General features: G+C 45.4%; 4 protein-coding genes and 1 long non-coding RNA gene across 6 annotated transcripts in view; 2 read left to right on the top strand and 3 right to left on the bottom strand.

Moving 5' to 3' along the window:
• LOC118374652 (ankyrin repeat and KH domain-containing protein 1-like) overlaps positions 1-23,991 on the bottom strand; it is a 78,200-nt gene extending 54,209 nt beyond the window's left edge. The window contains 2 exon segments of the mRNA XM_052487935.1: positions 9,113-9,266; positions 23,538-23,991. Coding sequence (XP_052343895.1) covers positions 9,113-9,266; positions 23,538-23,813 — 430 coding nt within the window. The 5' untranslated portion in view covers positions 23,814-23,991.
• On the bottom strand, positions 6,618-9,098 carry LOC127913942 (uncharacterized). The gene is made up of 3 exons (XR_008087343.1): positions 7,797-9,098; positions 7,645-7,700; positions 6,618-6,739 (listed from the first exon to the last, which is right to left on the bottom strand). It is a non-coding gene; the product is annotated as an uncharacterized LOC127913942 (long non-coding RNA).
• Positions 23,992-41,450: 17,459 nt separating the features above from the next.
• Positions 41,451-46,774, top strand: LOC118376815 (heterogeneous nuclear ribonucleoprotein H-like). The gene is made up of 10 exons (XM_035763604.2): positions 41,451-41,618; positions 42,380-42,483; positions 42,588-42,743; positions 42,921-43,064; positions 43,762-43,900; positions 44,857-45,041; positions 45,272-45,384; positions 45,461-45,596; positions 45,735-45,911; positions 46,049-46,774. The coding sequence occupies exons 2-10, from the start codon at positions 42,399-42,401 to the stop codon at positions 46,138-46,140; spliced, it is 1,227 nt and encodes a 408-aa protein (XP_035619497.1). The 5' UTR covers positions 41,451-41,618; positions 42,380-42,398; the 3' UTR covers positions 46,141-46,774.
• A 44-nt stretch (positions 46,775-46,818) lies between these two features.
• LOC118376812 (RUN and FYVE domain-containing protein 1-like) lies at positions 46,819-58,390 on the bottom strand. Of its 2 annotated transcripts, none has more exons than XM_052487932.1 (15): positions 58,035-58,390; positions 57,523-57,696; positions 57,090-57,309; positions 56,755-56,940; positions 55,919-56,054; positions 49,934-50,035; positions 49,727-49,843; positions 49,034-49,201; positions 48,836-48,933; positions 48,644-48,757; positions 48,446-48,575; positions 48,278-48,372; positions 48,124-48,172; positions 47,852-47,929; positions 46,819-47,690 (listed from the first exon to the last, which is right to left on the bottom strand). In XM_052487932.1, exons 1-15 carry the CDS (start codon positions 58,366-58,368, stop codon positions 47,550-47,552), a joined length of 2,142 nt encoding a protein of 713 aa, XP_052343892.1. In that variant the 5' UTR covers positions 58,369-58,390; the 3' UTR covers positions 46,819-47,549. The 2 variants fall into 2 exon arrangements, with proteins under 2 accessions (XP_052343892.1, XP_052343893.1); XM_052487933.1 differs by having other exon boundaries at positions 57,523-57,693.
• Positions 58,391-59,449: 1,059 nt separating this feature from the next.
• On the top strand, positions 59,450-66,166 carry LOC118376817 (proheparin-binding EGF-like growth factor). The gene is made up of 6 exons (XM_035763607.2): positions 59,450-59,705; positions 60,631-60,885; positions 61,775-61,970; positions 62,135-62,293; positions 64,221-64,309; positions 64,563-66,166. The coding sequence occupies exons 1-5, from the start codon at positions 59,663-59,665 to the stop codon at positions 64,291-64,293; spliced, it is 726 nt and encodes a 241-aa protein (XP_035619500.1). The 5' UTR covers positions 59,450-59,662; the 3' UTR covers positions 64,294-64,309; positions 64,563-66,166.
• Positions 66,167-72,089: the final 5,923 nt, after the last annotated feature.

Below are 72,089 nucleotides of genomic sequence, written 5' to 3'. Positions count from 1 at the left end.
TTCTAACCCACTGGCTGTATCTACGGGAGTTCCACAAGGATAGATTCTTGGGCCGACCCTATTCTCTGTGTATATTAAGAATGTTGCGCATGCTTCTGGTGACCCTCATCCACCTTTATTACACGATCCTGTACACAACTGGCCCCTCCCTGATCACGTAACCACCCTACAACATAGCTTTAACATCCAACATACCTTCTCTGACCTTACCAATACCAAAAAAAGGAAATGCATGCTCTTCAATCGGAACTTACCTCAACCTGCCTACTCTCCTAACATTCTCAACCTCATTCCATACACACATCACCCACCTATAGTTTAAATTTACATCTAGAATTGGTTTTCTAAACCGCAACAGAACATCCTTCACCCACTCTGACAAGCACACCCTTGTAAAAATGACCATACTGCCAATCCTGGACTATGACGATGTAGTTTACAGGCTTGCCCCCAAAACAACTTGTAATTTACCACACTGCCATACTCTTTGTTACCAGTGCCCCCTTAAACACTTATCACTGTGGCCTTTACACCCTGGTCAACTGGCCCTCGTTACATACACGACATCAGAACCACTGGTACCAATTTATTTACAAGTCCCCCCTCTACTTCAACATCTCCACTACCAATAGCAACCTGATCTCTGGTAGAGGCATTGTACTGGTCATTCCAAGCTCAGCACTTCCTGTGGCCATCAATCATTCCAGTTTTCGCCGCCAACGACTGGAACGAGCTGCATAAGACCTTCAAACTTGACACATTCAAGCCACCACACTCCTTTAAAAACATACCTGATCTGCTGACTGATCAATATGCCTGCTGATCATTGTCTGCATTGTTGACATTTTTGCCTCCTGTTATTGTGGTATTTCTTCACTAACCTAGTGTGAATGTTTCTCATTAGGGCGGCAGCTAGCCTAGTGGGTAAATCGTTGGACCAGTAACCAAAAGGTCGCTGGTTCGAATACCCGAGCATTCAAGGTGAAAAATCTGTCGATATGTCCTTTAGCACTTACCTCCAATTTGCTCCAAGGGCGCCGTACTACTACGGCTGACCCTGTAAACCACAGCGTACTACTACGGCTGACCCTGTAAACCACCGCGTCACTGCACCTGTAAACCACAGCGTACTACTACGGCTGACCCTGTAAACCACAGCGTACTACTACGGCTGACCCTGTAAACCACCAGGTACTACTACGGCTGACCCTGTAAACCACCAGGTACTACTACGGCTGACCCTGTAAACCACCAGGTACTACTACGGCTGACCCTGTAAACCACCAGGTACTACTACGGCTACACCAGTAAACCACCGCGTACTACTACGGCTACACCAGTAAACCACCAGGTACTACTACGGCTGACCCAGTAAACCACCAGGTACTACTACGGCTGACCCTGTAAACCACCAGGTACTACTACGGCTGACCCTGTAAACCACCAGGTACTACTACGGCTGACCCTGTAAACCACCAGGTACTACTACGGCTGACCCTGTAAACCACCAGGTACTACTACGGCTGACCCTGTAAACCACCAGGTACTACTACGGCTGACCCTGTAAACCACCAGGTACTACTACGGCTGACCCTGTAAACCACCAGGTACTACTACGGCTGACCCTGTAAACCACCAGGTACTACTACGGCTGACCCTGTAAACCACCGCGTACGACTACGGCTGACCCAGTAAACCACCGCGTACGACTACGGCTGACCCAGTAAACCACCGCGTACTACTACGGCTGACCCAGTAAACCACCGCGTACTACTACGGCTGACCCAGTAAACCACCGCGTACTACTACGGCTGACCCAGTAAACCACCGCGTACTACTACGGCTGACCCAGTAAACCACCGCGTACTACTACGGCTGACCCAGTAAACCACCGCGTACTACTACGGCTGACCCAGTAAACCACCGCGTACTACTACGGCTGACCCAGTAAACCACCGCGTACTACTACGGCTGACCCAGTAAACCACCGCGTACTACTACGGCTGACCCAGTAAACCACCGCGTACTACTACGGCTGACCCAGTAAACCACCGCGTACTACTACGGCTGACCCAGTAAACCACCGCGTACTACTACGGCTGACCCAGTAAACCACCGCGTACTACTACGGCTGACCCTGTAAACCACCGCGTACTACTACGGCTGACCCAGTAAACCACCGCGTACTACTACGGCTGACCCAGTAAACCACCGCGTACTACTACGGCTGACCCAGTAAACCACCGCGTACTACTACGGCTGACCCAGTAAACCACCGCGTACTACTACGGCTGACCCAGTAAACCACCGCGTACTACTACGGCTGACCCAGTAAACCACCGCGTACTACTACGGCTGACCCAGTAAACCACCGCGTACTACTACGGCTGACCCAGTAAACCACCGCGTACTACTACGGCTACACCAGTAAACCACCGCGTACTACTACGGCTACACCTGTAAACCACCGCGTACTACTACGGCTGACCCAGTAAACCACCGCGTACTACTACGGCTGACCCAGTAAACCACCGCGTACTACTACGGCTACACCAGTAAACCACCGCGTACTACTACGGCTGCCCCAGTAAACCACCGCGTACTACTACGGCTGACCCAGTAAACCACCGCGTACTACTACGGCTGACCCAGTAAACCACCGCGTGCTACTACGGCTACACCTGTAAACCACCGCGTACTACTACGGCTGACCCAGTAAACCACCGCGTACTACTACGGCTGACCCTGTAAACCACCGCGTACTACTACGGCTGACCCAGTAAACCACCGCGTACTACTACGGCTGACCCAGTAAACCACCGCGTACTACTACGGCTACACCTGTAAACCACCGCGTACTACTACGGCTGACCCAGTAAACCACCGCGTACTACTACGGCTGACCCAGTAAACCACCGCGTACTACTACGGCTACACCTGTAAACCACCAGGTACTACTACGGCTGACCCAGTAAACCACCGCGTACTACTACGGCTGACCCAGTAAACCACCGCGTACTACTACGGCTACACCAGTAAACCACCGCGTACTACTACGGCTGACCCAGTAAACCACCGCGTACTACTACGGCTACACCTGTAAACCACCAGGTACTACTACAGCTGACCCAGTAAACCACCGCGTACGACTACGGCTGACCCAGTAAACCACCGCGTACTACTACGGCTGACCCAGTAAACCACCGCGTACTACTACTACGGCTGACCCAGTAAACCACCGCGTACTACTACTACGGCTGACCCAGTAAACCACCGCGTACTACTACTACGGCTGACCCTGTAAACCACCAGGTACTACTACGGCTGACCCAGTAAACCACCGCGTACTACTACGGCTACACCTGTAAACCACCAGGTACTACTACGGCTGACCCAGTAAACCACCGCGTACTACTACGGCTGACCCAGTAAACCACCGCGTACTACTACGGCTGACCCAGTAAACCACCGCGTACTACTACGGCTGACCCTGTAAACCACCGCGTACTACTACGGCTGACCCAGTAAACCACCGCGTACTACTACGGCTGACCCAGTAAACCACCGCGTACTACTACGGCTGACCCAGTAAACCACCGCGTACTACTACGGCTGACCCAGTAAACCACCGCGTACTACTACGGCTACACCTGTAAACCACCGCGTACTACTACGGCTGCACCTGTAAACCACCGCGTCACTGCACCTGTAAACCACCGCGTCACTGCACCTGTAAACCACCGCGTCACTGCACCTGTAAACCACCGCGTCACTGCACCTGTAAACCACCGCGTCACTGCACCTGTAAACCACCGCGTCACTGCACCTGTAAACCACCGCGTCACTGCACCTGTAAACCACCGCGTAACTGCACCAGTAACCCACCGCGTCACTGCACCTGTAAACCACCGCGTCACTGCACCTGTAAACCACCGCGTCACTGCACCTGTAAACCACAGCGTACTACTACGGCTGACCCTGTAAACCACAGCGTACTACTACGGCTGACCCTGTAAACCACCAGGTACTACTACGGCTGACCCTGTAAACCACCAGGTACTACTACGGCTGACCCTGTAAACCACCAGGTACTACTACGGCTGACCCTGTAAACCACCAGGTACTACTACGGCTGACCCAGTAAACCACCGCGTACTACTACGGCTGACCCAGTAAACCACCAGGTACTACTACGGCTGACCCAGTAAACCACCAGGTACTACTACGGCTGACCCTGTAAACCACCAGGTACTACTACGGCTGACCCTGTAAACCACCAGGTACTACTACGGCTGACCCTGTAAACCACCAGGTACTACTACGGCTGACCCTGTAAACCACCAGGTACTACTACGGCTGACCCTGTAAACCACCAGGTACTACTACGGCTGACCCAGTAAACCACCAGGTACTACTACGGCTGACCCAGTAAACCACCAGGTACTACTACGGCTGACCCTGTAAACCACCAGGTACTACTACGGCTGACCCTGTAAACCACCAGGTACTACTACGGCTGACCCTGTAAACCACCAGGTACTACTACGGCTGACCCTGTAAACCACCAGGTACTACTACGGCTGACCCTGTAAACCACCGCGTACGACTACGGCTGACCCAGTAAACCACCGCGTACGACTACGGCTGACCCAGTAAACCACCGCGTACGACTACGGCTGACCCAGTAAACCACCGCGTACTACTACGGCTGACCCAGTAAACCACCGCGTACTACTACGGCTGACCCAGTAAACCACCGCGTACTACTACGGCTGACCCAGTAAACCACCGCGTACTACTACGGCTGACCCAGTAAACCACCGCGTACTACTACGGCTGACCCAGTAAACCACCGCGTACTACTACGGCTGACCCAGTAAACCACCGCGTACTACTACGGCTGACCCAGTAAACCACCGCGTACTACTACGGCTGACCCAGTAAACCACCGCGTACTACTACGGCTGACCCAGTAAACCACCGCGTACTACTACGGCTGACCCAGTAAACCACCGCGTACTACTACGGCTGACCCAGTAAACCACCGCGTACTACTACGGCTGACCCAGTAAACCACCGCGTACTACTACGGCTGACCCAGTAAACCACCGCGTACTACTACGGCTGACCCAGTAAACCACCGCGTACTACTACGGCTGACCCAGTAAACCACCGCGTACTACTACGGCTGACCCAGTAAACCACCGCGTACTACTACGGCTGACCCAGTAAACCACCGCGTACTACTACGGCTGACCCAGTAAACCACCGCGTACTACTACGGCTGACCCAGTAAACCACCGCGTACTACTACGGCTGACCCAGTAAACCACCGCGTACTACTACGGCTGACCCAGTAAACCACCGCGTACTACTACGGCTACACCTGTAAACCACCGCGTACTACTACGGCTGACCCAGTAAACCACCGCGTACTACTACGGCTGACCCAGTAAACCACCGCGTACTACTACGGCTACACCAGTAAACCACCGCGTACTACTACGGCTGACCCAGTAAACCACCGCGTACTACTACGGCTGACCCAGTAAACCACCGCGTACTACTACGGCTGACCCAGTAAACCACCGCGTACTACTACGGCTACACCTGTAAACCACCGCGTACTACTACGGCTGACCCAGTAAACCACCGCGTACTACTACGGCTGACCCTGTAAACCACCGCGTACTACTACGGCTGACCCAGTAAACCACCGCGTACTACTACGGCTGACCCAGTAAACCACCGCGTACTACTACGGCTACACCTGTAAACCACCGCGTACTACTACGGCTGACCCAGTAAACCACCGCGTACTACTACGGCTGACCCAGTAAACCACCGCGTACTACTACGGCTACACCTGTAAACCACCAGGTACTACTACGGCTGACCCAGTAAACCACCGCGTACTACTACGGCTGACCCAGTAAACCACCGCGTACTACTACGGCTACACCAGTAAACCACCGCGTACTACTACGGCTACACCTGTAAACCACCAGGTACTACTACAGCTGACCCAGTAAACCACCAGGTACTACTACGGCTGACCCAGTAAACCACCGCGTACTACTACTACGGCTGACCCAGTAAACCACCGCGTACTACTACTACGGCTGACCCAGTAAACCACCGCGTACTACTACTACGGCTGACCCAGTAAACCACCAGGTACTACTACGGCTGACCCAGTAAACCACCGCGTACTACTACGGCTACACCTGTAAACCACCAGGTACTACTACGGCTGACCCAGTAAACCACCGCGTACTACTACGGCTGACCCAGTAAACCACCGCGTACTACTACGGCTGACCCAGTAAACCACCGCGTACTACTACGGCTGACCCTGTAAACCACCGCGTACTACTACGGCTGACCCAGTAAACCACCGCGTACTACTACGGCTGACCCTGTAAACCACCGCGTACTACTACGGCTGACCCAGTAAACCACCGCGTACTACTACGGCTGCCCCAATAAACCACCGCGTACTACTACGGCTACACCTGTAAACCACCGCGTACTACTACGGCTGACCCAGTAAACCACCGCGTACTACTACGGCTGACCCCGTAAACCACCGCGTACTACTACGGCTACACCAGTAAACCACCGCGTACTACTACGGCTGACCCAGTAAACCACCGCGTACTACTACGGCTGACCCAGTAAACCACCGCGTACTACTACGGCTGACCCAGTAAACCACCGCGTACTACTACGGCTACACCTGTAAACCACCGCGTACTACTACGGCTGACCCAGTAAACCACCGCGTACTACTACGGCTGACCCTGTAAACCACCGCGTACTACTACGGCTGACCCAGTAAACCACCGCGTACTACTACGGCTGACCCAGTAAACCACCGCGTACTACTACGGCTACACCTGTAAACCACCGCGTACTACTACGGCTGACCCAGTAAACCACCGCGTACTACTACGGCTGACCCAGTAAACCACCGCGTACTACTACGGCTACACCTGTAAACCACCAGGTACTACTACGGCTGACCCAGTAAACCACCGCGTACTACTACGGCTGACCCAGTAAACCACCGCGTACTACTACGGCTACACCAGTAAACCACCGCGTACTACTACGGCTACACCTGTAAACCACCAGGTACTACTACAGCTGACCCAGTAAACCACCGCGTACGACTACGGCTGACCCAGTAAACCACCGCGTACTACTACTACGGCTGACCCAGTAAACCACCGCGTACTACTACTACGGCTGACCCAGTAAACCACCGCGTACTACTACTACGGCTGACCCTGTAAACCACCAGGTACTACTACGGCTGACCCAGTAAACCACCGCGTACTACTACGGCTACACCTGTAAACCACCAGGTACTACTACGGCTGACCCAGTAAACCACCGCGTACTACTACGGCTGACCCAGTAAACCACCGCGTACTACTACGGCTGACCCAGTAAACCACCGCGTACTACTACGGCTGACCCTGTAAACCACCGCGTACTACTACGGCTGACCCAGTAAACCACCGCGTACTACTACGGCTGACCCAGTAAACCACCGCGTACTACTACGGCTGACCCAGTAAACCACCGCGTACTACTACGGCTGACCCAGTAAACCACCGCGTGCTACTACGGCTACACCTGTAAACCACCGCGTACTACTACGGCTGCACCTGTAAACCACCGCGTCACTGCACCTGGAAACCACCGCGTCACTGCACCTGGAAACCACCGCGTCACTGCACCTGGAAACCACCGCGTCACTGCACCTGGAAACCACCGCGTCACTGCACCTGTAAACCACCGCGTCACTGCACCTGTAAACCACCGCGTCACTGCACCTGTAAACCACCGCGTCACTGCACCTGTAAACCACCGCGTCACTGCACCTGTAAACCACCGCGTCACTGCACCTGTAAACCACCGCGTCACTGCACCTGTAAACCACCGCGTCACTGCACCTGTAAACCACCGCGTCACTGCACCTGTAAACCACCGCGTCACTGCACCTGTAAACCACCGCGTCACTGCACCTGTGTTCCATGTTTGTGGTATTGTGTGTTGTTCTGTTCTCTGTATACAGTGTGCTCCATGTTTGTGGTATTGTGTGTTGTTCTGTTCTCTGTTGTACTGTTATGCCTCTCGGCCAGGTCGTCAATCTAAATGAGAATTGGTTCTCAATTGACTTGGTGAAATACATAATTAATGCAGCTCAGAAACTGCGTCCGAAACGGCAGCACATTCCCTATATAGTGCACTACTTTTTAAATCAGGACCCATAGACCTGTGGAATAGGGTGCCATTTTGGACACGGCCTGTGTCTCAGAGAAGAGAAAACTACATTGACATTGCTGTCATTTGCATTTTGTGTTGTGTTGATACTTAACAAAAAGCTTTAATATAATTGAATCCTGTGTTACCTACCATAAAACCTAGACACACCCTGGTCCATATAACACACACACACACGCACACACACGCACACACACCTGCTCTACCACTACACTACAACAGTCAAGAGCCAGGCACATGTAGGCTACACACAAGCGCGCACACACCAACATCCACATGTTGACATTAGAAACATGGACATCCCTCTTCCTGGCTTTCCTCCTGTTTGAAACACCTCCTGCCTTCCTCCTTCCCCTGAAGTAATCAGTGATCTAACGTGGTCGGATGGTGGGTGACAGCTATGCTGTGTTAGATGCAGATAACCACACGTTTACTTCAATGGATCAAACAGAACTGTGACAGTTCGCAAAGCAAGGTGTCAGGTTTGTGAGAAGTACTAGACGGGGCGAGCTGGGATCTGGTAGGGTGGAATGGGGTTGCTGGTGGGGTCCTTTTATGTCAAGTAGGGTTAGATGGAATTGGTTTGGATGGGGTACAAGGCCTTAATATTAAAGGTGAAGTAAGTTTGAATTGACTTTGGGACAGGGCTGAAGGCAGGTTTGGGACAGGGCTGAACAGTGAGATTGGGCACAGTTGGGTTCTGAAAAACATGGCTCAGGTTTAGGGCCCAGAGTCGTACTTCCAGCCTCTAGCAGGGCCTTGAGGCGGGCCTAGGTCTCTGCGTCTAGGTCAGGGGGTCATGGTTTAGAGGTCGTACCTGCAGCCTCTAGCAGGGCCTCGAGGCGGGCCTGTGTCTCTGGGTCGACGGTGCGGAGGTCCACCCCGTCTGTGGCGCTGGACAAAAGCAACTCAGAGGCCGTCTTCATGATTGGGTTCTCCAAGTCCTCCTGGTCCAAGATAAATGACTCCACCTGGAGTAAGGAGAAGTGGAAGCAAAGCACAACATATAAAGCACATAACAGCAGACAGGGACAACTCACTTTTGATGTTGCATCTTGATCTGCAGCCGACCCCAAAAATGTCTAATATTATATTGCTTAAAAATCTGTATCTATAGCTGTTGATGAACAAAGTTAAAGAAGAGCTAAGACTGGAGTCTAATGTAAACAAGCACAGCTCTTCAGGTTGTCTGGTGTCCTCCGCAAACCCAGACTTATTTGCATACCTGGATATATTTATGACCACATAGTGACGTTTTAGTCTTCAGCAAGGTTTTTTTCTACTTGTTATTTTTGTACACAAAACATCTCAAGGCAAGCTGACTTCGGTAGCCAAAGTATACGCCCCTTCTTCGGAAATTGGTCAACAGTACGGATTCTTCAATTAAGCGTTTGTTGTCATTCAACGAGAGACTAATCATTTTCATGCACATCTGTTCACTTGTTAGATGTAAAATTGAGCAAGTAAGACTGCCTTGCCATAAACGATTTCCTGAGTTATCTTACATTAATTCTGACTATTTTGAGGAAGTGTATACTGGCTACGGCATCTCGAGATGGACAAACAGGACTATTGCAGTTTTTTCAGGTTTTTCAAGTGAAGGTCTTTTAACGGTTGTATACGAGCACACTCATTCGGTTAGGTGCCAACCGAAACCAAGCATGCAGAAGACTTTTAGCCAAGATTCAAGTTTTTCCTGAAAGCGTGACGTGACCAGGAAAAGGTCATGTCTATTACGCGACCAACCACAGATAATTTTGTCCCACCAAGCTAGAGGTCGGCCGATTAATCGGCATGGCCGATTACATTGCAATCCACGAGGAGACTGCGTAGCAGGCTGACCACCTGTTACGCGAGTGCAGCATCAAAAGGACCTTGTGGCTGCAGAGCCAAGGTAAGTTGCTAGCTAGCATTAAACTTATCTTATAAAAAACAATTCATCTTAACAAAATCCCTAGTTAACTACACATGGTTGATGATATTAATAGGTTAACTAGCTTGTCCTGCGTTGCATATAATCCATGCAGTGCCTGTTAATTTATCATTGAATCACAGCCTACTTCAACTTCACCAAAACGGGTGATGTTTTAACAAAGGCGCATTCGCGAAAAAAAGCACAATCGTTGCACAAATGTACCTAACCATAAACATCAATTTCTTAAAATCAAAACAAGTACAGTGGGGCAAAAAAATATTTAGTCAGCCACCAATTGTGGAAGTTCTCCCACTTAAAAAGAGGCCTGTAATTTTAATCATAGGTACACTTCAACTATGACAGACAAAATGAGAAGGAAAAAAATCCAGAAAAATAACATTGTAGGATTTTTTATGAATTTATGTGCAAATTATGGTAGAAAGTAAGTATTTGGTCAATAACAAAAGTTCCTCAATACTTTGTTATATACCCTTTGTTGGCAATGACAGAGGTCAAACGTTTTCTGTAAGTCTTCACAAGGTTTTCACACACTGTTGCTGGTATTTTGGCCCATTCCTCCATGCAGATCTCCTCTAGAGCAGTGATGTTTTGGGGCTGTTGCTGGGCAACATGGACTTTCAACTCCCTCCAAAGATTTTCTATGGGGTTGAGATCTGGAGACTGGCTAGGCCACTCCAGGACCTTGAAATGCTTCTTACGAAGCCACTCCTTCGTTGCCCGGCGGTGTGTTTGGAATCATTGTCATGCTGAAAGACCCAGCCACGTTTCATCTTCAATGCCCTTGCTGATGGAAGGAGGTTTTCACTCAAAATTTCACGATACATGGCTCCATTCATTCTTTCCTTTACACGGATCAGTCGTACTGGTCCCTTTGCAGCCCCAAAGCATGATGTTTCCACCCCCATGCTTCACAGTAGGTATGGTGTTCTTTGGATGCAACTCAGCATTCTTTGTCCTCCAAACACGAGTTGTGTTTTTACCAAAAGTTATATTTTGGTTTCATCTGACCATATGACATTCTCCCAATCTTCTTCTGGATCATCCAAATGCTCTCTAGCAAACTTCAGACGGGCCTGGACATGTACTGGCTTAAGCAGGGGGACACGTCTGGCACTGCAGGATTTGAGTCCCTGGCGGCGTAGTGTGCAACTGATGGTAGACTTTGTTACCTTGGTCCCAGCTCTCTGCAGGTCATTCACTAGGTCCTCCTGTGTGGTTCTGGGATTTTTTGATCATTTTGACCCCACGGTGTGAGATCTTGCGTGGAGTCCCAGATCGAGGGAGATTATCAGGGGTCTCGTATGTCTTCCATTTCCTAATAATTGCTCCCACAGTTGATTTCTTCAAACCAAGCTGATTACCTATTGCAGATTCAGTCTTCAATTTTGTTTCTGGTGTCCTTTGACAGCTCTTTGGTCTTGGCCACAGTGGAGTTTGGAGTGTGACTGTTTGAAGTTGTGGACAGGTGTCTTTTATAGTGATAAGTTCAAACAGGTGCCATTAATACAGGTAACGAGTGGAAGACAGGTCTGTGAGAGCCAGAAATCTTGCTTGTTTGTAGGTGACCAAAAACTTATTTTCCACCATAATTTGCAAATAAATTCATTTTTCTGGATTTTTTTTTCTCATTTTGTCTGTCATAGTTGAAGTGTACCTATGATGAAAATTACAGGCCTCTCATCTTTTTAAGTGGGAGAACTTGCACAATTGGTGGCTGACAATACTTTTTTCCCCCCACTGTATGTATGTATGTATGTATGTATGTATGTATGTATGTATGTATGTATGTATGTATATATATATTTTTTAAACGTGCACATTTAGTTTAAAGAAATTCCTGTTAGCAGGCAATATTAACTAGGGAAATTGTGTCACTTCTCTTGCGTTCTGTGCAAGCAGAGTCAGGGTATATGCAGCAGTTTGGGCCGCCTGGCTCATTGCGAACTGTGTGAAGACCATTTCTTCCCAACAAAGACCGTAATTAACTTGCCAGATCTTTACATAATTATTGCATAACATTGAATGTTGTGCAATGTAACAGCAATATTTAGACTTAAATATGGTAAGTATTTCACCAAAATAATAAAAGTTTTGTTGTCGAAATGATAGTTTCCAGATTTAACCATATTAATGACCTGTTTATTATATTATAATTAAGCTAATGATTTCATATTTGATAGAGCGGTTGTAGACAGCAGCAGGCTCGTAAGCATTCATTCGAACAGCACTTTACTGTGTTTGCCAGCAGCTCTTAGCAACGCTTGAAGCACAGCGCTGTTTATGACTTCAAGCCTATCAACTCCTGAGATTAGGCTGGCAATACTAAAGTGCCTATAAGAACATCCAATAGTCAAAGGTAAATGAAATACAAATGGTATAGAGAGAAATAGTCAACGCACCATAATTCCTATAATAACTACAACCTAAAACTTCTTAACTGGGAATATTGAAGACTCATGTTAAAACGAACCACCAGCTTTCATGTGTTCTCATGTTCTGAGCAAGGAACTTAAACGTTAGCCTTTTTACATGGCACTTTTACAAGTTTCCTTATTTATTTGAGATTAAATTGATTTGATGTATGTATTATATTAAGAAAATAAAAGTGTTCGATGTTCATTCAGTATTGTTGTAATTGTCATTATTACACACACACACACACACACACACACACACACACACAAAATCATCCGATTAATCGGGATCAGCTTTTTTGGTCGTCCATTAAATCGGTATCCTGCTCTAGACCTATTAAATGGACTGACTTTTTATAGGTCAAACAACTACGGGACCTCGCTAGCATGGGCTGGCATGAACTACGGGACCGCTGTAAGGTCTGGCATGAACTACGGGACCGCTGTAACGGCTGGCATGAACTACGGGACCGCTGTAACGGCTGGCATGAACTACGGGACCGCTGTAACGGCTGGCATGAACTACGGGACCACTGTAGCGGCTAGCATGAACTACGGGACCGCTGTAAGGGCTAGCATGAACTACGGGACCGCTGTAAGGGCTAGCATCAACTACGGGACCGCTGTAAGGGCAGGCATGAACTACGGGACCGCTGTAAGGGCTGGCATGAACTACGGGACCGCTGTAATGGCTGGCATGAACTACGGGACCGCTGTAACGGCTGGCATGAACTACGGGACCGCTGTAGCGGCTAGCATGAACTACGGGACCGCTGTAAGGGCTAGCATGAACTACGGGACCGCTGTAAGGGCAAGCATGAACTACGGGACCGCTGTAAGGGCTAGCATGAACTACGGGACCGCTGTAAGGGCTAGCATGAACTACGGGACCGCTGTAAGGGCTAGCATGAACTACGGGACCGCTGTAAGGGCTAGCATGAACTACGGGACCGCTGTAAGGGCTGGCATGAACTACTGGACCGGTGTAAGGGCTGGCATGAACTACGGGACCGCTGTAAGGGCTGGCATGAACTACGGGACCGCTGTAAGGGCTGGCATGAACTACGGGACATCTGTAAGGGCTGGCATGAACTACGGGACATCTGTAAGGGCTAGCATGACCTACGGGACATCTGTAGGGCAGGCAGGGACAGGGAAAACAAAACCTCACTGTAATTTCTGAAGGAGTCCCTGTCTTATATGTAGGCCTCAGGCCTGTGTTAGTTTTTCTACTTGTTGACCTAGACATTCTGTACACACTGAGGTGTCTCTTCAGGTCTGATGCCAAGTCCTTCCCTCCAACTGCTTGACACGTTCACACTGGCACAGAGGCCTTATTAAGGACACGGTCTGGGCATTGAGGAAGACTCCGTCAAGCCAAGGCTTCAGATACACTGCATTCGCAAAGTATTCAGACCTTTGACCTTCACACATTTTGTTACGTTACAGCCTTATTCTAAAGTGGATTAAATTAAATGTTCAATCTACTACCCCATAACGACAATGCGAAAACATTTCTTTGCCAATTTATATATATTTTTTAATTAAAAACAGTTAACTTATTTAATATTCAGACCCTTTGCTATGAGCCTCGAAATTGAGCTCAGGTGCCTCCTGTTTCCATGGATCATCCTTGAGATGTCTCTACAACTTGATTGGAGTCCACCTGTGGCACATTGAGCAAGGGCCTTGGTCAGGGTGGTGACAAAGAACCTCAAGGTCACTCTGTAGAGTTCCTCTGTGGAGATGGGAGAACTTTCTAAAGGGACAACCATCTTTGTAACCCTCCACCAATCAGGCTTTTGTGGCCAAATGGAAGCCACATCTCGGTAAAAAGGCACATGACAGCCTGCTTGGAGTTTGCCAAAAGGCACTTAAATGACTCTGACCATGAGAAACAAGATTGAACACTTTGGTCTGAATGCCATAGAGGAAACATCAAGCTGTGGGGATGATTTTCAGCAGCAGGGACTAGGAGACAAGTCAAGATCGAAGGAAAGATGAGCAGAGCACAGTACTAAGATCCTTGATGAAAACCTGCTCCAGCGTGCTCAGGACCACATACTGGGGTGAAGATTCACCTTCCAACAGGACAGCGATCTAAGCACACAGCCAAGACAACGCAGGAGTGGCTTCGGGACAAGTCTCTGAATGTCCTTGAGTGGCCCAGCCAGAGGCCAGACTAAAACCTGATCGAACATGTCTGGAGAGACCTGAAAATAGTTGACATTGCAAATGAATACAAATAGTAGAATTATGCTATAGTTTTATTTTGACGGCTAACCGCAAAGTCCATTATTGTGGCTAATCCTTATTGTGCTAGCTTCACATCGATGGGTCCGACCATCAATCAAATAACTGTCTTATAAATTAGGGTAATTTCAAATCACACCTAGCTATATAGTTAGCTAGCTAACTATAGCTACTGAAACAGATGTCGGTTTGCTATGTTTTTGGGGAAGAACAGTCATTATCAGGTCGTGATTGGTCAACAAGCTTATTTGACATGTCAAATAGTGTTATTTGACACGCAACGACCCAAACGGCATTACATAATATGAGAAATCCTGGTTGAGAATGAAACCATTTAAAAGATTTACGAAACAGCAAGTGAAAGAAATAGGTTATGATTATGTTTTACTGGTACTGGGGCGGCAGGTAGCCTAGTGGTTAGAGCTGGTTTCGAACCAGGGACTGTAGTGACGCCACGCCTCTTGGAGTCCATGCGTGTGTGTAAACTATTTAACTGTACTAGAATGCTTAAAAGGCCACTAAAAATGTTTATATCGGTTATCGGTATTGTTTTTTTTTGGCAAGGAAAATATCAGATATCGGTCAAAAAAGTCATATCGGTGCATCACTACTTAAAATGTATGCATTCACTGTGCTGGGAGTTGCTTTAGATCAAGGATGGACAGCTCCAGTCCTCAGGGGTCTGATTGGTGTCACACTTTCCCCCCAGCTAAATGTTTCATGTTTTGTGTGGACCCCAAGAAAAGTAGCTTCTGTTTTTGCAACAGCTAATGGGGATCCTAATAAAATACGAAACATACCTAACTCCAATAATCACGACCTTCAGTTTAGAATGCAATTAGTTTAAGCAGCAGTGTTTGCTAGAGTTGGGGGAGAAGCGACACCACTCTAGAGAATGTGAGCAGAATGTAAAAGAGTGCCCAATTTGACTGGAGCTCGGGGCAAGTTTCCCCAAGGCTGGAGGGTTAGCCTTCTAGACGCTCAAATTTTTCTCGGGTAGCGCTCACTTCACTAGCGGAGGGAGGGCATTCCCAGCCCAGCATGCATTTGCAGGCTACTTGTGTGCTGCTTTAGCCCCTTGCTTTAGCTACTGTCATGGAGTTTCCTAAACACTTCATCAAGAAGTTGATAAAACACAGCAGTGTAAAATCAAGGTGACTTACAAAGAGGAGGACCAAGAGAGGGAGTGTCCACAAATAAAGAATCATTGTGGAATCTGAAAAGACACGTATCCCAAAAGCATGGTGGTGTACTACATGCACATGCTAACAGAAAGGAATGAGGTGGGTAGCTAGTTAACTGTCATTGTAGCAAAGGATTTATAGACCAAAAATCTGATCATTTTCGTTCTACTATCTATACAATAGGCTGTCATTGATTTTGGACCAATAGGCCTGACATTTTAGTTCTTCCAAGGAGCTTTCCGTTTTGATAGTTACACTTTACCTAAAAATCTTTAGGCCTACCTAAATAAACATTATACATTTTGTTCCAGGAACAGTAAGAGACTGGAATAATAATAAATATGAATGCATTAACAAAAATGACCATAGACATTGTAGATGAGAAATAAGAATTCATGGTAAATGTACTGCCGGTGATATATGTAATGGGGAGTTGATAGACACTAACAATCAAATGCAAACAATTCACACAATTAAGTTATTTAACAATTCATGTGAACACATTGACGAGAGAGCACACATTCTGAGAGAGATGTGCATTGTGCATATTAGTCACACTCCGCTTCTTGGACTGTGCCATCCCTCGTCCTCCGCAGTGGACTAGTCTCGTCCTCCGCAGTGGACTAGTCTCGTCCTCCGCAGTGGACTAGTCTCGTCCTCCGCAGTGGACTAGTCTCGTCCTCCGCAGTGGACTAGTCTCGTCCTCCGCAGTGGACTAGTCTCGTCCTCCGCAGTGGACTAGTCTCGTCCTCCGCAGTGGACTAGTCTCGTCCTCCGCAGTGGACTAGTCTCGTCCTCCGCAGTGGACTAGTCTCGTCCTCCGCAGTGGACTAGTCTCGTCCTCCGCAGTGGACTAGTCTCGTCCTCCGCAGTGGACTAGTCTCGTCCTCCGCAGTGGACTAGTCTCGTCCTCCGCAGTGGACTAGTCTCGTCCTCCGCAATGGACTAGTCTCGTCCTCCGCAATGGACTAGTTAAATGAGATGGGCGTGAATGAGACAGGTGTCATGAGTCATAAAAAATATATATATATATTTGATGCTGCTCAAAAAAAAATAACTTGATCGACCAAACAAATGACCAGTCGACTAATTGGGGTCAGTCATAATTTGTATTTACAGAGAAGGAGACGCAGCAGCAATTTACTTTGCAGGAGAAAGACACATTCCAATATTACTTTTCAAGACGTAAAGATAGCGCAAATTGGAGGCTTCAAAATGGTTTACTTGGACTTTGAGCCCCTAACTAAAGGATAATGGGAAGGGATCTGATACATTGTATGTGCAACTCAACCAGGCTACAAACCGCCTTGCTATAGTATGGTCAGAGACACCCTCATTCCCCACTCCCTCCAAATCAAAGCCAAGCCGAGAGACCAATTGCAACTAGGTGATGGTTTCGTTGTGTCAACTGACATTTGGACTAAAAGAAGGAGGGGCACAGTTTCCTGGGGTGGGGGGCTTGTCACTTGTTTAATTGACGGAAAATATAAAGGCCACATGGTGTTGCTGAGCTACAAGCACATACAAGGACACCACACAGCAGAGGCCATTTAGCAGAAATGTCAAAGTGGCCTGAGGAACTAGAACGTGCAGCGACAGCTGATACAAGTGGTGACTGACAGCGCAAGCAACATGGTCAAGGCCTTCAAAATAACTGGTCTTGAGGACACAAATGATGGACTAAGAGGCAGCGGCGTCCGACACGGAGGAGGCGGAGTCCGACGCGGAGGAGGCGGAGTCCGACACGGGGGCCATGAGAAGTAAAGCAGACGAAGACGTTATCACCTTATGGAAAGACAACCTCGCATCCCTGCCCGGTCTGGCAAGAGTGGCCCAAAGGGTGTTTAGCATCCCCAGTGGCTTTGCAAGCAGGGAGAGGGTATTCTCCACTGCTGACCTGCTCTCCAGGAACCACCGCATGAGGCTGAAGCCACAAGAGAGTCTGGCCAAACTTGTTCCTAAAAGTGAAGTCAAAAGCACAGTTTCATTTTGATTTAATTCTAAATAAGTCACAGCCTACATGCGCAATTTATAGACTATCATGATTTAATACAACAAAATAGTTTAAAAGCTGAGCGCTGAATGTTCCTGCCAGCCAAATAATTGAATTAAACTACTAATATAGCCTAAATAATTAATTTGTTCCTTTTATAGGCTACTCGTCCAGCTATTTAGTGTTATATCCTGCTCAATACGTAGACTATTTGAAACGATGAGTGCTTCTTACCTTTTCATGTTGATTATAAAAATACTTATCATTCAAATCAAATGGTTTGGTTTCAATAATTCAAAACCAAATGGTAGACACGTTGTCATCAAATAGATCAGGTGTTGGTTAAATTATGATTTTATTTTTATTTTTAAATGGAGATAATGTGCAGAGGCCATTTTTATTTTTGATGTGGATGGGAGAGAACAGATGCTGTTTCTCCAGTCTGGAACCGTTGTTTGATGAATGGCTTGGCTCTGTACAGTACAGCGAGTTATCCTGAGTTGAGCACAAAAGGCCAGCCTAGATATGGAACATCTGAGATCCAGGGCCTTTATGTAGTAGCCTTGTGACCGACACAGATTCCCATCTCAGTTTTCTACCTCACAACAAGCATTTTCAGTGTACAAACTACTTAAATGTTTTCTAAAATGGTGGTTCATATTATGCTGATCCCTTTAAGGGGATTTGCAACCGAAAACTGTCTTTTGACTAGAAACATTAGTTTGTTGCTTTGTGTGTGTAATAACTGAAAAGACTAGAGACTTCGATGTGGGTCAAAGAGAAAAACAAGTGTTCCATAATAAACATCTCAAAAACATGCATGGAGTGACATCCGTTCCATATCAACACCACCAGCCTGCATAAGGTTCTCTCGAGTGGGGCCAATCAAGCCAAGCAGGCTCTGAGAAGTTAGTGTAAACAGAGCGAGCCACGGTCTTGATTTGAAAACCATATCCATCAGTTCCTAGCTCTGCTAGAAAGGCTGCCTTGACCATATGCCATGGGGCTGTATGTAGCTGTGAAGAGGTACTCCAGAAGGGTGCGGTATTGGTGCCTGGATCAGTTAACCCATAGCTGAACCTATAACACAGAACAGCAGCATGGAGGAAACAGCATGCAGCAAATTCAGTACATACAGCACAGGCCCCTGGCACAGCTCCGTGCTGGGACTGCAGCTGCCCAAGGTCAGGGCCGGAGAGAGGGGCTTGTGTCCGTCTGTGTACACAACAACATGCCGGCTAACCTGTTCCAGTTACGAACTAGTGTACCGTTTACTAGCATTGCTTAGCAAAGATTTATGAGGAGCGTGACAGGAGTGCAGATAAAATGAGGGAATAGATCATGTGAATTCAACATTAATGATGTGTTTGAACTTCAGACAACAGGTAATAAACAGTTTCAAATTCACAAAAAAAATATTAAATAAAGACAAACTGATCACATTCCTAGCACTACAGTATGCAAAGATATGTAATGAAAACAATGTGTCATCTGCAACTGTCAAACAACATTCAAAATAAAAACAGAGGACTGAGCTAACTTGGTCAATAGTCTGCCTTTAGCTGTATTCCTATACTGAGATGAGGACCAGTAAGGAAAAGCTACTGGGAGTCCACAGATAGACTCACAGCAGTCTGTGTGGAGGAATGTAGCTATACACCTGGAATGCAGAAAACAATTACTTTTGGGGGATGTAGTTCCAAGAGGGGCTCTCACAAACAACAACGGACATCACTCCTACCCAACAATAAACTACAGTTCCCAGCACTGTGTTGCATCCGGAGAGCTGGAAAGGCCTGGAAAGGGATCTGCTTAATCCTGGAGCTCAGAGTTCAGCTGCAGCCCACAGGAGTGAGCTCTCCACTAGGCTAACATTTCACAACAACACCTCCCTTTCAGCCACATCCTCAAGGCCTTTTAGAAAGGCCACAAAACTTAACACAGGTATCATACATATACTGTACATTCAGCCTCAACCTATTCCCAACAGACAGACGGTAGAGCAAGAAAGATAGCTGCCTGCTCTCGTCTACCATCTCATTTCCCAAATGAAACACGAGAACTTCAAATCCATTCCAGAGATAATGCTCACTATTTACTTGTGGCTTATGGTTTGGTTAGGAGGTGGTAGCTCAACAGGTAGTGTCTACACCATGTTAACATGCCAGGCTCCACAGTTTCCATCTATCCAATGACATGGAAAAGTGCTCTCTGCAGGTGTGCATGTTACAGACAGACTGACTTATAACATGACAGAAAAAAAATGGCACTGCCTCATGAATAAATAAAACCCTTTGTTGAAATGTATGGGAAACTTATTAGTGGATTGATTTTCCATATTATCATGATTTGGCTCCCTAGCCCTGAGCCACGGTCAGGTTATAGTCTGGTCTGGCCGTTCCAAAATGGGTCACACAGATGTGACCCTTGCCTGGAAACCTGATTGAATTATATGTTGGGCAGAAATTAATGTTTGAATCAGGAACATTTCCACAAACTCAATCTGCCAGAAAGTTGAATAAAATTATATTTTAGCTTACTTTACCAGTCATCTGTGTGGTTGGTCCTTTTGCAGGTAGGAATGAGACATTGTATCCACAGGAAAGTAAAAGGAGTACTGCCCAAAGCGCTGTTAGTGTGTTCAGATTTCTGTCACCGGAATCATGCATACTTGCCGAGCTCGTGTTTACATGGTTCTGCACATGCTTCAGGTGACAGAAATCAACGCACTTCCGGCACTTTGATAAAGTTATTTAACTATTTTTTTCCTGTGGATATATTGTCTGACATTCCTACCATAATAAGGACCAACAGCGGTAACAACCAGTCTAGAATGTTTAAATATACATTTGCTGGCTTGTACTGGTCGTGGAGAGGAACATTTCCTGATCCAAACACTCCTTTCGCCTGATGTAGAATTGAATGCAATTCAACTTTGGATTTCCAGGCAAACATGATCCTAGAATGTGTTCCATGTCCATAGACTGCCACATGACGCCATGCTATGCAAGCCTAATTACATTTCAACAGTTATAATGACAAGGCAGGCATGGTGTCTATGTAGGAAATTGACAGAATAGCCAGACAGTTAACAATGTGTCAGTCAGACAACAACTTGATTGTGTCATGGCCACCACAGGTCCACAGACAGGTTAGGTTCGGGTTGGGTATGGTGGGGCATGGTATGGCATGGCAACCACAGGTCCACAGACAGGTTAGGGTTGGGTATGGTGGGGCATGGTATGGCATGGCCACCACAGGTCCACAGACAGGTTAGGGTTGGGTATGGTGGGGCATGGTACGGCATGGCCACCACAGGTCCACAGACAGGTTAGGTTAGGGCTGGGTATGGTGGGGCATGGTATGGCAACCACAGGTCCACAGACAGGTTAGGTTAGGGTTGGGTATGGTGGGGAATGGTATGGCAGGGCAACCACAGGTGCACAGACAGGTTAGGTTAGGGTTGGGTATGGTGGGGCATGGTACGGCATGGCCACCACAGGTCCACAGACAGGTTAGGTTAGGGCTGGGTATGGTGGGGCATGGTATGGCAACCACAGGTCCACAGACAGGTTCGGTTAGGGTTGGGTATGGTGGGGAATGGTATGGCAGGGCAACCACAGGTCCACAGACAGGTTAGGGTTGGGTATGGTGGGGCATGGTATGGCAGGGCAACCACAGGTCCACAGACAGGTTAGGTTAGGTTAGGGTTGGGTATGGTATGGCAACCACAGGTCCACAGACAGGTTAGGTTAGGGCTGGGTATGGTGGGGCATGGTATGGCAGGGCAACCACAGGTCCACAGACAGGTTAGGTTAGGGCTGGGTATGGTGGGGCATGGTATGGCAACCACAGGTCCACAGACAGGTTAGGTTAGGGCTGGGTATGGTGGGGCATGCATGGTATGGCAGGGCAACCACAGGTCCACAGACAGGTTAGGTTAGGGTTGGGTATGGTGGGGCATGGTACGGCATGGCCACCACAGGTCCACAGACAGGTTAGGTTAGGGCTGGGTATGGTGGGGCATGGTATGGCAACCACAGGTCCACAGACAGGTTCGGTTAGGGTTGGGTATGGTGGGGAATGGTATGGCAGGGCAACCACAGGTCCACAGACAGGTTAGGGTTGGGTATGGTGGGGCATGGTATGGCAGGGCAACCACAGGTCCACAGACAGGTTAGGTTAGGGTTGGGTATGGTGGGGTATGGTATGGCAACCACAGGTCCACAGACAGGTTAGGTTAGGGCTGGGTATGGTGGGGCATGGTATGGCAGGGCAACCACAGGTCCACAGACAGGTTAGGTTAGGGCTGGGTATGGTGGGGCATGGTATGGCAACCACAGGTCCACAGACAGGTTAGGTTAGGGCTGGGTATGGTGGGGCATGCATGGTATGGCAGGGCAACCACAGGTCCACAGACAGGTTAGGTTAGGGCTGGGTATGGTGGGGCATGGTATGGCAGGGCAACCACAGGTGTGGCTTTAAAAGTCACACCTTCACTGGACATGGAAGCGGATGTTGATTGGTTGGTGGTGAACAAGCAGAGGGCAAACGTGTCAGGGAACTAATCCACATGAGAAAGGTTTTAGAGTTGAACCTGTTGTGTTATCATCATTACAGATGACAGAACAGGAACTCGTGGTTTGTGTGTGACCGACCATGTTGTAGCTCGCGATGTCTGTTCAACTGTCAGGTATCAACCTCAACGGTGGTGCCCTGTAAGCCTACCAACACATGTAAAGTTGGGCACAACTCTGAATGGGGACTGTTACAAATTTCTACAACGCAGAACAGTTATTTAGAGTTGGCACTGCCTCGTGAGGCTGAGACCAGTGTCATCTGATCCCTCTATTCTTTATTTATGACAGCCCAATGATCGACCACTCAACTAGCTAGGACAGTTAGCCAAATAACGTTAGCTGTCTAAAACGTGTGTTGAGGAATTGAAAGATCGTCGGATTTAAATGTGATATAATTTATAAGGTGACGTAATTGCACCATTACTTTAAAATTGTAGCTAGTTTTAATATTGGCAAGATTGACAGCCCGTGCTTGTTCTGACAGTGTGAATACGTGCTCTCCCACCAGTGTGTACAGTGTCCGAAGTTGAGAATGTGTATCTGTGCTGCGAGACTATTGCTAACTTAATAGCTAGCACTGACGATGGCATGATCGCTTCCACCCGAACTAGGCCGTGGTCACAGCCTACGCCGCATAAATAAAACATTACATCGGTTATCGTGTAATTATGTTGGTGTCTTGCATTATTCTCCTTATGTCTGACAACCCATGAGCAATTGAGTTATCTGGAGACATGTTTGAAGCAAATTCGTAGTTGTTTATAATGTTATTTCGTCAGCCTAGGAGGGGGTGGCTGCCCACAGCTAACTAGCTGGCTAGGCAGTGAGATGAATGTTCGCGCTAGCTAGCTGGCTAACTAGCATATATCTAGCTAACGTTACCTCTGAGACCTCGTCTTCGTCGCTGTTGGATCCGGGACCAGAGGAAAGGACTGCAGCCGCAGCCAGTTTGAAATCCAGTCTATCTGTAGTAGGCCCACCAGGCTCGCCAAACAATCGTACTTTCTTTCCGCCCACACCAATCCCTATGCCCCGGAGTCCGACTCCTGGTGTTGCTCCTACCCCCATCCCTACCGCTGGGGTGCGAGGAGTCACCGAGTCGATCTCGTCCTCGAAGGCGTCCGTCAGCATTCTCGTCCCGGTTACTGCATCCTGCATACTTATCTTGACAATACGTATATTAGCGTTGTTATTGTTGACCTTAACTTCCTTCAGGGGTATCTCTTGTGGAATATTCGGGTGTTTTTACTTCAGGGAATCCTGAAACTCTCCCGAAGCTAGGGTTGAGGAGGATCTCTTTCCCCCAGCCATTAGCTAACTTTCTAGCTAACAACCTAACCCATTGCTCAATGTTTCTCAGAAATCCCGCCTCTAAACAAAATACTGAATTCGCCATTGGTTGATGTCAAAACATTGCTGACAATGATTCGTTTACCTTGGTGCTTCTCAAGCAGAAGCACGCGACGTCAGTTAGGTTTACCAATATCACGAGTCTCTCAAAACGAACGTCACAACGTGCAGTGGCTTCACTGGTATTGGTATTAAAAAGTAAATTAGTTTAAACTGGAATATTTCAGGCATTTACTGTCATGTCAACATGATATTTGGAACGTCATAAACAGGGTCATCAGAAGGAAAGTAACTGAACTGAATGACTACCGAACAGTAGCACTCACCTCCATCATCATTAAGTGCTTTGAGATGCTAGTCAGAGACCACATCCCTTCCTCCCCAATTCGACTACCACCCTGACAGTGCCATGGACGACGCAATCGCCATGGCACTGCCCTCACCCACCTGGACAAGAATGGATGCTGTTCATTGACTACAGTTCGGCCTTCAATAACACAGTGCCCTCTAAACTCACCACAAAACTCACGACCCTGAATGTGGACTTCAGGAGGAACCAGGTTGGGCACGCCCCATTCTCATCAACAGGGCCGACTTCGATATGGTCAAAATCTTCAAGTTCCTCTGCGTACAAATCTCCAAGAAGCTGAAATGGTCAAACTACACAGACACCGTGGTGAAGAAGGCATGACAGCGACTCTCTTCAACCTCAGGAGGCTGAAGAAATGTGCCCTGTCCCCCGAGGGCCCTCGCAGTTTTCTACAGGAACACCATTGAGAACATACTGTTGAGCTGCATCACAGCCTGGTACGGCAACTCCACCGCCACTGACCGCAAGGCTCTACAGAGGGTGGGACGCACCATTTGGTGCGCACTGCCTGCCCTCCAGGACACCTACAGCACCAGGTGTCGCAGGAAGGCCAAGAAGTTCATAAATCACCTTTACCCACCCGTTCTCCCTGCTTCCCACCTGTTCTCCCTGCTTCCATCACAGACTCAGGCAGTATAGGAGCATCGTGGGAAAAAACTGTCAGTGGCCAATAGCTTCTACCCTCAGACCATCAGGCTGCTCAACAGCCACCACAACCCCCCCCACCCTCCCTCCATGGACATTTATCATTGTTACAGTTGTAAATATGTATATATTATTATTATGTTTATTTATGATTGTTTCATTGACTTCTCTTTTTGACCTACACTGATGGAGCTTAATCATTTCACTGTACCCTGCAAGTACATGTGCGTCCCTGTGCATGTGACTAATAAACTCATCTAATCATCGAAAGTTTAATAATCTAATAACACCAACAAAATAGAAAGATTGACCCTAACTAAAGTGTACGGTAGAGTACAGTATTCTATGTGATTAGCATAAACCCATTCTGCAATTAGGTTACTTGTCAGGCTGTGGTACTGACTATAATCCTATGTGACTATTAATGAGAGGTGATGGATGGAGTACTTCAAAGCAGAGGTCTTCACAGGTCCACCCAAACCGAATACCTGATACCGGACCTGGGACCCTTTCGGATTCAGGTCCAAAATGTAAACTTGTAACCCGGGTCCAGGTCTGGTCCTGTTTGATTGTCACAGGTCTTGGACCTATGTAACTACTACAGTTTATATATCTGGATGGACCCAAGACCACGGCTCTGCATAGCTTATTTATTTGATGCTAAGAAGGCGAAGTTGTTAGTGTATAGTAGACCTACTAGTGATTTGGACTGAAATAGGTGCCGGTCCTCATTTTGGATGCTGGTACTGTTTATATTTAGGAGCAGGAACTCTGCCATACTTTTGAGGTAATCTTTTTTGAGGTAATATTATATATTACATATATTATATAATATATATATATAATATATTATAATATTATATATATAAGAGGTTATATATATATAAGAGGTGCAGGAACTCAAGCATTATGCCTACTTGCCAATATACCCTGAGTGAACAATTCATTAAGAACCCCTGCTCTTTCCATGACATAGACTGACCAGGTGAAAGCTATGATCCTGATCCCTTATTGATGTCACCTGTTAAATCCACTTCAATCATGGTAGATGAAGGGGAGGAGACAGGTTCAAGCACCATTTTTAAGCCTTGAGACAACTGGGACATGGATTGTGTGTGTGTGTGTGTGTGTGTGCCATTCAGAGGGTGAATGGGCGAGACAAAAGATTTAAGTGCCTTTGTGGAAAGAACTGCAATGCTGCTAGGATTTTTATTCTCAAAAGTTTCCTGTGTGTGTTAAAAAATGGTCCAGCCAACATGACACAACTGTGGGAAGCATTGGAGTCAACATGGGCCAGCATCCCTGTGGAACTCTTTCAACAACTTGTAGAGTTCATGCCCCGACAAATTGAGGCTGTTCTGAGGGCCAAAGATACAACTCGATATTAGGAAGGTGTTCTTAATGTTTTGTACACTCAGTGGATATAGGCCTATACAGTATGTTAACCAGAAGAGCAACTTAGCTGCTTAACATGATTATTTTGAATAGAATCCTTCTGTTCCTTTCCTTTGCACAATCCTCCAACACACTGCACCTGTTTGGAGAGGAGTACGACAGGGCCCCCCACAAAACAGTGCCCTCGTTTAGGGATTAAGTGCCCTGATCAAGTGCACAACGTCAAGAGACGTTGAAGTATTTTTATGTTATACCCAAGGTCTGATATACCACAGCTTTCAGCCAATCAGCATTCAGGGCTCGAACCCGGTTTAAAATTGTAAATAAATCCCTTTCGTGCATGTGCATAACTATAAATAAATCCGACAGGAGAGTTTGAGTGATGAAAGTTCGACAGAAGATCTTGAAATCTTTGAGCAAGAAACACTTGGACAAACAAAAAAAATATTATTAAAATAACATTATTATGTTAAGACTAAAAACAGTTATAAATGGCTAATTTACTAGATTGACTTGTCATTTCAATAGGCTACAGACTCAAATCTGGGTTTATGATTGTAATTCAGCTTTGCCATGGTTTGCTTAGATAGATGCAGGTAGCCTATAGCCCCTGATATGCATACATCTTATTTCAGATGTAGTCCTACCATCTATTGCATCTTGCCTATGCCGCTCTGTCATTGCTTTTCCATATATTTATATGTATATATTCTTATTTACTTAGATTTGTGTGTATTAGGCAGTTGTGGAATTGTTAGATTACACGTTAGATATTACTGCACTGTCGGAACTAGAAGCACAAGCATTTCGCTACACTCGCAATAACTGCTAACCATGTGTATGTGACCAATAACATTTGATTTGATTTGTGATAGTCTACAGTAGCCTAGGAAAGATGTCAACTGAAAGATTTAGCAACTTGCTTCAAATTAATTAAAATTAAAATGAATTTATTCAAGATGAATATCTTGGCGATTTTGAGGCAAGAAGTGCTTGTGTTTCCCAATAGCCTGCTGAATAAGCTACTGAGGATGGGGTCGAAATTTGAATCACCAAATTAAATATTCATAAAATGTATATGAACTGAATATGCTTGTCAACAACAGCCAGTGTTAATTTTCTGTAATTGTTTTTATCTGTAGCCTAATCTGACTTTTACCGTCAACCTAATGCGTTTTAACAATTGATCGGCATCTGCGATAGAGCTTTGATAATTTCCAATATAATTAATTAAGCATGGCCATTAATAATTGCATAATGACACAAGGCTACAAATCAAATTTAATTTGTCACATGCGCCGAAACCAACAGGTGTAGACCTGACCTTGAAATGCTTACTTACAAGCCCTTAACCAACAATGCAGTTCAAGAAATAGAGTAAAGAAAGTATTTAATAAATACTAAAGTAAAAAAAAAATGTAATAAAAAAATTAACAAGAAATTACATAACAATAACGATGTAAAGGGGGTACTGGTACCGATTCAATGTGCGGTGGTACAGGTTAGTCGAGGTCATTTGTAAAGTGACTATGCATATATAATAAACAACGAGTAGCAGCAGTGTAAAAACAAAGGGTGGGGGGGACTGATTAATTGTTCCGCAGTCTTATGGCTTGGAAGTAGAAGTAAGAACAGATATAGCCCTTGGTTCACTCCAGACCTGACTGCCCTCGACCAGCACAAAAACATCCTGTGGCGGACTGCAATAGCATCGAATAGTCCCCGCAATATGCAACTGTTCAGGGAAGTCAGGAACCAATACACGCAGTCAGTCAGAAAAGCAAAGGCCAGCTTCTTCAAGCAGAAATTTGCATCCTGTAGCTCTAACTCCAAAAAGTTCTGGGACACTGTAAAGTCCATGGAGAACAAGAGCACTTCCTCCCAGCTGCCCACTGCACTGAGGCTAGGTAACACGGTCACCACCGATAAATCCATGATAATCGAAAACTTCAACAAGCATTTCTCAACGGCTGGCCATGCCTTCCTCCTGGCTACTCCAACCTCGGCCAACAGCCCCCCAGATGTTCTGAAAGAGCTGCAAGACCTGGACCCGTACAAATCAGCTGGGCTTGACAATCTGGACCCTCTATTTTTGAAACTATCCGCCGCCATTGTCGCAACCCCTATTACCAGCCTGTTCAAACTCTCTTTCATATTGTCTGAGATCCCCAAAGATTGGAAAGCTGACACAGTCTTCCCCCTCTTCAAAGGGGGAGACACCCTGGACCCAAACGGTTACAGACCTATATCCATCCTGCCCTGCCTATCTACGGTCTTCGAAAGCCAAGTCAACAAACAGATCACTGACCATCTCGAATCCCACCGTACCTTCTTCCCTGTGCAATCTGGTTTCCGAGCCGGTCAGGGGTGCACCTCAGCCACGCTCAAGGTACTAAACGATATCATGACCGCTATTGATAAAAGACAGTACTGTGCAGCCGTCTTCATCGACCTGGCCAAGGCTAGTAAAACTGACTGTCCTACCGATCCTCGACTTCGGCGATGTCATCTACAAAATAGCTTCCAATACTCTACTCAGCAAACTGGATGCAGTCTATCACAGTGCCGTCCGTTTTGTCACTAAAGCACCTTATACCACCCACCACTGCGACCTGTATGCTCTAGTCGGCTGGCCCTCGCTACATATTCGTCGCCAGACCCACTGGCTCCAGGTCATCTACAAATCCATGCTAGGTAAAGCTCCACCTTATCTCAGTTCACTGGTCACGATGGCAACACCCACCCATAGCACCCGCTCCAGCAGGTGTATCTCACTGATCATCCCTAAAGCCAACACCTCATTTGGCCGCCTTTCCTTCCAGTTCTCTCCTGCCTGTGACTGGAACGAATTGCAAAAATCGCTGAAGTTGGAGACTTTTATCTCCATCACCAACTTCAAACATACGCTATCTGAGCAGCTAACCGATCGCTGCAGCTGTACATAGTCCATTGGTAAATAGCCCACACAATTTACCTACCTCATCCCCATACTGTTTTTATTTATTTACTTTTCTGCTCTTTTGTACACCAGTATCTCTACCTGCACATGACTATCTGATCATTTATCACTCCAGTGTTAATCTGCAAAATTGTAATTATTCGCCTACCTCCTCATGCCTTTTGCACACAATGTATATAGACTCTTTTTTTTCTTTTTTTCTATGTTATGTTCTGTGTTATTGACTTGTTTATTGTTTACTCCATGTGTAACTCTGTGTTGTAGTCTGTTCACACTCCTATGCTTTATCTTGGCCAGGACACAGTTGTAAATGAGAACTTGTTCTCAACTAGCCTACCTGGTTAAATCAAGGAGCCTTTTGGTCCTAGACTTGGCGCTCCGGTACCGCTTGCCGTGCGGTAACAGTCTAGGACATGGGTTACTGGAGTCTTTGACCATTTTTTGGGCCTTCCTCTGACACCGTCTAGTATATACAGTTGAAGTCGGAAGTTTACATACACCTTAGCCAAATACGTACAGTGAGGGAAAAAATTATTTGATCCCCTGGTGATTTTGTACATTTGCCCACTGACAAAGAAATGATCAGTCTATAATTTTAATGGTAGGTTTATTTTAACAGTGAGAGACAGAATAACAACAAAACAATCCAGAAAAACGCATGTCAAAAATGTTATAAATTGATTTGCATTTTAATGAGGGAAATTAGTATTTGACCCTGTAACGGCGTTCGTTTGTTGAGGGAGAGTCGGACCAAAATGCAGCGTGGTGGTTACTCATAATCTTTAATGTAGAATAGCGATACATGAAATAACTTAAATATACAAATAAATATAAATATACAAAACAACAAACAGAACGTGAAAACCTATACAGCCTGTCTGGTGAACACTAACACGGAGACAGGAACATTCACCCACAAAATACACAGTGAAACCCTGGCTACCTAAATATGGTTCCCAATCAGAGACAACGAGAATCACCTGACTCTGATTGAGAACCACCTCAGGCAGCCAAACCTATGCTACACCCCTACTCAGCCGCAATCCCAATGCCTACAAAACCCCAATACGAAATACAACAAAATAAACCCATGTCACACCCTGGCCTGATCAATCAGAAAGATTTCTGGCTCCCAGGTGTCTTTTATACAGGTAACGAGCTGAGATTAGGAGCACACTCTTAAAGGGAGTGCTCCTAATCTCAGTATGTTACCTGTATAAAAAAGATACCTGTCCACAGAAGCAATCAATCAATCAATCAAATTCCAAACTCTCCACCATGACCAAGACCAAAGAGCTCTCCAAGGATGTCAGGGACAAGATTGTAGACCTACACAAAGGCTGAAATGGGCTACAAGACAATCGCCAAGCAGCTTGGTGAGAAGGTGACAACAGTTGGTGCGATTATTCGCAAATGGAAGAAACACAAAAGAACTGTCAATCTCCCCCGGCCTGGGGCTCCATGCAAGATCTCACCTCGTGGATTTGCAATGATCATGAGAACGGTGAGGAATCAGCCCAGAACTACACTGGAGGATCTTGTCAATGATCTCAAGGCAGCTGGGACCATAGTCACCAAGAAAACAATTGGTAACACACTACGCCATGAAGGACTGAAATCCTCAAGAAAGCACATATACATTCCCGTCTGAAGTTTGCCAATGAACATCTGAATGATTCAGAGGACAACTTGGTGAAAGTGTTGTGGTTAGATGAAACCAAAATGGAGCTCTTTGGCACCAACTCAACTCGCCGTATTTGGAGGAGGAAAGCTGCCTATGACCCCAAGAACACCATCCCCACCAAACATGGAGGTGGAAACATTATGCTTTGGGGGCGTTTTTCTGCTAAGGGGACAGAACAACTTCACAGCATCAAAGGGACGATGGACGGAGTCATGTACCGTCAAATCTTGGGTGAGAGCCTCCTTCCCTCAGAAAATGGGTCGTGGATGGGTATTCCAGCATGACAATGACCCAAAACACACAGCCAAGGCAAAAAAGGAGTGGCTCAAGAAGAAACACATTAAAGTCCTGGAATGGCCTAGCCAGTCTCCAGACCTTAATCTCATAGAAAATCTGTGGAGGGAGCTGAACGTTCGAGTTGCCAAATGTCAGCCTCGAAACCTTAATGACTTGGAGAAGATCTGCAAAGAGGAGTGGGACAAAATCCCTCCTGAGATGTGTGCAAACCTGGTGGCCAACTACAAGAAATGTCTGACCTCTGTGATTGCCAACAAGGGTTTTGCCACCAAGTACTAAATCATGTTTTGCAGAGGGGTCAAATAATTATTTCCCTCAATAAAATGCAAATCAATTCATAACATTTTTTACATGTGTTTTTCTGGATTTGTGTTATTGGTATTCTGTCTCTCACTGTTCAAATAAACCTACCATTAAAATTATAGATGGCTCATTTCTTTGTCAGTGGGCAAATGTACAAAATCACCAGGGGATCAAATACTTTTGTCCCTCACTGTACATCTAAACTGAGTAAAAATTCCATGTCTTAGGTCAGTTAGGATCACCACTTTATTTTAGAATGTGACATGTCAGAATAATAGCAGAGAGAATTATTTATTTAAGCTTTTATTTCTTTCATCACATTACCAGTGGGTCAGAAGTTTACATACACTCAATTACTATTTGTTAGCATTGCCTTTAAATTGTTTAACTTGGGTCAAACGTTTCGGGTAGCGTTCCACAAGCTTCCCACAATAAGTTGGGTGAATTTTGGCCCATTCCTCCTGACAAAACTGGTGTAACTGAGTCAGGTTTGTAGGCCTCCTTGCTCACACACACTTTTTCAGTTCTGCCCACAAATTTTCTATCGGATTGAGGTCAGGCCTTTGTGATGGCCACTCCAATACCATGATATTGTTGTCCTTAAGCCATTTTGCCACAACCTTGGAAGTCTGCTTGGAGTCATTGTCCATTTGGAAGACCCATTTGCGACCAAGCTTTAACTTCCTGACTGATTTCTTGAGATGTTGCTTTAATATATCCACATAATTTTCCTTTCCTCATGATGCCATCTATTTTGTGAAGTGGACCAGTCTCTCCTGCAGCAAAGCACCCCCAAAACATGATGCTGCCACCCTGCTTCACGGTTGGGATGGTGTTCTTCGGCTTGCAAGCCTCCCCCTCCAAACATAACAATAGTCATTATGGCCAAACAGTTGAATTTTTGATCTTTGTCCCCATGTGCAGTTGCAAACTGTAGTCTGGCTTTTTTTATGGTGGTTTTGGAACAGTGGCTTCTTCCTTGCTGAGCGGCCATTCAAGTTATATCAATAGAGGACTAATTTTACTGTGGATATAAATACTTTTGTACCTGTTTCCTCCAGCATCTTCACAAGGTCCTTTGCTGTTGTTCTGGGATTAGTCTGCACTTTTTCCACCAAAGTACGTTCATCTCTAGGAGACAGAATGGGTGTTAATTATGTCTCTAGGAAGAGGGAACGCAACACCCTGCTACAACGCAACTCCCTGTGGAGTGAAAGAGGTATGGGATTGTAGGTGCGAGTTGACAAAAGGCAGAGATGAGTACCATTTACAGGGAATTTATTCCGTCACACGGTAATTTTGGGGAACAGGGGCCGGACGGAACCAAAGCAAAGAAAGTAAATGTCAACGCCTCCTTTCCTACCTTGAAGCTAGGGGGCACTATTTTTATGTTTGGAAAAATAACGTTCCCAAAGTAAACAGCCTATTCCTCAGGACTCTCTCTCTCTCTCTCTCTCTCTCTCTCTCTCTCTCTCTCTCTCTCTCTCTCTCTCTCTCTCTCTCTCTCTCTCTCTCTCTCTCTCTCTCACTCTTTCTCTCTCTCTCTCTCTCTCACTCTTTCTCTCTCTCTCTCTCTCTCTCTCTCTCTCTCTCTCTCTCTCTCTCTCTCTCTGCAACAAACAACATAGTTTATACCAATCAACTCTCAACAACAACCAACCACGGACACACTCATCTCCCTCTCTGAGCAACAGAACACTGGCTTATATAGCTTCAGAAGGAGTCGGTAATTGAAGACAGCTGCGTCCTCTGACAAGAGGGCGGGGTCAGCTCCAATTTTCCATGGAGTCGACCAATCAGATGCTTGGGGGATTCCAAGAAGCCATCCTGAAACACACACACGTACAAAACCACAACACCGAAACTGGGGAATGTAACAACGGGGGCCTGTTCGGCCCTCCTTTTCCTATAGTCCATGATCAGCTCCTTTGTCTTGCTCACATTGATGGAGACTAAAATACAGAGTGGCATTGACTAAAATACAGTAGAATAGAATACAGTATATACAGTGGGGAGAACAAGTATTTGATACACTGCCGATTTGGCAGGTTTTCCTACTTACAAAGCATGTAGAGGTCTGTCATTTTTATCATAGGTTACACTTCAACTATGAAAGACGGAATCTAAAACAACAATCCAGAAAATCACATTGTATGATTTTTAAATAATTAATTTGCATTTTATTGCATGACATAACTATTTGATACATCAGAAAAGCAGAACTTAATATTTGGTATAGAAACCTTTGTTTGCAATTACAGAGATCATACATTTCCTGTAGTTCTTGACCAGGTTTGCAAACACATACATACAGACCTTCTCCAGATCCTGGATATATCTACCCATTCACATTCACTTGTAAATAAATACTCACCTTCTTCCAACTCTCCTTGTCCTGGTCTGCTTCTGGGTTCGATTTTGAAAGAACGTGAAAGAACGTGACAGAACGATCCGGCCAAGGATGAACCCAGCGGACCTGGACTCCGTTTGCCATGCCATTACCCAGCAGGGGAAGGAAGACATTGGGACAACACAAGACGGCGCTACAGGAGATAGTGGGTTCAATCCAGAACTTATCTGCCAGCTTGACACAAATCCAGGATCAGCTCAGTTTGCAGGCGATTCATTCACCACCTGTTTCACCCATCTCACCTGCCGTGTCTGGTGCGGTTTCCTTCCGTGAACCCAAGGTACCGACGCCTGATAAATATGAAGGGGATTTGGGAAGATGCCGTTCTTTTCTTGTGCAGTGTGGGTTAGTGTTTGATCTGCAGCCCCATTCTTACGCCACTGACAAGGCTAGGATAGCCTTTGTTATTGAACTGCTGCGTGGAAGAGCTCTGGAATGGGCTTCAGCCGTTTGGGAACGACAGGAGACCTGCATGGCTTCATACCAGGAGTTCACGGGAGAGATGAGAAAGCTTTTTGACCATCCAGTCCGAGGTAAGGACGCAGCTAAACGTTTGTTCACTCTTCGCCAAGGAGCTCGCAGTGTGGCAGACTTTATGATCGAGTTCAGGATGTTGTCTGTGGAGAGTGGTTAGAATGAGGAGTCACTACAAGCGGCATTTTACCAGGGGTTGTCGGAGCAACTCAAGGACGAGCTGATCTCCTATCCAGAGCCTAGTGACCTAGATAGTTTGGTCACCTTAGCTATTCGGGTAGATAATAGAGTCCGAGAGAGAAGGAGGGAGAAGCAGTGGGGTCCATCTAATCAATCTGAGACTCTGTTACCATTCGGGTCAGGAAGTGGACCAGAACGGGTTGATCATTTTCCCTTCACACGGGATTGGTGGAGGAGTCCTGCCGCCAGATCCTGAACCTATGCAAGTGGGGCGGCGCATGTTAACTAAGGACGAGCGCCAACGTAGACGTGAGACCAACAGCTGCCTCAACTATGGTAGCTCGGGACATTACATCTCCGTTTGTCCTCAGCGCCCGTTAAACTGCTCGGCTCATTAAGTTTGGGAGGTTTGTTAGTGAGCCAGTTTCAACCTCTCAAGAGCCCTGTCAGACCTCGTTTTCCTGCTACCCTCATAAATAAGAATCAGAGTTTAGCGATTAACGCTTTCATCGATTCAGGTTCCGATGACAGCTTCATTGATGCCGACTTAGTGGAACAGCTGGGGCTTTCCGAGGAGCAATTACCGGAAGCCATTGAAGCAACCACTCTGAACGGCAGTAGTCTGGCACGGATCACGATGAGGACTGAACCGGTTAAGATGTTGTTGTCGGGGAATCATTCAGAGGTTATTTCTTTTTTCATTTTGCCTTCCCCCCATGTTCCTCTGGTTCTTGGATACCCCTGGCTAAGAAAACACAATCCTTCGTTCGATTGGGTGACTGGTAAGGTAACGAGTTGGAGCATTGAGTGCCATGCTAACTGCCTCAGGACTGCCTGTTCTCATGCTGTCCCCAGTCGGGTCAGTGAGTCTGCTCCTCCTGATTTGTCCCTGATTTGTCCCTGGTTCCTGGGTGAGGTGTTCAGTAAGCAGAAAACTCAGTCACTTCCTCCCCACCGACCTTATGATTGTACAATTAAGCTGCTCCCTGGAGCTGCCTTTCCCAAGGGACGGTTATACAGTATTTCTCGACCTGAGCGGGAAGCCCTGGAGACCTACATTAAGGAGTCTCTTGCTGCAGGTCTCATTCGTCCCTCGTCATCACCCCTGGGAGCTGGATTTTTTTTTGTGAGTACGAAGGATGGCTCTCTTCGACCGTGTATTGATTATCGGGGGTTGAATGATATTACGGTCAAGAACAAGTACCCCTTGCCCTTGATGAGCTCCGCTTTCGATTCTTTACAGGGTGCTACTGTGTTTACGAAGCTTGATCTATGCAATGCGTATCATCTGGTTCGGATCAAAGAGGGGGACGAGTGGTTGACTGGATTCAATACACCTATGGGACATTTCGAGTACCAGGTGATGCCGTTCGGACTTTCCAACGCTCCAGCAGTGTTCCAAAGTTTGGTGAATGACGTGCTGAGGGATATGATCGGTCTGTTTGTGTTCGTTTACCTGGATGACATCCTGATTTTCTCCAAGGAGCTTTCCAGCCACATCCAGCATGTTAAGCAGGTCCTGCAGCGGTTATTGGAGAACCGTCTGTTTGTGAAGGCAGAGAAGTGTGATTTTCACGCCCACACTACATCCTTCCTCGGGTACATCATCTCCAGGGGTGAGATCAAGATGGACCAAGAGAAGGTTCGGGCGGTTCGGGATTGGGCCCGGCCCGGTACGAGATTGCAGCTCCAGAGATTCCTGGGATTTGCGAACTTCTATCAGAGGTTTATCCGTGATTACAGCCGGGTGGCCGCCCCTTTAACTGCTCTGACGTCTTGCACCAGAATTTCCTGTTGGACTCCTGAGGCAGACCGAGCATTTCTGAACTTGAAGAGCCGATTCACCAACGCACCGATTCTCTCTAGACCTGACACTTCCCGTCAGTTTGTTATTGAGGTGGACGCGTCTGATGTGGGGGTGGGCGCCATCCTGTCCCAGCGTAGCTCCACTGACGGTAAACTCCATCCCTGCGCCTTCTACTCTTGTCGTCTTTCACCAGCTGAGAGAAACTACGATGTGGGTAACCGGGAGCTTCTCGCTGTGAAGCTTGCCTTGGAGGAGTGGCGTCACTGGTTGGAGGGAGCGGAGCAACCGTTTGTGGTCTGGACTGACCACAAGAATCTGGCTTACGTGCAATCGGCTAAACGTCTCAACTCCCGTCAGGCCAGGTGGGCTTTGTTTTTTTCAATTTTTCCCTGACGTTCCAACCTGGGTCGAAGAACGGCAAAGCGGACGCCTTGTCCCGGATGTTCTCCAAGACTGATGAGAGTGGGGCCAAGACTGAGACGATTCTTCCCCAGAACCTTGTCGTGGGAGCCGTTACATGGAAGATGGAGGAGGATGTGATGGCGGCCCTTCGGACGCAGCCCGGCCCCGGTAACGGTCCACCCGGTCGGTTGTTCGTGCCTGAGTCGGTCCGTTCTGCTGTTCTTCAGTGGTCCCACGCCAGCAAGATAGCTTGTCACCCTGGCGTTGCTCGGACTATGGCGCTAGTGCGCAGACGATTTTGGTGGCCTGCCATGGGAGAAGATACCCGGAGGTTTGTTGCCGCACGTCCTGTTTGTGCTCAGAACAAAAGTACCAATCGGCCCAGCTCTGGGCTTCTTCACCCCCTACCTATTCCTCGGCGACCTTGGTCGCATCTGGCCCTGGATTTTGTCACGGGATTACCCCCTTCTGTTGGGAACACGGTCATTCTGACCATTGTGGACAGATTCAGCAAGTTTGCTCATTTTGTCCCTCTCTCCAAGCTTCCATCTGCCACGGAGACGTCCGAGATCCTGGTTAGGGAGGTTTTCAGGGTCCACGGATTGCCCAGTGACATTGTTTCTGACCGTGGTCCTCAGTTTACCTCTGCTGTCTGGAGATCCTTCTGTTTGGCCATTGGAGCTACAGTCAGTCTCACTTCTGGATTTCACCCACAATCTAATGGTCAGGCGGAGAGAGCCAACCAGAAGATGGAGTCCACACTGCGTTGTCTTGTCTCCTCTGATCCCACCTCTTGGTCATCTCAATTACCCTGGGTCGAGTATGCCCATAATACCCTTCCTTCATCTGCCACTGGGATGTCCCCCTTCCAATGCCTGTACGGATACCAACCTCCCTTGTTTCCTTCTCAGGAGAGGGATCTTCGGTTCCTTCTGTCCAGGCCCACATTCGTCGTTGCCACCAGACCTGGCATCGGGCCAGGAAGGTCCTCCTTAGAGTTTCTGACCGGTATCAGATCCAGGCGAATCGTCGCCGTATTCCTGCTCCCGCTTATACCATCGGAGATAAGGTTTGGTTGGCTACACGGGATCTTCCTCTACGGACTGAGTCGAGGAAACTGTCACCAAAGTTCATTGGTCCGTTTGTGGTGGAGAGAGTCATCAACCCTGTTGTGGTCCGACTCAAATTGCCGGCAACGCTTCGAGTACACCCCACCTTTCATGTCTCCTGCCTCAAGCCGGTTCTCCTCAGTCCTCTGTTGCCCCCTCCTCCTCTTCCTCCTCCTCCTTGGATGATCGGAGGTGGTCCTGCCTACACGGTGCGCCGCATAATGGATTCCAGACGGCGGGGTCGAGGTTTCCAATATCCCGTGGATTGGGAAGGATATGGGCTAGAGGAGAGGAGTTGGATTCCTCGGCGTCAGATCCTTGATGACGACCTGCTTTGTGACTTCTACCGCCTCCACCCTGGCGCTCCAGGTAGTCCGCCCGGTGGCGTTCGTCGGAGGGGGGGGGTACTGTCACGAATCCCGCTTCCTGAGTCTGTGTTTGTCTGTGTTTCTGTCCTGGAGTGTGTTTCCGATGTCCTGGAACGCACCCTGTCTGGTTGCCGGGCGAATTAGCTTGTTGGGAGATCGATGTTCACCCGCACCTGTATCCCATCAGTAATCTGCACACCTGTCCTGATCATCACCTCTCCCCTTCAAAAGCTCTGACCTGACATCCATTCCCTGCCGGATCGTTAGCCATGAACATTACTCACCCGGATCATTTACCCCATTCCCGCCTGGTCGTCGGAGGATTCCGCTACCCCATTGGATCCACCTATTTACTCCCATCAACTCACCACCGCTGCCCGCTACGCCACCTGGATATATCTACCCATTCACATTCACTTGTAAATAAACACTCACCTTCTTCCTACTCTCCTTGTCCTGGTCTGCTTCTGGGTTCGATTTTGAAAGAACGTGACAACTTGAGTAAAAGTCTAAAAGTATTTGGTTTTAAATATACTTAAGTATCAAAAGTAAAAGTATGAATCATTTCAAATTCCTTACATTTAGCAAACCAGACAGCACCATTTTCTTGTTTTTATAATTTACACTCCAACACTCTGACATCAATTACAAACGAAGCACTTGTGTTTCGTGAGTCCGCCAGATCAGAGGTCGTAGGGATGACCAGGGATGTTCTCTTGACAAGTGTGTGAATTGGACAATTTTCTGTCCTGCTAAGCTGTCCTGCTAAATGTAACAAGTACTTTTGTGTGTCAGGGAAAATGTATGGAGTAAAAAGTACATTATTTTCTATAGGAATGTAGTGAAAGTAAAAGTTGTCAAAAATATAAATAGTAAAGTAAAGTACAGATACCCCCAAAAACGACTTAAGTAGTACTTTAAAGTATTTTTACTTAAGTACTTTACACCAATGGTTAGCAGCAGCAGGTCTTTTTAAAAATATTTATTTATAGAAATTCAATGTTGGCTACAGTGGAAAGTAGCCAAAAACCTGCAACCCATGACCAATATATTTTCACCCTTGACATAGTTTTCAAAGTAGCCCAATTTCAGGAGAACCGTGGACATGGCAACCATGTGGGGTAGGTTCCCTCCTTAACACTGGGCATGGTAAGGATTGAGATAAAGTAAACTGATCCTAGATCAGGATAGATTTGCCTTAACCCAGCCTAACCCTTCCCCATTTGATAATCTGTCTAAGACAGATGTAATATTTACGCAATATTTTTTTCTGGGTTGCAGAGATTACCCATCTGGTAATGGAGGAGGTAAGAGATAATGTGTATTAGTGTATAATTTAACAATAATTTGGTAAGTGCTTATATTTGTCCTATATCCCTCGTGTGAATTGGAAATGTGTTTTTCACTCCCCCTGAGACACCCATGGAGAGTGGGGCCTTGGCCAGGGTCAGCCATTATCAACAGCAACCCTGGAGCAACGGGGTTAAGTGCCTTGTTCAAGGTCACATTCGATCTGATCATCTGTGAAGTGTGCCTGGCCATGAAAACAAGCTATCCTAGAACATGCCTTAAATCTCCGTCTTCCAAGTTCACAGATTCACAGAGGAAAACAAATTCAACTCAAGTAATTTAGTTGAAGGCCCAATGCAGCCGTAAAAAAACAAAAACAATATCAATAATTTCTGCGTAACAATTAAGTACCTTAGTGTAATAGATTTCTATTTAAATGGACAATGATATTTTTTTTAGCTAAAACTACATCTCAAGCAAGAATTTTCCAAGGACTGTCTGGGAGAAGTCTGAGTGGGGAAAGGGAAAGTGAAAACTGAGGTTCATGAGGCGGTTCGATTAATCTGGCCCAGGTAGGCGTGTTTTGCACCGGGTGAAAGTTGATTGCATTCATTTTTAAACTGGTCTGCCTCCCAGGCATGAACCGAGTGCATGTTCAAAGCCCACAAAACAAAAGTGACCTAATTAAGCACAAAGTGTAATGAGTAGGATTCTGTGACTACACATGCAAAAGTGATTTCTTTAAATAAAAACCCTTTATCTGCCTTCCCAATTAAAACTATACTTAACACAAAAATAGGCCCAACCACTTGGCGGCCAGGCCCTCCCAAAAAAGGTCTTTATTACAGACAGAAATACTCCTCAGCACCAATTTTTGTTTAGTGTCGTTAGAAAATTAAAACATGTGTTTTGTAGAAAATAGATGTATGTTTCTGGACGATGCACCATGCTGCCTTGTTGACAACATGAATGAGCAGATACAGATTAATGTTCAATTTGAGAAGGGCGCTCCTCCCTCACAGCTTTTTCCCATTTACGTCATGGACCATAGACCGGTTCCCTGCAGCTCAGCATAATCGAATCCGCCTATTAGCAGAGAGGTTTGGAACTCTCTTTGTTATTGGTCTATTAACTAATTTACTGCATGGTGATGTCACCATGGAAAGCCAAAACTCCCGCCCATGCAAACCTGCTAATTAGGTACTTTGTAGATTGTATTTAACCAGCCAACTATCAGGAAATAAAAACACTGATAAACTTTTCCAGTGTTAGTTTCATCAGCTGTTGTACAATATAACAGAAAACATAGGAAAGCATGTTTTTGACTGTACTGGGCCTTTAATGTTAAAATGTACATTTCTAAGTTCTAGATTAGGAATGTACCTTTGTTAGTGTTTAAACTGAGGAGATAGTGTTAGGGGGGGTAGTTTTATTGCTGGCTGTGTGAGCTAGTTCCTGTTTTAGCAGGGGTACATAAAATGACTTGAGTCAGGCGGATTAGTTTAGCGCTGTATAATATATGAGCTATGTGTATGAATATTTATATAACACCTTCGAGTAATGTGAGTGCATTTTTTCTCAAGAGCAAAAGGAAAGCAATGTAAATGTCGAATCTGAAAGCAAGAACTAGCTTTCCAAGTTTTCCAAGAAGCTAACAATTTGTCATGTAGTCTACAGCACTAATACAGTTCAGTTTTCACTTCCGTGTCCTCATTAAAAAAAAAAATATATATATATTTAAAAAAAAAATGGGTCCACAGATATAGGGCCCAGACAGGCTACGTCATGATTTTAGGGCGTGGATCTAGTAAGCGAGATTGGCGCTAACTAGCAGAAAAAGACCGACCCGATACCGATGCACAGCTAGCTATACTAACAATCCTGGTTGTGATAATATTGCCACTGTATCCAAATTAACAGGTAGCTATGTCTATTTCTCAACGAATATGATTTGTGATATTACATTTACCTTGTGAGTCCTTGCTTGCGGTTTATGCCATCCAATTTGATCAAGCTACTGGTAGCAAGCCAGGTAGCTAACGCCAGGCCTGCCATTTGTGTGACTGTCTGAGGATCAAATTATGATCTAATAACGTTAGCCAAATTAATTCACCTAGCTATTTTGTTAGGTGCAATCATGTGTTTCATGGTAATGAATTTAGCTACTGTAGCCAGCAAAATGTATTTAACGTAAGCTACTAGCAACAATGCGCTAGCTAAATTCACAATGTGCTAACATTGTTAGATAACTACCAGCTAGCATTTACAGCAATTTAAAAAGTCTAACGTTACAAGACACGATTAGCTAGTTAACTGCATGCACTTACCTAAAAGTAAAATACAATGTAGATGGCCAGCTAGCTAACCAGTTACGTAGTTAAATATTATTAGCCAAGAAACTTAGGCTAGCTGAGTAAAGGTAGCTAGTTAATTTACGTATAAAAAAAACTAGGCAAGTCAGTTAAGAACAAGTTCTTATTTACAATGACGGTCAAACCCGGACGATGCTGAAACAATTGTATGCCGTCCTTTGGGACTCTCAATCACGGCCGGATGTGATACAGCCCGGATTCGAACCAGGGACTGTAGTGACACCTCTCTCACTGCGAGGCAGTGCCTTAGACTGTGCCACTATGGAGCCCCATTACAAACATACCGATATGTTTCTTTACTCTCCTCAGGTTTAAGAGAATACCAACCATGTCTGATGGAGAGGGTTACGTGGTGCGTGTGAGAGGTCTACCATGGTCCTGCTCTGTGGATGAAATACAGAGGTTCTTCTCAGGTAACACCTTTACGATAACACCTGTATAGCTTTATACTACACGTTGTATAGCCTCTCACAGCTGAGATAACTGTGAGTCCCTCTAAACTCTTCTTGGTATATAGATTGTAAAATCGCCAACAATGGCACCAGCATCCATTTTACCTCCACACGCGAGGGCAGACCCAGTGGAGAGGCCTTCGTTGAGCTGGAGAACGAGGATGACCTGAAGATCGCTGTGAAGAAGGACAGAGAAACCATTGGCCACAGATATGTGGAAGGTGTGTGCGTCTCTCTGTGTGTGTGTTTTTGTGTCACTGCAAATCTTGAAGTTTCAATGTTTGCAGCAGAAGCATAATATGTGCCTTGGGACTTCATTTTGGGCTACATTTCTCAGCTGTTTACATTGTGTAGCACTATCAGTAGTGACTATGTGTTGACTTGACTTGTTTTGTCAGTGTTCAAATCCAACAATGTGGAGATGGACTGGGTGATGAAACATTCTGGTTCAAGCAGCCCAGAGACGACTGGAGACGGCCTGGTCAGGCTCCGAGGCCTCCCCTTCGGCTGCAGCAAGGAGGAGATAGTCCAGTTCCTCTCAGGTACTAGTAGCTTGGTTCACAAGAACAGCCCCATAACAGCCTGTAGGAGTAGGTGACCGTCCTCAGCCCTCATCAATGATCCAGGATCATCTACATTTTTCAGGCATTTAGCAGACAGTCTCAACCAGAGCGACTTACATTTATATAAGCTATAGTTTGTCCAGGATTTCCCCCATCACCTAATTTTCTCTCTCACTGCTTTGGTCCCAACCAATACTTTAAAAAAATGAATTATTCTGTCCAAAAATTTGACCAATCAGGCCTGACATGCTAGTCTGTCACTCTCATTGACAGTGGTCCTTTAATTCATCCCATTGGGACAATTATAGAATGGGTGGGTACTAAAGGTAACACAAATACCGCCAGAGCCACTCCTTTTCATTCCTTCACACCTACAGTCTCTTCTGTATCCTCTTCTCTCTCCTTTTCTCTTTCGCTCACTCTTTCCTCTCATCCTCCTTTATGTTGCAGTAAAATTAAGTACCATGAATCGTCATTAACTCATTGGTTAAAAACACTCACCAGGTGTGTACATTACATAATGTAAAGTTTTCATTATCTCTTTTTTAAAAAAATTTATTTAAAAAAAATCTATCATACAAAAGAAATAAAGCAACAACAGAGAAAGCTACCTTTCTGTAACTGGGCATGTGATTTACTGTGTCCCCCACTGGGGTTATCTGTCCTTGGGTTGAAGGGTTGGAAATCGTGCCAAATGGGATAACATTGCCGCTGGACTTCCAGGGGAGGAGTACGGGGGAGGCCTTCGTGCAGTTTGCTTCACAGGATATAGCTGAAAAGGCTCTAAAGAAACACAAGGAAAGAATAGGGCACAGGTGGGGATGGTTGGTTGGTTGGCTGGATAAAGTTGCTGTTCTTATGGTGTACAACTTACAAGCATTAACCACAGGTATAACTGACTGACACTCAACAAAACAGTAAAAAGTTATCTGTTCATTTAAGACAACACGTACTCAGATATTGACTGTAAAGACACATAGTTACAATATTAGATGAAAACACACTAACACTGATTCACTCACAGCAGTCGTTGGGGAAAATGAAGCACATTCTCTTGTTCTTAAAACCATTGGGAGATAGATCATATTCTGAGTTTAGTGCCGAGGTGACTTGTAAGCTCTCAGGTTCGTCACAGAGTGCAGAGTAAAAATTGCAGTTTAATTTGGCATATCCATTTTACCCTGATTCTTAATAGTGAAACTGATTGGTTCCTGGGCACTAAACATCAGTACAGGTAGCCAATGAATAGACAGATAGTATTCTCCCAGGTGTTCTAACTCACTGAGGGCCATTCAACATGAGGACAAGGACCCCGCCCACTGTCACTCACAGGTAATGAAACAGTGTCTCCATGGATAACAACAGAACAATGACCACGACAGGGACACAGATTGTACTGTAACCTCAGTGTTAACTGTATCGAGTACCTGCAGGTGACCATAAGAAAAGTGCCTGTTGTACTGTCAAGGCTTTATACTGCACAGTATACTGTTACCCACTAGATCAAGTCTCACCTACCTACAAAACAGTAGTGCACATGGCAGCACCTGGCCTGAATAACCCAACTTTATCAGTACCCTCAATGACCAGCAACTACAGAAAAATGTCAGCTCAGCAACTGAATAATGAACATCCAACTTTATTGGTGCCCTTTCCATTTGAACATACATTGATTCAGCCTTAGGAGCTGTACAGTAGCTAGCTCTAGTCTACACCCCCTCCTGTGTGTGGTGGGGTCTTCATGGTGGTGTGTGTACTGTATGCATCTCAGGTACATTGAGATCTTCAAGAGCAGCCGTGCCGAGGTGAGGACCCACTACGAACCCCAGAGGAAACCTATGGGGATGCAGAGACCGGGGCCCTATGACAGACCATCTGGGGGCCGTGGGTACAACATGATGGGGGGCCGAGGAGGGGGCTCTTACGACAGGGCCAGACGCGGAGGCTATGGTGGAGGTGTGTGTGTGTGTAATGTCTACCCAGTGTAAGAAGAAAGTTTTGTTTTTGATAATCTGAATGGATTGAGGGAACAATGATCAGTCAAAAGGGTCATGATTATGGATCATAACATAGCGGTCTCCCAGTCTCATTCTTCCTAGCCCTCTATGTACATTTCTATCATGAGACTGTATATGCCCCAATGTCCCAGACCAGTCTCTCCGTAACTAAGGTGTGTCTAACCTCAGGTGTGTCTGATGGGAGGTATGGTGACAGTAGCTCCTCCTTCCAGAGCACCACGGGTCACTGTGTTCACATGAGGGGTCTGCCCTACAGAGCCACAGAGACTGACATCTACAATGTGAGTTCTAGGATCTCCTACTAAGAATGGTCTGTGAGAGATGGTGAGAATAACACACTGCTCCCTCTCTCCGTAGTTCTTTTCTCCTCTGAACCCAGTGAGAGTGCATGTAGAGATCGGGCCAGACGGCAGAGTGACAGGAGAGGCTGATGTGGAGTTTGCTACACACGAGGATGCTGTGACAGCCATGTCGAAGGACAAGGCCAACATGCGTGAGTCTGTCTTTGTTTGAAGTAGTTTTGGTTTGAGCCGGCCACAGCTATTATGAACGGCACTTTAATATGTACCCCCCCCCACACACATTTTCCTACCTTAATGATTAATACATGTACTATCTCTTTGTCCTGCAGAGCACCGCTATGTGGAGCTGTTCCTCAACTCTACAGCAGGGGGCAGTAATGGCTCGTACGGCAGTCCAATGCAGGGGGGTATGGGGAGCCAGTCCTCCTATAGCAGTGGAGGGCTGAACTCTGGATACTCTGGAGGCTACAGCAGCCAGGGCAGCATGGGAGGTTACAGTGACTATAGTGAGTATCAGCTCTGTAAAACACACCCCCCGTTCACATGCACCTCCACTACTGTTGACCAGCCTTGAACTATCAGGCTTTACTGTGTGTGATTTCTGAACTCCTCAGTCCTATAGTGTGTATCTCTCTCCTGTCAGGTAACCAGGGCGGTATGAGCAGCAGTTACTATAGCGGCGGTGGACGAGGAGACAGGAGTTCCAATGGCCTGGGGGCAGGATGGGGGATGTAGTTCTTTAACCAAGCATGCGTTCTGCTGGAAGGACTGGAATTGTAGTTCTCACCTGGATGTTTTGTTTTAGACTGATCGTATTAATGATTGAGGTCCCTTTGACTTTTTGTTTTCACCTGCTCCTACTATTGTTATTGACATGACTGCAGCAATGCAAACTATGACCGTTGACCGTGGTCGGAATGCTTGTTTCATCATCGTTACCTGGAAGATTCAAATAACCAACTGTGACTCAGAGTAGTTCACTGTGAAGGGTTGAGGTAAACTAGTCAATTCAGAAAGTAAACCACATTTTTGTAATTGAAAAGCAATTGGCCCCATCCCTGAGTGGATGAACCAACACTTCTGTAAATAGTCTTCTAGATGTTCTCTTTTCTCCAGTAGGTGCAAACATTTCCGGACTTTGTCGAAGTTTGAAACAATGTCAAAATAGTGTGAAGTTAACATGGAACAAAGAGCATGTTTGTTTTATAATGAAGATTGTTATGGGGAATTCTCCATGCTGGATGGATACTTATTTAGCAAACAAACCTTTGTTTTTCTGTTTAAAGGTTTCTTTCTACTGCCTATGTGGAATTCTCTTTATTTACTCTTGTCCACCTTACAAGAAATACACAATTTTAAGATCGATAAATGTCTTTGTCCTGTTTGACGTGAGTGGTTCCTTAGACGAAGAAACACATTCAGATACGTTTTATTAAATTAGATATCTATATAGAAAACATGTTGGGCAGAAATTGGCTGTTTAGTAGCACTAGTCACAAAATGATCGTTATTTACATTCTAAAATAGACCTTTCTTGGTATGTGTTAACATTCTGTAGTCATTTACAACAACAAAAAAGCTTAACAAATCCACAATTGTTCAGCAAGGCAGGTTGAGGAAATGAACAGAAATAAACTTGGTTCCTTTACTTCACTGGAAGTGAAAGAATCATGTGAAACTATAAATTGCCTCAGACATTTAAAGCAAGAGTTCTGAAAAGGTCTATAATAAGTGAATCAACAATGAAATTATTGAAGGTCAGTTCATCTAACATTTTCCCACAATTGTGACATTGTTGCATTCTGGGTCATTCATAATACAACATACTTCCATACTCTTACACCCCCGCATCCTAGAGGAATATGATGTTAGTAACATGACAATTAGCTGGCTAACTATTCTTTATCGACCTTACTTTGAAATCCACCCAGGGGAGTTTAAAAGATGAGAAAAGGCAGTATTAGCCCAAAATAAAGCAGAGGGTTCAACAGTCAACCATGCCCAAACATCCTGAATTTCAGGTTAGTGGCAAAACAGAACTTAACAGCCTCCCTGCTCAAATTTGATTAAAATGTTCTCTGTGGGCTTTGAGCACAGTGAGGGAAGAAAGATTATTAGTGAAGCGTGTGAGAATATGTGTTCCGTCAGGAGGAAGAGATGCTCATCTGCAGCAGTAGTGAGTGGCAGATGTCACAGACTCGTACAGGTCGAGGGTAGGAGGGCAGGGCCAACTCGTTAGTAGAACAACTGTTACAGTAGATATCTCCACAGTTCCTACAGTGGTGCTGCAGACAAACACAGGAAAAAACAGGGACATTTAGTAGAACTGTATTTGTTAACCTTGTGGCAAATGACAGCATTTCATACAAAGGCATTTCTAAACCTTCCTTTACATCTGCCACAGACCAGAGTCCACAACTGAAGAGATGGATGGACAGAGCCGTACCTTTCTGCGAGCGATGGAGAACTCCTTCTGACATTGTTTACACTGTGTAGCCTCATCATCTTTTAGCCAGGCTTGGCCCTGATGGACACAGACAACAATGATCAATCACGAATGATTACAGAAATGAGTGTCTGTGCTGTGAAGGTGGGGGTCATGGGGTTGTTCAGGTACAAGGAGAATTCTAAGATCATCTGTTCTTCACTAAACTCCGTAGAGACTTGGTGTAACGGTGGGCTAGGGGAAGTGTTAATGTAGGACAGGGAACACCTTACCTTCAGGGCTTTGTTGACCTCTTTGAAGTCCTCCATCTTCAGTTTAGACCTACAAGAGAGATGAGTCACACAAAGATAAAACAGATGGAACACAGGAAGGAAGAGAGATGTAAATAGGCCCATCTCCTGTAAGGCCGTCTAGTACAGTACTCACTGGCTGAGGTGTAGGCCCATCTCCTGTAAGGCCGTCTCCTGCTCCTGACAGGTCTGCTGGAGCTGCTGCTTCTCCTGACGAACATCCTGCAGCTCCTAGAGACACAGAAACCAGCTCAGAAGAAAAACAGTTTTTTTTTCTCTGTGTGTGTGTGAGAGAGAAGCTGACCGTGTGTAGCCCCTGTATCTGCTGTAGTTGGGTGCGTAGCTCTGTGCTGTTGTCCTGTTCTATCTGTAGAGCTCTCTGAATGGCCTGTCTCTGCTCCTTCTCACTGCACAGATCACTCTCCAGACCCAGCCTAGGGAGACAGGGGAGTGGGTCACAATGTGTGTGTGTGTGTGTGTGTGTATCCCCATGCCTACGTACCTCAGTGTGTCCAGGTCAGACAGTTGTTTCTGTAGGGAGTCTACCCTGCCCTCCAGCTCTGTCCTCATGTCCATCTGGTCACTTTGTCTGCGATCACACTCAGAGTTCTGCAGTCTGAAAATACATGGGCTACAATTCAATCCTGTTGAAACAAAGAAACCATCATGGAAACCACCCTGTACACACACACACCTCTGCTCCATCTCCTTAATGGTGGTCTTCATCTGGTTTATCTTCTCCTCCAGCTGTCCCTCTTCCTCCTGCTTCCTCTGGGCCTCACGCTCACAGTCCTGCACACACATTCTGTCAAGAGGTGTGTACTCACGAGGGTGTTGCTGCGTAAGTGAGAGAGTGTGTGTGTGTGTGTGTGCGCGCACGTGCGTGTGTTACCTGTGTCTTATGGAACATCTGCAGGTTGAGGGTTTTGACCTGGTCTAGTTGTTGTCGGAGGGCTTGCAGTGTGTCCTGTTTCTCATGTGTGTCTTTCTCCAGCAGCCTCATGGCCATCTCCATCTCCTGCTTTAGTCCTATCTGCAGCTCCAGCTCCCTCTCCAACTCCTACACACAGGAATAAAATGTACAGACACACACGCCTATTGTAGAGGCAGTTAGCTAGGGTCTCTTAAAGAAATGTAGAGCTCGTTGTTCATCTTGCTGTTACACACACACACACACACCTATTGTAGAGGCAGTTAGCTAGAGTCTCTTAAAGAAATGTAGAGCTAGTTGTTCATCTTGCTGTTACACACAGACACACACAAACCTATTGTAGAGGCAGTTAGCTAGGGTCTCTTAGAGAAATGTAGAGCTCGTTGTTCATCTTGCTGTTACACACACACCTATTGTAGAGGCAGTTAGCTAGGGTCTCTTAAAGAAATGTAGAGCTCGTTGTTCTTCTTGCTGTTACACACACCTGTCTGATGCGTTTCTCCTCCTGGTACTGTTTCTCTCTCTCTCTCACACACCTGTCTGATGCGTTTCTCCTCCTGGTACCGTTTCTCTCTCTCACACACACACACACACACACACCTGTCTGATGCGTTTCTCCTCCTGGTACCGTTTCTCTCTCTCACACACACACACCTGTCTGATGCGTTTCTCCTCCTGGTACTGTTTCCAGACCACACTGTACATCTCATCCAGGCCCTGTCGTGTCTGTCTGTATGTCTCCAGCTCTACTGCACTGTCCTCCAGGGTCACCTAGGACATCACACAGGACGTGAAATGCCAGTTCTTCATGTTGTTTGAGTTAGATTAAAGTTACACAGAGTAAAAACAGTGAGTCCTGACCTCCTCTTTCTTCTGGTTGCTCTGGACGATGGTCTCATTCTCATGTCTCAGTGTTTCCTGTTCCTCCCGTAAAGAGTTAATTCTGTCTGTCGCTGCTGTCAACTGTAGGGTTATAACACATCAATAAGCACTATGTAGGGTTATAACATCAATAAGCACTATGTAGGGTTATAACATCTGTGGGGTTAACACATCAATAAGCACTATGTAGGGTTAACACACCCGTAAGGACTGTGGGGTTAACACACCCGTAAGGACTGTGGGGTTAACACACCCGTAAGGACTGTGGGGTTAACACACCCGTAAGGACTGTGGGGTTAACACACCCGTAAGGACTGTGGGGTTAACACACCCGTAAGGACTGTGGGGTTAACACACCCGTAAGGACTGTGGGGTTAACACACCCGTAAGGACTGTGGGGTTAACACACCCGTAAGGACTGTGGGGTTAACACACCCGTAAGGACTGTGGGGTTAACACACCCGTAAGGACTGTGGGGTTAACACACCCGTAAGGACTGTGGGGTTAACACACCCGTAAGGACTGTGGGGTTAACACACCCGTAAGGACTGTGGGGTTAACACACCCGTAAGGACTGTGGGGTTAACACACCCGTAAGGACTGTGGGGTTAACACACCCGTAAGGACTGTGGGGTTAACACACCCGTAAGGACTGTGGGGTTAACACACCCGTACGGACTGTGGGGTTAACACACCCGTAAGGACTGTGGGTTAACACACCCGTAAGGACTGTGGGGTTAACACACCCGTAAGGACTGTGGGGTTAACACACCCGTAAGGACTGTGGGGTTAACACACCCGTAAGGACTGTGGGGTTAACACACCCGTAAGGACTGTGGGGTTAACACACCCGTAAGGACTGTGGGGTTAACACACCCGTAAGGACTGTGGGGTTAACACACCCGTAAGGACTGTGGGGTTAACACACCCGTAAGGACTGTGGGGTTAACACACCCGTAAGGACTGTGGGGTTAACACACCTATAAGCACCATGTAGGGTTACAACACATCTGTAAGGACTATATGGTTATAAACATCCATAATCATTACATATAGTAATAGAACACATAACAACTACATAGGGTTATATAATAGATCCACAAGCATTATATGTAGGGTTATAATGTGCATATCTACCTTTCAAGACGATTCCATGTATCTGGATACATGGGCTCCGATACGATACGTTTTAGTTTGAAACGATTCTGTGCGATTCGGTGTGATACGATTCGAAGCAGTAACATTTGTTGCATAAACACATTCATTTTCTAAATAAAAATCTGCTGCTGATGGAACTCATGAGCCGACTTCTGTCTGTCTGAATGATGTATACTGCAAAAATATAAAACGCAGCATGTAAAGTGTTGGTCTCATGTTTCATGAGCTGTCTCAGCCTCCGGTATTTATGCTTCAATAATTTGTGTGTTGGGGGGCTAGGGTCAGTCTGTTATATCTGAAGTATTTCTCCTGTCTTATCCGGTATGTGTGAATTTAAGTATGCTCACTCTAATTTTCGCTCTCTTGGAGGACCTGAGCCCTAGGACCATGTCTCAGGACTACCTGGCATGATGACCCCTTGCAGTCCCCAGTCCACCTGGCCGTGCTGCTGCTCCAGTTTCAACTGTTCTGCCTGCGGCTATGGAACCCTGGCCTGGTCACCGGATGTGCTTCCTGTCCTGTACCTGCTGTTTTCGACACTTTCTCTCCCGCACATGCTGTCTCTAACGCTGAATGACTGGCTATGAAAAGCCAACTGACATTTACTCCTGAGGTGCTGACCTGTTGCACCCTTTACAACCACTGTGACAATTATTATCTGACCCTGCTGGTCATCTATGAACATTTGGACATCTTGGCCATGTTCTATTATAATCTCCACCTGGCACAGCCAGAAGAGGACTGGCCACCCCTCATAGCCTGGTTCCTCTCTAGGTTCTGGCCATTTCTAGGGAGTTTTTCCTAGCCACCATGCTTCTACATCTGCATTGCTTACTGTTTGGGGTTTTATGCTGAGTCAATCACCACCTTCCGGAGACACCTGAAACCCCACCTCTTCAAGGAATACCTAGGATAGGGTAAGTAAGGGTAGGTAATCCTTCTCCCCCAACAAGATTTAGATGCAAGTGGCTGTTCCACTGGTTGTCATAAGGTGTATGCACCAATTTGTAAGTCGCTCTGGATAAGAGCGTCTGCTAAATGACTTAAATGTAAATGTAAATGTAATGCTGGGCTTCTGTATAGCACTTTGTGAGATTGGCTGATGTAAGAAGGGCTTTATAAATACATTTGATTGAATGATGAGCTGAAATAAAAGATCCAGAAATGTTCCATATGCACAGAAAGCGTATCTCAAAAGTCTGTGCACAAATGTGTTTACATCCCTGTTAGTGGGCATTTCTCCTTTGCCAAAATAATCCATCCACCTGACAGGTGTGGCATATCAAGAAGCTGATTAAACAACCTGACCATTACACTGGTGCACCTTGTGCTGGGGACAAAAGGCCACTAAAATGTGCAGTTTTGTCACACAACACAATGCCACAAGTTGAGGGAGTGTGCAATCGGCATGCTGACTGCAGGAATGTCCACCAGAGATGTTGCGAGATAAATTATCATCTTTTGTTTTAGAGAATTTGGCAGTCTATCCAACCGGCCACACAACCGCAAACAACGTGTAACCATTCCAGCCCAAGACCTCCACATCTGGCTTCTTCACCTGTGGGATCATCTGAGACCAGCCACCCAGACAGCTGATGGAACTGTGGGACCAGCCAACCGGACAGCTGATGGAACTGTGGGACCAGCCAACCGGACAGCTGATGGAACTGTGGGACCAGCCAACCGGACAGCTGATGGAACTGTGGGACCAGCCAACCGGACAGCTGATGGAACTGTGGGACCAGCCAACCGGACAGCTGATGGAACTGTGGGACCAGCCAACCGGACAGCTGATGGAACTGTGGGACCAGCCAACCGGACAGCTGATGGAACTGTGGGACCAGCCAACCGGACAGCTGATGGAACTGTGGGACCAGCCAACCGGACAGCTGATGGAACTGTGGGACCAGCCACCCGGACAGCTGATGGAACTGTGGGACCAGCCACCCGGACAGCTGATGGAACTGTGGGACCAGCCACCCGGACAGCTGATGGAACTGTGGGACCAGCCACCCGGACAGCTGATGGAACTGTGGGACCAGCCACCCGGACAGCTGATGGAACTGTGGTACCAGCCACCCGGACAGCTGATGGAACTGTGGGACCAGCCAACCGGACAGCTGATGGAACTGTGGGACCAGCCACCCGGACAGCTGATGGAACTGTGGGACCAGCCACCCGGACAGCTGATGGAACTGTGGGACCAGCCACCCGGACAGCTGATGGAACTGTGGGACCAGCCAACAGGACAGCTGATGGAACTGTGGGACCAGCCACCCGGACAGCTGATGGAACTGTGGGACCAGCCACCCGGACAGCTGATGGAACTGTGGGCTTACAAAGCCAAAGAATTTCTTCACAAACTGTCAGAAACCATCTCAGGGAAGCTCATCTGCGTGCTTGTCGTCCTCACCAGGGTCTTGACGTGACTGCAGTTCAGCGTCGTACTGACTTCAGTGGGCAAATGCTCACTTTCCATGGCCACTGACACGCTGGAGAAGTGTGCTCTTCGCGGATGAATCCCGGTTTCAACTGTACCGGGAAGATGGCAGTCATTGTGTGGGCGAGCGGTTTGCTGATGTCTAGCTTGTGTTCCATGGTATCGATGTGTACGACTGTGTGTTCCAGTTCACTCCAACTTTACACAGCCATTGAAGAGCGGGACAACATTCCTCATGTGTCACGCTGCATGAGGCAAATGGTGGTCCCACCAGATACGGACTGGTTTTCTAATCCAGGCCCCTAACTTTTTTTTTTTAAATTGATTTTTTTTTTTTTTTACAGTATCTGTGACCAGCGGGTGCATATCTGTATTCCCAGTCATGTGAAATCCATAGATTAGGACCTAATGTATTTATTTCAATCAACTGATTTCCTTATATGAACTGTAACTCAGTGAAGTCTTTGAAATTGTTGCATGTTGGGTTTATATATTTGTGTTCAGTGTATATGTCTTTGGTGTATATAGCGCACATTTGGATTTCCTCCTGTCTTGTAATCGAATGGTTTGACTGTTTGGAAGTCATGACAACTCAGAGTGAGCTTGTCTTCTCCTGCTTCGACCATGCAACGCGGTGGCAAAAGTGATTGCTGTCCTCGTTATCAAATTATTAACTCTGTATATACAAATGACCATATATAATGTTGAAGACTCCTGCCAACTAATATCAATAAATATTTAGTTTTAAATACAGATATTTAAAAAAAAAAATTATTTTAGTAAATACTTGAATACGGTTTCTTTCTTAAAACTGTATTGTTGGTTAAGGGCTTGTAAGTAAGCACTTCGCTGTAACCTGTTATTTTCGGCGCATGTGACAAATAAAATTGGATTTGAAACATTGAATTTGGCCTTACTGCCCATAGAAACACATTGAATAACAGCTTCATACATGGTTAAACAGATGTTTTTTTTTACTATCTAAAGGAAGTCGTTCTGAAGTGTCTATCTGTGTTTTGGTCAGTTCATCTGTGTTTGTGAGAGACTAACCATTCCACAGAGGGGTCATATTAGTGAGTAGCCCAAACTATTCAGACAGAAGTTGACAGATCAGCGTTACCGATTTCAGGACGAGTCATGTGATGGGGGTCGTAAAGCAAAATGGAGAACACCATCATGTTCGTGAGACTCATGTTTCTTTTGTAGGTCAAACCGTTCGCATGCTACAGACGTTTCTGTGAGAACAGTTTTCAGGATGTCACATGGTCTGACAAACACCATTCTAGCTCTGCCACCTTTCACCTCAGATGCGGAAGGGAAACATCGTCAGATGCGGAAGGGAAACATCGTCAGATGCGGAAGGGAAACATCGTCAGATGAGGAAGGGAAACATCGTCAGATGCGGAAGGGAAACATCGTCAGATGCGGAAGGGAAACATCGTCAGATGCGGAAGGGAAACATCGTCAGATGCGGAAGGGAAACATCGTCAGATGCGGAAGGGAAACATCGTCAGATGCGGAAGGGAAACATCGTCAGATGAGGAAGGGAAACATCGTCAGATGAGGAAGGGAAACATCGTCAGATGCGGAAGGGAAACATCGTCAGATGCGGAAGGGAAACATCGTCAGATGCGGAAGGGAAACATCGTCAGATGCGGAAGGGAAACATCGTCAGATGCGGAAGGGAAACATCGTCAGATGAGGAAAGGAAACATCGTCAGATGAGGAAGGGAAACATCGTCAGATGAGGAAGGGAAACATCGTCAGATGAGGAAGGGAAACATCGTCAGATGCGGAAGGGAAACATCGTCAGATGCGGAAGGGAAACATCGTCAGGTGCGGAAGGGAAACATCGTCAGGTGCGGAAGGGAAACATCGTCAGGTGCGGAAGGGAAACATCGTCAGGTGCGGAAGGGAAACATCGTCAGATGCGGAAGGGAAACATCGTCAGATGCGGAAGGGAAACATCGTCAGATGCGGAAGGGAAACATCGTCAGATGCGGAAGGGAAACATCGTCAAGATGAGGAAGGGAAACATCGTCAGATGAGGAAGGGAAACATCGTCAGATGAGGAAGGGAAACATCGTCAGATGAGGAAGGGAAACATCGTCAGATGAGGAAGGGAAACATCGTCAGATGAGGAAGGGAAACATCGTCAGATGCGGAAGGGAAACATCGTCAGATGCGGAAGGGAAACATCGTCAGATGCGGAAGGGAAACATCGTCAGATGCAGTGGAAAAACACGTCTAGCTTAAATTTACAGATTTATGGGAATTTTGTATTACGCTAATTTGATTTCCACAGGCATCAACTCTAGGGGGTTAATAAACACTACCAAGGATTAAAACGCATAAGCTCCTCTGACCTCCTCAATGAGCTTGCCGTTGGTCTTCTCTATGGAGTTCATCTTGGCCTGCAGGTCAGAGACAGAGCAGCTCAGGTGTCTGTTCAGCTCCTCAATGTAGTGCTTCTGGTCCAATATGGCCGTCATCTTAGTATCACTGACAGAGGAGAGAAGGAGAGGTTACAGGAGAAGAGACAAAGTATAACAGAGAGAGAGGAGTGTGGTTTATCTTTATATCACAGAGAGAGAGAGAGGAGTGTGGTTTATCTTCATATCACAGAGAGAGAGAGGAGTGTGGTTCATCTTTATATCACAGAGAGAGAGAGGAGTGTGGTTTATCTTTATATCACAGAGAGAGAGAGAGGAGTGTGGTTCATCTTTATATCACAGAGAGAGAGAGGAGTGTGGTTTATCTTTATATCACAGAGAGAGAGAGGAGTGTGGTTCATCTTTGTATCACAGAGAGAGAGAGGAGTGTGGTTTATCTTTATATCACAGAGAGAGAGAGGAGTGTGGTTCATCTTTGTATCACAGAGAGAGAGAGAGGAGTGTGGTTTATCTTTATATCACAGAGAGAGAGAGGAGTGTGGTTCATCTTTGTATCACAGAGAGAGAGAGAAGTGTGGTTCATCTTTATATCACAGAGAGAGAGAGGAGTGTGGTTTATCTTTATATCACAGAGAGAGAGAGGAGTGTGGTTCATCTTTGTATCACAGAGAGATGAGTGTGGTTTATACATAGTGTATGGGTAGAAGCTGTTGGATTCTTTTGGACCTAGACTTGGCGCTCCGGTACCACTTGCCGTGCAGTAGCAGAGAGAACAGTTTATGACTAGTGGCTGGAGTCTTTGTACTTACTCCTTAGTGGTCTCAGTGGTCATAGGGTCCTTCAGGTACAAGGAGAAGTCTATGACCCCGACCTGGGAGTCCAGGTCCTCTCCTTTGATACAGAGGTTAGCATCAATGACGTTTAGCCCCACCAGCATCCCTCCTATCACTGTCCCCTCCTCCCCCATCATCAACGCTCCTGGGTCATAGAACTCACTGTGGGAGGAAGGAGGGAGAGATGTATTAAGTTAGATACAATAACTACTGTAAACGTGAATAGGACACATGTTTACCTGTGTTACATGTTTATTACATACTTATTACACTGATTTAGTTCTCACAACAGAGCCTTAAGCTCTACTCACACCAGGAGGTATTTATGGTCCAGCAGGGCTTTCAGGTAGTCAGACAACTTCTTCTGCATCAGGGCCAGATGCAGCCAGGCCCGAGCCCGACCCAACCCAGTCTTTATCCCTGGCAGGTCTCTGGCACTGGTGGTAATATCAGTAGAATCAGGACACAGCTTCTGAACCAGCTCCAGAGGGCCCCAGATAGACTTATTCTGATTGATGAATGACTTCTTTACTACAGAGAGAGAAGTAAGGTGAATGTTTAGGTAGTGTTCTTTAAAGGGTGAAAACTACCAGGTCTCCAACTTGGTTGTGCAGGCTTTCGCTCCAGCCCCGCACTAACACACCCGATTCAGCTAATCAAGACCCTGATAAAAGTCTGAAACACACCTAGTAGCGCTCCAGACTGAGGGTTGTCCGGTCACCCCTGTTCCAGAGCAAGTCTCACCTTTCAGTCCGTGTTTGAGGCACTGCTCCAGAACCACAAAGAACTGCTGCAGAGGAGGGTAGTCAGAGTCCAGGGTTCTGCCCAGACTTAGAGAAGACTGGATCAGACCCTTAATACTCAGCTTCATCATACTGAACAGGTTGGAGCGCTCTACAGCCATATGGTCCTTCACTGCTACAAATAGAGGGAGAGACACAGAAAGGGAAATTAAGAGAACGACAGGAGAGAAAGAAAAAAAGAGGTGAGCGAGAGAAAGAAAGGCGAGAAAGAGGAGTTTCCGGTTCAAAAGTCATTAAAAAAAAACACATTAAGAAATGACCACGGACAAATATAGACTGTTAGAATACAGTCGTCTATATTTATGATGTTGGAATATGCCATTCTGATGTATTGTGTTTACAGCTAATGACGGTTGAGATACAGAAGAGTGAAGTCACTGGTTCAGCACGAAACTACCTACTAAGTTGATATACCTCCACATTGGCGTGCAATACAATACTTTTGTCACGTACCCGGTAGGTATTGGTTAGCGTTGGTGTCATTTTCCGTAGAGTTTTGTTTAGTCGGACACTTCAGAGAGCTCGCGGCAGATCCCGAAGATGTGGCGTTTCTCAACGCTGCACCGTAGCTGACCCCACTGCTGATCGTCTCGGTTGCCTTCCGTGCCAGCGACAGGATCGGTGTTGACCAGTTGCTCTCGGTCGCCGGTTTGTCTTTTGAAGTCTCCTCATTGCTGCTAACACCAACAGGGTGGCTGTCTGGAAGAACTTCCAAAACTTTGGGGTCCTCTTCTTTGGCGTCGCTTTCCTCAGCAGCTGTGTTTGTTTCACTTACTCCGTCGGCCATTTTTCATAATGGAACACGTGACACGGACTGAGCAGTCGCCTATGATGCTTGCGAAAGTCCAAAGTAATCAATTTATGATTCTCGGTGTTTTTTAAATTCACTTCGCATTATTAGAAGTGTTTCTTACCATATTTAAGCGAGGCTAAGTATTTGTATTTTAATTCTCATTATTCTTATTATATATGTTTTTCATTGCAACAATAATACCAATATTACGCATGAATACAGGGACATTCATGTGTATATAATGATTTAAAAAAATAAAAATAAGCTACGTATTGGGTACAACAGCTAATGTTTACGAGGTTATAGATGTGTAGCCATTTCACACCACTAGATGTCACTATTGATATTGACCCGTGTCCTTCAGGTGTGTCTCCATTGCGTGTGAAGACCTATGATGAAACAGTGGCTTTTGGTTGACATCATGTTATTAAAACCCGTTTCAAACATGTTTAGCTGTTTTCCCAGCTTTAGATTAAGTCTTGTCCTGACTAAGTAGATATTTCAACAGATACTCTTCATTGAACATGGATTTTAGTCCAGGACCAGGTTTAAACTGTGCCTGGTAAACGGACCCTAAATGTCATAATTTGCATGCGTTTTCTATTAATTACATTTACATTTAAGTCATTTAGCAGACGCTCTTATCCAGAGCGACTTACAAATTGGTGCATTCACCTTATGACATCCAGTGGAACAGCCACTTTACAATAGTGCATCTAAATATTTTATTAATGTAGTCACAGGTCTAATGATAACCTTCCGTAAGTCCTTTATTCACTTTCATTCAAATGATACAGAAAGAGACAAAATATGATCAGCAATATAATGTTAAGCAATGCTCCTTTTATGTTATTTTTCTAAGTAAAATGCCTAAAGAGTCAACAAATTAGACACATGATCATTTAGCCTACATTAGTGGGTTGTAACTGTATAACCCATGTATATGGTTTCAACCACTGTAAGTATTAACCACTATACTAAGGTGTATAGCATATAAACATGTTGTAATATGACTGTGACTGTATTCTACTGTATAGGCGTGGTCGAGGCAGTCTATATAAATCGTGACGCCTCTAGTCTGGCGCTCCTTCCACTCTTCCCCAATAGGCAAAGGCTGTGTTTGAGTGCGCAACGGCTACCCGATACGCGCCCGGCATCTTGAATAAGAAAGTCGCACTGTGAACCGACGGAATAGACAGGAACGTTTCAGGAGAACAAATATTGAAAGGAAAACGACATACAGTGCTTTTTACAGAATTACAGTTGGTGGTGATTGAAGTTTGAAGACATGAGGATTCTACGAGTTGCGCTCCTGCTCGTCCATGCCTTTGGTTAGTGTCAAATTACACTTGTATATATCAGGTCAGATTATATAGTTCATTTTCTGTAGCGTTTATACTTTAACATTGAATAAACTGTTGGTGGTAATAGTTTATCCTAGACTTTATTCCTCCTAAATGGTATATTTCTTATTCATAAGAGACATGTCTTGGAGTTACACTTGTTGACTGTAAAAGAGTGAACTTCTCAAGCATGACCTTCTGAGCAAGTCTCCTAAACTTTTAAAAGAAGAGTCAACGATTTTCATAAGGTGTAGGCCAGCCTATGCTATTCAAGAACGAAGTGTGGTCATCTTTCTATTTTAAAACATGCTTTATGTAACTGGATATACTTATTTTTAACTCATATTCTTGTACATTAGCTAACTGTCTGTCTATGCAACATGTTGTGTACCATAGCCAAGCAGGATTATAGTCTCCCCTGTACAGAATACTGTCTATGCAACATGTTGTGTACCATAGCCAAGCAGGATTATAGTCTCCCCTGTACAGAATACTGCACAGGCACAATGTTTTTGGGCGCCTCACAGTTCTTGGAGCTGAAATTCAACTATCCAGTTTTATAGGCTCACCTGAAGGGGCCATGGGGCCTCATGCAGGGCTCTCAGTCTAGACACATGTTTCAACTTGCCCACTCAAACCCCTCCATTTTCCTGCCACCTGAATAAATGACTGTGTTGGAAAGAAAAGCTTGTGTTTCCAGTGAGCCAGAACGGGTTGAAATGACTTGTTTTCAAGCCGTTTTTGCTCATTGGAAACACAAGCTTTTCTTTCCATTGAAATGATGTATTTTCACCCAGTGTTGCCCCCTGGGTGAACTCTTCACAGTGTCAGTCGGAATCTACATCTCTGAACTACACATATGTGAATGGTGTAGCATCAATAGTTGAATCTTGTGATTCCATGTGTTTTCCAGTGGTCTCGAGGTTGGCGAGTGGAGCTGTGGTGGACAGGTATGAGAGTGAGAGGTCGCAGCACACAGCAGTTATAAACCTGTTGGATGTCCTGAGCGACAGAAGGATGGAGGGAGGGATGGAGAAGAGGAAGCACGGCGTGGAGGGTCCAGTGTTGGAGGAGGATGGAAGCGAGGAAGAGGAAGAAGAGTACTATGATTACTACCATGAAGACGACGAAGATGCATCAGGGGACTATGGGGTGGAATTACCTCGAGGTATTGAATAACGCGCTGTGATTTATGTTTGTTTATTGCTCTGTTGAAAATCACCATCCTATAGTTTATAGGTTCTGGAATCCTCACTGACACATGTATTAGAATACCCATTAGAAACATGATTTATGGCACTATCATTCATTGGATTAACTGGTAGATTGTCAGTTCCATTTGAACAACTGTTCCTATGCAACCAATAGTTACATTTACTTTATGGACCAGGTAGCCTAGTGGTTAGAGTATGCACCTATCATACTACTATGGCTGACCCTGTAAAACAACACATTTCACTGCACCTATCATACTACTATGGCTGACCCTGTAAAACAACACATTTCACTGCACCTATCATACTACTATGGCTGACCCTGTAAAACAACACATTTCACTGCACCTATCATACTACTATGGCTGACCCTGTAAAACAACACATTTCACTGCACCTATCATACTACTATGGCTGACCCTGTAAAACAACACATTTCACTGCACCTATCATACTACTATGGCTGACCCTGTAAAACAACACATTTCACTGCACCTATCATACTACTATGGCTGACCCTGTAAAACAACACATTTCACTGCACCTATCATACTACTATGGCTGACCCTGTAAAACAACACATTTCACTGCACCTATCATACTACTATGGCTGACCCTGTAAAACAACACACACATTTCACTGCACCTATCATACTACTATGGCTGACCCTGTAAAACAACACACACATTTCACTGCACCTATCATATTACTATGGCTGATCCTGTAAAACAACACATGCACCTATCTGGTGTACAATAAAACCTGTATTCTATGAGATGTGTTGGCTGGGTCCATGCATTCAGTTGATTAACATTTCTTGTCTGTACTCTTTTCTTTTTTAGTTGCATTGTCGACTAAACCTAAAGACCCATCGGCCATCTTGGAAGCTGAGAGGAGTGAAGGGAAGAGGAGGAGAGGTGGAAAGGGGAGAAAGAAGGGAAAAGGAAAAAAGAGGAACCCTTGTCTGAAGAAGTATAAGAACTTCTGTATCCATGGCAGCTGTCATTACCTGAGGGACATCAAAGCTCCATCATGCATGTAAGAAATACCTCTCTTATCGCTCTTTCTCTCTCAATCTCTCTTTCTCTAACTCGCTCTGTCGCTCTCTATCTCTTCAGAATAACAATATACCTGCTGTACTGTATGCTGCATGAATCACATCTCACTCCTGTCCCTCTCTCTCTTTCGATTTCCTTGTGCAGATGTCGTCCCAGTTATTCTGGGGAGCGGTGCCACCTCTTCACGCTGGCTTCAGAGGGGAGGGACGTGGGAGGATACAGCCGGACCACAGCTCTGGCTGTGGTGGCAGTGGTGTTGTCTTCTCTCTGTCTAACCATCATAGGCCTGCTGCTGGTGCTCAGGTCAGTAGAACCAGAGCAGCTGTATAACACAGGGGATGTATAGAACCAGAGCAGCTGTATAACACAGTGGATGTATAGAACCAGAGCAGCTGTATAACACAGGGGATGTATAAAACCAGAGCAGCTGTATAACACAGGGGATGTATAGAACCAGACCAGCTGTATAACACAGGGGATGTATAGAACCAGATCAGCTGTATAACACAGGGGATGTATAGAACCAGAGCAGCTGTATAACACAGTGGATGTATAGAACCAGAGCAGCTGTATAACACAGGGGATGTATAGAACCAGAGCAGCTGTATAACACAGGGGATGTATAGAACCAGAGCAGCTGTATAACACAGGGGATGTATAGAACCAGAGCAGCTGTATAACACAGGGGATGTATAGAACCAGAGCAGCTGTATAACACAGGGGATGTATAGAACCAGAGCAGCTGTATAACACAGTGGATGTATAGAACCAGAGCAGCTGTATAACACAGGGGATGTATAAAACCAGAGCAGCTGTATAACACAGGGGATGTATAGAACCAGACCAGCTGTATAACACAGGGGATGTATAGAACCAGAGCAGCTGTATAACACAACACACATTGCATTATGCAGCAGCTGAAGATAGACAAAGTCTGTATTGACATTGTATTTTGGAAATGGGCCAACAGGAAATGAGTAAACAAGTAAACAACCTCATTGATTGTAGGGGAAAGGGAGTTGAGGCTATAACAAACATATGACAGTATAGTTCAACATGGTCATAGTTCAACATGGTCATAGTTCAACATGGTCATTGATCAACATGGTCATGGATCAACATGGTCATAGTTCAACATGGTCATAGTTCAACATGGTCATGGTTCAACATGGTCATAGTTCAACATGGTCATGGATCAACATGGTCATAGTTCAACATGGTCATGGATCAACATGGTCATAGTTCAACATGGTCATAGTTCAACATGGTCATGGATCAACATGGTCATAGTTCAACATGGTCATGGATCATCATGGTCATGGATCAACATGGTCATAGTTCAACATGGTCATAGTTCAACATGGTCATAGTTCAACATGGTCATTGATCAACATGGTCATAGTTCAACATGGTCATAGTTCAACATGGTCATAGTTCAACATGGTCATGGATCAACATGGTCATAGTTCAACATGGTCATAGTTCAACATGGTCATAGTTCAACATGGTCATAGTTCAACATGGTCATAGTTCAACATGGTCATAGTTCAACATGGTCATAGTTCAACATGGTCATAGTTCAACATGGTCATAGTTCAACATGGTCATGGATCAACATGGTCATAGTTCAACATGGTCATAGTTCAACATGGTCATAGTTCAACATGGTCATAGTTCAACATGGTCATGGATCATCATGGTCATGGATCAACATGGTCATAGTTCAACATGGTCATAGTTCAACATGGTCATAGTTCAACATGGTCATGGATCAACATGGTCATAGTTCAACATGGTCATAGTTCAACATGGTCATAGTTCAACATGGTCATAGTTCAACATGGTCATAGTTCAACATGGTCATAGTTCAACATGGTCATAGTTCAACATGGTCATGGATCAACATGGTCATAGTTCAACATGGTCATAGTTCAACATGGTCATAGTTCAACATGGTCATAGTTCAACATGGTCATAGATCAACATGGTCATAGTTCAACATGGTCATAGTTCAACATGGTCATAGTTCAACATGGTCATAGTTCAACATGGTCATAGTTCAACATGGTCATAGTTCAACATGGTCATTGATCAACATGGTCATGGATCAACATGGTCATAGTTCAATATGGTCAAAGTTGAGCGTTATTGTTCCCACCACAGGTGTTTTTGTTGTTGTTTCAAAACAGTTCCAGGATCCACAGGTCTTAACTCTGTTGTTTTTCTACAGGTTTCACAAGCGAGGAGCGTACGACGTAGAGAATGAGGAGAAGGTCAAACTGGGGTCAGCACCCAACCACTGAAGAGCTGGAGAGAAGGGTAAGTTACCAAGGAAACCCAGGGAAAGACAAAAATCCTATATTTTCAAGTCCTGAAATTAAATGTTATTTCCTCTCCTAAATTGATAGGAGTCAGACAGAAAGTGAAACCTCAACATTACTGTACATTACAGTATGAATGTGAAACAGAGACTGGATTTAGATTGATGAAAGATTAGTTTTGGTTTTGTTTTCATACGGTCTGAGTGTTGAAGGAAACCTGATTACTCATTGTTTCTCCCTCTATATTTCAGGACAGGATAGGGAAATTCTACCTCAAAATAGAAAAGAAGAAGTGTAAAAAAAGCCAAGAGTGAACCCAGAGAGACTTGGAAGGTATGGAAGAGAAGGGGGACTGGATGGGCGTGACCTGTACATATAGCCCCATCCCTTCTCACTGATGGACAGATGTGATTGGGTAGCTCAGGATTCTGAGGTAGTCCCTGCCAGCTATCAGGAGAGAGCCTGCCTAAAACTGGAACTCTGATTGGCTGGGAGAAAAGACTGAAGTGGTGATGAGCATATGGAAGCTGAGAGGAAAAGGAGGAATGTTTCTGGGCCCGTATCCACAAAGCATCTCAGAGAAGGAGCCTTCAGATCATAATGAATAAGATTATATGAACAGACCTTAGATCAGCACTCCTTCTTTGAGATTCTTTGTGGAAACGTCCCTGGACTCAGTGCTGCTTCTTGTTAAAAGACTACCAGGAATCTCAGACTGAAAGGACACCATCTTCTCTTCATCTGCCAGAAACAGAGAGAAACCTGGTCTTTCTTCAACAGGAGTGTTGTTTTTACCAATCAACATTTGTATTTTCCTGCACATGTTTGTTTGTTGTCATTTTCTAGTGTACTGTAAAACTTTTATTTATACCATATACTTCTCTTTTAATGTATTTATTGATGTGTTGATGTTGCTGTATTTATGCAGATATTTAACTGCTTCGTCCACCCAAGATGCACTGCCAGTTTGTAAAGATTATCTATAAGGTCATCATTGTGTTTTTATATTTAAATGTTAAAGCATATTTATTGATAAAAATGGAAGATAAAGTATTTAAAAAATGTACAGTAATTTTGGAGAAATAGACATTTCAAAGTAAGAGTCCTCTTGGTCTCATAGGGATACCTGATTGCTGACTTTGATATATCGGCACTCTGGTTACAGGCTGCTGAGAACACACACCACTGTGCTTGGTTGGTTGATTGACTTATTCATTGATTGATTAAACAGCTCTGTGGTGTATTCCACTTGGACCACTGACAGGTCTCTCTTTCTGTACCATTATGACGTGGTTGCATTGTGTTTGACTCTGTGAAGTCATCCAGATATCGAAGTGAATTTAATAGAACCTACTCTAGAATCCCAAAATATAGAATATAGGAAATATGTAAAATGAATGTTTAAAATCTAGAATCCAGTTTAGATTTTTCTGTATTACAATCAGGATGTGGAATAGATCCAAGGTAAACTCCTTGTCGAGTCCAGCCACTGTAGTGAATGTTGGAACATAGAAACACACACAAATGGTGAAGTTTTTATTGTCTTTGAGAAACGAGTTGGACATTAATCTCCAAAAATGTTATCTCCAATTTCAATGATTTATTTATGTTACCATGCCAGTTAGTTGTTGTTTTGTTTTAACATGATGGGTGTGGTTAGGGATATACTCAGTGATTTACTGTATGGTAATATACACTGAGATCCATGCTAAGATCATGATAAAATGTGAATTCATTTTAAAAACAAATAACCCTCCTCAAGAAAAACATACTGGAAACAACCTGCAGTTTTGAAGTGATTTCTAGTCAAAGTGTTCATTTTTTTCTCTGAAAATAAAGTATTTTTTTCTCAGAATTCACAAAGTCATTGTATTTATTATACTTTGTCTGTGTCACTAAGGCTACATTTACACAGGCAGCCCAATTCTGATATGTTTTCCATTAATTGGTCCTTTGACCAATTAGATCAGATCTTTTACCAATAAATGGGCAAAAGATCAGAATTGGACTGCCTGTGTAAACACAGTTTATAGCTCAAATCCATCCATATCAGCTGCTATGTATACACTGATGAGTGATTTCAACTCCGAATCATGACGCAAGAACACTGATCTGTTGTCAGTTTAGGGTCCGTTGTTTTGGATTGGAAGAAGGTCATCTTACTCAAGATCTGTGGTGTTTAAGATGAAGTTTTTTTTTTTTACCTCAAGCTACTCCTCCTATCTGTTATTATAGATGAATAATATTTCTATACTAATGTCCTAGGCTTCACCTTGATAGTTAAGGTCACCATTTATATAGCTATCTGGTATTTATATAGCTAATTTCCTGTATGAGTGTGTCAGCGTGGCCTCATAAAGAGAGACCAGGTCTGGGACGACAACACTACTGTGTCCTTTAGGTCTTTCAGTCCACTGGCTGTAATTATAGAAAGGATAATATTTGTCTTCCCCTCACCCTCCCTTTCACCCCTCCTCTCCTCCCCCACCCTTCAGCTACTCCTTTCAACCAGAGCACCTGTATCCTGGCTAAGGGTCACCTTCAAGATGTATAGCCAGCCCTTGCAAGCGTTCTGAAGAGTTCCCACTTAAGTCATTTCTTAAGAAATGTAAGTTTAATTTAAGAGCATTTTCTCTTTCCATGAATCATCTCCACATGTGTTCATGCCAATGACAGAAGAGCTGGCAAAATCACAAGCAATAATGTAGTGTATTATCGTCTGTTCTCCTTTGATCTACAGTAATCTAGTGTATTATCGTCTGTCCTCCTTTGATCTACAGTAATCTAGTGTATTATTGACTGTTCTCCTTTGATCTACAGTAATCTAGTGTATTATCGTCTGTCCTCCTTTGATCTACAGTAATCTAGTGTATTATCGGCTGTTCTCCTTTGATCTACAGTAATCTAGTGTATTATCGTCTGTCCTCCTTTGATCTACAGTAATCTAGTGTATTATTGACTGTTCTCCTTTGATCTACAGTAATCTAGTGTATTATCGTCTGTCCTCCTTTGATCTACAGTAATCTAGTGTATTATTGACTGTTCTCCTTTGATCTACAGTAATCTAGTGTATTCTCGGCTGTTCTCCTTTGATCTACAGTAATCTAGTGTATTCTCGGCTGTTCTCCTTTGATCTACAGTAATCTAGTGTATTCTCGGCTGTTCTCCTTTGATCTACAGTAATCTATGCATTCTCAGCTGTTCTCCTTTGAGCTACAGTAATCTGAAGCTATAAGACTATGTAGTTATGATGACAGGACCCCATCAGGTGCTCTGACAGATCATCAGATCAGACGATATATTACTAAGTGGCTGGTTAAAGTGGGTGGGTGGGTGTGTGGACATGAACCTGCTGCACTCTAGCCAGGAACAGGAACAGGAAGCCTTTGGGGGAGCAGATGAAGTTGGGACACCTGATCTGAGAGTACACAGCATCATTCCACTACACCACCACAGCATTAGTCACACAGCCAACAGATGGCACGCTCAGAGACGCTGCCTGCCTAATGTAACATATGAGCAACTCTACCACACACACACACACACACACACACACACACACACACACACACACACACACACACACACACACACACACACACACACACACACACACACACACACACACACACACACACACACACACACACACACACACACACACACGCAACTATACTATAACACTTAATCTTTCCATCACAGAGCACCCCTGAATAGCAATGCCCCACAGAGGTGATGTAGAGCTCACACCAGCCCCTTACAGTAAATACCCTGTGGCTAAACAACAATGCTGTGCTGCTGTGTAACATAACATCGCCTGGCATAATGGTCTGGTTTAGTCTATGGATTCATAGCCAGACTCAACCAACTGTTACTCAGACAGTGAAATCACCTCCTGTCCGGATGCTGCTGCTGCTGCTAGTGTGTGTATATGCGTGTGTGTTAGTTTTACAAGACTGTATCTGTGAGTGCGTGCGTGTGTGTGTGTGTGTGTGTGTGTGTGTGTGTGTGTGTGTGTGTGTGTGTGTGTGTGTGTGCGTGCGTGCGTGCGTGCGTGCGTGCGTGCGTGCGTGTGTGTGTGTGTGTGTGTGTGTGCGTGTGTGTGTGTGGGCGACCTGCTTCCCCCAGCCATGGGCCTGGCTGTTTGATGTGGGGTCTTTGTTGGTTTAGGGACCCCCTCTGGAATGCAGTGAGGGTGAGAGGGTTGGAGAGATGAGAGGGGTGGTGGTAAATGGTTAAATGGGTCCCCTAACAGTCAATTGTTGATGGATCTGAAATTGCTGACTCAAAAGTAAAATTAAAACAGTCTTGTCTCGGTGAAGTTATTTGTTAGTACTCTTCACACAGTAAAATGTCTAAAGATTCCCATTGTCTTTTTATTCTGATTCTTTTGGCAGAGATTTTGGTGACAGGGAGGGAGAACTGGTTGAAGCCAGAAATTCAGCTGCAACATGCAGGGCGTGTCTTAAGAGTGTTCTGCTTAAACCATATGTTGAGAAATAGGGAGAGTGCTGTTCCCCGTTTGGAATCGATGCAGACTAAGAAGGACGCAGTACTATATAGCTGAGGCTGTAACATCTGCTATCGTTTTTAAACTGTAAATGACTTTGACAGATTTTTGTCAAACTATTGCTGAGTTGTACAGTGATTATTCAGTGTGTGTGTGTGTGTGTGCGTGCGTGCGTGCGTGTGTGTCCGTGTGTGTGTGTGTGTGTGTGTGTGTGTGTGTGTGTGTGTGTGTGTGTGTGTGTGTGTGTGTGTGTGTGTGTGTGTGTGTGTGTGTGTGTGTGTGTGTGTGTGTGTGTGTGTGCGTGTGTGTTATCATGTACAGTAGTGGAGCCTCACATAAGCCTGTCCTCACAGAAATAGTTGAGTGTAGTCATGGTCACATAGTTAGCTGCTATTCCAGGGACTGACAGACAGGCAGGCAGGACAGACACACACTTCCAGAGAGAGAAACAGAATCTTCTACAGCTCCTCTATGTCTCAGAACACTGATGAGTGAACGTCATGACGTAATACATGGGTTGTCTAGTCCTGAACTAATCATGTTTATCCACCTCCAGCTGAATCAGGTACCTTAGTATGGTGACACACAAACAGGCTACAGCACCTGATGTTCCCACAACTTCCTAGTTTACGAGGGTTCTGAGACGGTTCCTCTCAGATAAATTCTAGGAGAATCTAGACACATTTACAGGTGACAATCCTGTATCCTAACAATGCCGTTCTGTCGTGCCAACATGATTATCCCATGCTTCTATGTGTACCATTAGAAGCGACTGAACAATTTCAATGCTTTTCTCTCTCTTGAAAGAACACTAAACTGACGAGGTGTATGATAGGGTGGACCCTGTGGTAGACATTCCAATCCTCCCAGTCCTATGTCATCTTGGTCAGTCTTAGCCACAGTCAGAGTGCTGTTGAAATTACTAAGTTACCAAACAAGCAAGTGTGGTTGATTAATCGGGTTCAGGAAATTCTTGTGAGTGTGTGTGTGTGTGTGTGTGTGTGTGTGTGTGTGTGTGTGTGTGTGTGTGTGTGTGTGTGTGTGTGTGTTTGTGTGTTTCAAGTTGGGTAGAAAATAGCGATTAAGAGCACAGGATACAATGCAATAATAATAACAACAATAATAATAATAATATAGATTAAATTAGAAAATAGAATGCAACCTTTAAGTAAGAATAAAACCACACAATATTTTTTTTTACCTTTATTTAGCTAGCAAGTCAGTTAAAAACAAATTCTTATTTTCAATGATGGCCTAGGAACAGTGGGTTAACTGCCTGTTCAGGGGCAATGACAGATTTGTATCTTGTTGGCTTGGGGATTTGATCTTGCAGCCTTTTGGTTACTAGGCCAACACTCTAACCACTAGGCTACCCTGAAGCCCCAATCTGTAACGATCTGTAACGACGAGAGTTAAAGAAACATGAGAATACAAATATATGCAGGTCAGTACCTTATTCAATGTCCAGGGGTACTGGAGTGGTTGTATATACAGGTCAGCACCAGTACCTTATTCAATGTCCAGGGGTACTGGAGTGGTTGTATATACAGGTCAGTACCAGTACCTTATTCAATGTCCAGGGGTACTGGAGTGGTTGTATATACAGGTTAGTACCTTATTCAATGTCCAGGGGTACTGGAGTGGTTGTATATACAGGTCAGTACCAGTACCTTATTCAATGTCCAGGGGTACTGGAGTGGTTGTATATACAGGTCAGTACCAGTACCTTATTCAATGTCCAGGGGTACTGGAGTGGTTGTATATACAGGTTAGTACCTTATTCAATGTCCAGGGGTACTGGAGTGGTTGTATATACAGGTCAGTACCAGAACCTTATTCAATGTCCAGGGGTACTGGAGTGGTTGTATATACAGGTCAGTATCTTATTCAATGTTCAGGGGTACTGTAGTGGTTGTATATACAGGTCAGTATCTTATTCAATGTTCAGGGGTACTGGAGTGGTTGTATATGCAGGTTAGTGTCAGTACCTTATTCAATGTCCAGGGGTACTGGAGTGGTTGAATATGCAGGTCAGTATCTTATTCAATGTTCAGGGGTACTGTAGTGGTTGTATATACAGGTCAGTATCTTATTCAATGTTCAGGGGTACTGGAGTGGTTGTATATACAGGTCAGTACCAGAACCTTATCCAATGTGCAGGGGTACTGGAGTGGTTGTATATACAGGTCAGTACCAGTACCTTATTCAATGTCCAGGGCTACTGGAGTGGTTGTATATACAGGTCAGTACCAGTACCTTATTCAATGTCCAGGGCTACTGGAGTGGTTGTATATGCAGGTCAGTACCAGTACCTTATTCAATGTCCAGGGGTACTGGAGTGGTTGTATATACAGGTCAGTACCAGAACCTTATTCAATGTCCAGGGGTACTGGAGTGGTTGTATATACAGGTCAGTATCTTATTCAATGTTCAGGGGTACTGTAGTGGTTGTATATACAGGTCAGTATCTTATTCAATGTTCAGGGGTACTGGAGTGGTTGTATATACAGGTCAGTACCAGAACCTTATTCAATGTCCAGGGGTACTGGAGTGGTTGTATATACAGGTCAGTACCAGTACCTTATTCAATGTCCAGGGGTACTGGAGTGGTTGTATATACAGGTCAGTACCAGTACCTTATTCAATGTCCAGGGGTACTGGAGTGGTTGTATATACAGGTCAGTACCAGTACCTTATTCAATGTCCAGGGGTACTGGAGTGGTTGTATATACAGGTCAGTACCAGAACCTTATTCAATGTCCAGGGGTACTGGAGTGGTTGTATATACAGGTTAGTGTCAGTACCTTATTCAATGTCCAGGGGTACTGGAGTGGTTGTATATACAGGTCAGTACCAGTACCTTATTCAATGTCCAGGGCTACTGGAGTGGTTGTATATACAGGTCAGTACCAGTACCTTATTCAATGTCCAGGGGTACTGGAGTGGTTGTATATACAGGTTCGTGTCAGTACCTTATCCAATGTGCAGGGGTACTGGAGTGGTTGTATATACAGGTCAGTACCAGTACCTTATTCAATGTGCAGGGGTACTGGAGTGGTTGTATATGCAGGTCAGTACCTTATTCAATGTCCAGGGGTACTGGAGTGGTTGTATATACAGGTTAGTGTCAGTACCTTATTCAATGTCCAGGGGTACTGGAGTGGTTGTATATACAGGTTAGTGTCAGTACCTTATTCAATGTCCAGGGGTACTGGAGTGGTTGTATATACAGGTTAGTGTCAGTACCTTATTCAATGTCCAGGGGTAC

The sequence above is a fragment of the Oncorhynchus keta genome, chromosome 30 (genome assembly GCF_023373465.1).
Source record: "Oncorhynchus keta strain PuntledgeMale-10-30-2019 chromosome 30, Oket_V2, whole genome shotgun sequence".
NCBI lineage: Eukaryota > Metazoa > Chordata > Actinopteri > Salmoniformes > Salmonidae > Oncorhynchus > Oncorhynchus keta.
This window is presented reverse-complemented; position numbering and strand designations above follow the sequence as displayed.

Bases quoted from the DNA above. Each gene is read 5' to 3' on its own strand.
- LOC118376815 (XM_035763604.2), top strand. From the start codon at position 42,399: ATGTCTGATGGAGAGGGTTACGTGGTGCGTGTGAGAGGTCTACCATGG. The intron at 42,484-42,587 runs GTAACACCTTTA...CTTGGTATATAG, and splicing joins AATACAGAGGTTCTTCTCAG to ATTGTAAAATCGCCAACAAT. The intron at 43,901-44,856 runs GTGGGGATGGTT...TATGCATCTCAG, and splicing joins AAGGAAAGAATAGGGCACAG to GTACATTGAGATCTTCAAGA.
- LOC118376812 (XM_052487932.1), bottom strand. From the start codon at position 58,368: ATGGCCGACGGAGTAAGTGAAACAAACACAGCTGCTGAGGAAAGCGAC. The intron at 50,036-55,918 runs GTCAGAGGAGCT...ATAACCCTACAG, and splicing joins ACGGCAAGCTCATTGAGGAG to TTGACAGCAGCGACAGACAG. The intron at 48,934-49,033 runs GTAACACACGCA...ATGTGTGTGCAG, and splicing joins AGATGTTCCATAAGACACAG to GACTGTGAGCGTGAGGCCCA.
- LOC118376817 (XM_035763607.2), top strand. From the start codon at position 59,663: ATGAGGATTCTACGAGTTGCGCTCCTGCTCGTCCATGCCTTTG. The intron at 59,706-60,630 runs GTTAGTGTCAAA...TGTGTTTTCCAG, and splicing joins CCTGCTCGTCCATGCCTTTG to TGGTCTCGAGGTTGGCGAGT. The intron at 62,294-64,220 runs GTCAGTAGAACC...GTTTTTCTACAG, and splicing joins GGCCTGCTGCTGGTGCTCAG to GTTTCACAAGCGAGGAGCGT.